The sequence below is a fragment of the Haliotis rufescens genome, unplaced genomic scaffold (genome assembly GCF_023055435.1).
Source record: "Haliotis rufescens isolate VD_foot unplaced genomic scaffold, xgHalRufe1.0.p SCAF_2, whole genome shotgun sequence".
Lineage (NCBI taxonomy): Eukaryota > Metazoa > Mollusca > Gastropoda > Lepetellida > Haliotidae > Haliotis > Haliotis rufescens.
This window is the reverse complement of record NW_025963890.1, coordinates 64,274,437-64,337,395: the sequence shown is the minus strand read 5'-3', so window position 1 is coordinate 64,337,395 and position 62,959 is coordinate 64,274,437. Positions and strand designations below refer to the sequence as shown.

Sequence of the window (62,959 nt, the reverse complement as noted above, 5' to 3'; positions counted from 1 at the left end):
GTAATGGGAGTATAACATAGTCTGGAATCACTTCAAAAGACTGACAGATCGTCCCTATGGGGTAGATGTTCAGTCATCAACTAATGATTGATCCTAGTTCTTCATCCCTTTACTATATATCATCTCGAAATATTTGCACTTAAGAATGAAATTCTTTGAGGACTCATCATAACTCTAATGCCCCAGATATAGATCATGTTGATAGGCTAGATTCAAATACACCCTAAATTTCTAATACTGACTACAAACTATAATGACACAGAATATTTGTCAAGCCAAAGTCAAATGTTTGTTTGTTTGTTGCTTAACGCCGCACTCAGCAATATTCCAGCTATATGACGGCGGTCTGTAAGTAATCGAGTCTGGACAGACACACCAGTGATTGACATCATGAGCATCGATCCACGCAATTGGGATACGATGACATGTATTAACCAAGTCTGTTGACGTGACCACCCGATCACGTTAGTCGCCTTTACGTCACGCACAGTCGCCTTTTACGGCAAGCATGGGTTGTCGAAGGCCTATTCTACCCCGGATCTTCACGGGCCTGCTGAAGACCTGTTCTACCCCGGATCTTCACGGGTCTGCTGAAGACCTATTCTACCCTGGATCTTCACGGGCCTGCTGAAGACCTATTCTACCGCGAATCTTCACGGGTCCGCATGTCGAAGGAATTACGTAACAGTAAAAAGCTTTTGCTGTGGACATTGCATGATGTCCACAAAAACATGAGTCTCTTGAGCACATTGTTTCGCTGTGACAATAAACGAAAATATGCAGGTGTCTGTGACCTTTGGGAAATTTGAGGACGTGCAGTGATCAAGTACTTGCAGAAAAGGGGTTTAACATCAAAAGCCAACCATGAAGGTATGAGTAAAACACTTGGGAAGGATGTCCTTTCCTGTGTCGCAGTAATGAGGCTGGGAGCTGAGGTTAAGCGTGACAGGCAGACAACTCTTTTGAAGACAACCCCCGTCCAAGAAAGCATGTGACGTTAGCAACACCAGAAATGACCTAGAGAGTTCACGATATGGGGATGACCGACTGGGGAATGACTGAGCATCATGTTGCTAGTTCAGTGTGCATTTCCATTGTCACAGAAACTTTGGCATGAAGAAAATATGGTTCCAAAGCTGATCAACAACGCAGCGGGCACATGTCTTGTGATAATCTAGCTCTGTTTGGAGCTGATCCAGTAAGGTTCTTGCAAAGATTTGTGACAATGGATGAAACGTGGGGCCACCACTTTCAGCCAAACAACAATCAAAACAGTAGAAGCATTTGACATCACCATCACCAAAGAAGGCAAGGACTGTCCCGTCAACTGGAAGGGTTATTGCCTCCGTATTCCGGGATTCAGAGTGTGTCGTCAAGGAAGACTATAGTCCAAAGGGCCAGACAATAAACGGAGCATATTATTCTGCACTTTTGAGTCAATTACGGGATGAAATAACACTCAGAAAGCTGTTGAGAAAGCCGAGGAAAGGGGTGATCTTCAACCAGGACAATGCGCCAGAGCACAAATCAGTCATTGCCATGGCTACAACCCATGAATGTGGTTTTGAACTTCTGCAGCACGAAACTCCAGCCGAAACCCATTTCGAGTCGAACAATGACGTCATACGAGCTGTGGAGAACCTTTTGCACAGCCATGAGAAGGACTTCTATGAAACTGGGATAAAATGTCCCCAACATCGTTGGCCAAAGTGCATCAATGTGGAAGGGTATTATTTAGAAAAATAAGTCATTTTATGTTCTACAAGTCAAGTCTTTATATGTACGGCTCAGAACACATCAATCAGCTCTCGTATATAGTCTTTGTACTGACAAGTTGTAAAGCTTAAAATCAATAAAGAATTGGATTGAATTATTGTCCTTCAAGTGTGGTCTATTTCTAATGGCTTTCTAAAAAGTCTAGGAGACTTAAGGGGCTCTCACACTTTGCCGAGTTGTGGCCCGAGTATGGACCCGAGCTGACTCGGGGTTACTCGTATCGAGCTCGTAGCGAGGTCGTACTAAACTCGGGGTAACTCGGGATACCTCGTACTGATCTACGAGAGTTTTGGAACTGCTCAAAACAGTCGGGCCACCAGGCAACTCGTAACAAACTCGTAACAAACTCGTAACACACCCGCCCTACTCGTAGTACCCTCGTGGCGACCTCGTGGTGCTCGTACAGAACTCGTATGAGGATCGTCTGCAAAATTTATTGCCGAGTTGACCGAATCTAATACGAGCTATACGAGCGTAAATCCCGCCGAATTTAGCAGCTCGTAGCCACCTCGTACCAAAGTCGTACCAAACTCGTACAGCTCGTATCGAGATCGTTGTGCTCGTATGCAACAGTTAATGGACTCATATTATACTCCTATAAGGCTCCTATTGGGCTCCTATTGGACTCCTATGGAGCTCGTAACACACTCGTAGCGTACTCGTGTGATACTCGTATATATGTAGTCTCTTCCCGAGTCCTAACCGAGATAGGCTCGGGAGAGCTCGGCAACCACCTCGGCAAAGTGTGAGAGCTGCTTAAGGGTTAACTGAATATGGGACGTACTGAACAGAAAGTACGTGCATTTCTATGTTTCAAGACAATGCTTTATAACGTGACATATTAGTTGTTAGTTTTTGTTAATATTATTATTATCATTTTATATCACTTTCAACCATTATTACCATTATCTTACTCCTAGAACCGACTTAAAGGCGATCTGATGATTACAGTCATGGCCTGGGTGACTGTCTGCCATCATACGCCGGTGGTATGGTTCAATGCTCCCGATTATATTCCTTACATCATAGTAATATAGTTGCGTGATATTACTGACAACGGCTTAGATTATATATTTTATTATTCAACAATCGGTCATTCTTGTGTTATATTAATTTTGTTATTCTATATATTAAAGGTACATGTGATTGATTTGGAACTGATAAAAAAACCACCAAAAAAAACCAACAACACTGTTTTCTTGATTAGGCTGTTTGTTCATAGTAGGCCCGTCAATATAGACAAGTAATATTCGATAGGTGATTGACTAAGGCACCCGAGGGCGGTGGTTAGAGCGTTCACTTGTCGCGCCCAAGGTCCGGGTTCGATTCCCCACATGGATACACATGTGTGAAGCTCATTTCTGGTGTCCCCCGTCTTGATATTGCTGGAATGTTGCTAAAAGCAGCATAAAACAATACTCACTCACTAATGTGCTCGTGCTCCTCGTGCAACATCCTTTGTCAGCACCATACCTGTGATCGCGGGTTTCACCGAAGTGGTAACCGTCAAAGATCGGCATCACTTCGAAATACTGTTAAAAGCGGCGTTAAACACAACTCACTCACTCACTCGTTCAACATCCGCGTGTCTATGTGTCACTATACTGGAGGCGAGAAAAATCTAGGATTTACAGCGCACTTCTACATCTCAGATTGGTTACAATCAAAATATTCTCAAAATCTCTTGCTCAATCACTTACCTCAAACGACGTTTTCTTTTATCTCATTGAAACTGAACTCTAAATAAGGATTCCAGGGCCCTCTTGCACAAAGCGATCTTAGCGCTAAGATGATCGTAACTCCCATACTTTAACATAGGCTTACAATAGTCTTAGCGCTAAGATCGCTTTGTGCAAGTGGGCCCAGTACTTCATAGACACCCAATCCTTATTGTAGCTCACCTAAATCCAAGATTCAAGAAAACCTGATGCTCGTTGTCCGACTGTTCAATTTTGAAATTGTCATTGTTTGCCATTTTTGCACGAGTGTGCATGTACACCAGCATCACGACTGTTTATGCGTTTTGCGGAATAACATATAATTTATTTGGAGCGTACTCTTTCTTTTAACACTGGTTTGGAATTCATGCCAATTTATTTTCTCGAAACTTCCGTAGTTGATATTTGCATGTCCTCTGTTTTCCCTTTGATTATGGGTTCTAAATTATGATAACCCGGTCGCCTTAAGGCGTCGCAGTGGTGGTGGTGTTACAGTTACAGTGCCGACGTGGGCAAGATGGGCCTATCTGCGCCCAACACAATGACTTAACTTAATAAGATTCACAAAGTATTGTATTGCAAAAAGCTACACGAGGTAGTTTAGATAACATGTAGGAGACGTCAGCATAAAGCCAGGTTCACACAGTGCCGATTATGGCTCCCGTTTGAGATCAGACAGCGCTACCACACGAAGTGAAAAAGTCGGATTACTATCCTCAATGATCTGGAATGTCTTATCAATGTCTGAACGCAGTCGTATACGTACGTAATAGAGTCCTACGGATCGGGAAAGGCCCAGAGAGGTCGGCCAAGCACTCCCGACAGTGTGGTGCGTCTCGTAAGATTCGTGAAACTCAGCCGATTTTGTCTTGTCGGATTACAATCGTGACTATGTCGTGACAGATTCTGCTGTATCGGATCAAAATCGTAACAATGTCCTGTGTTGTCTGGACGGTGTCCCGTAGATCGGGACACTATCGTGATGAACGGACATGAATTGTTCATTGCCGTTGCTTGTCGATTGAGTCCAGATTGCCTCCAGATCTTGCCGAATGCGAACCGTCTTTGTCGGTTCACTGTCCGGTCAGGGTCTGATCTCTGTCGAATCGCATTCGGAAGAATCGGGACACTGTCGGGACAGATTCGGTCGTTGTTTACCATGCGGAAGATACAAATCGGATCAGAGAATCTGGACGAATTCGGCTAGAAACGACTGAACCGGGGCGCTTCCTGAACAATATCTGATTGTTTGTTAATTTCCCGCCACGAATCACAGGATCTTGACCAGACTTTTGACAAATTGTAATCGGGAATGGTCCTGTCAAGGACTGCAGTAGAAATCCTGAATGTGTGACTGAGCCCTATCGATACACGCATACATTGCGAATAAAATTAATGTTGGGAAAAATAAAATAAAAGACAGAATAATCTTTGCTTTATGGTATGGATTAAAACCTTAAGGAGACACTTTCATTTCTGAAACATGAAATGCTCGTTCAGTATAAAAGCACTAGATTAACGTGATAGTTAAAATGTTAAAATGATTACAAATCATAGAACTAAATCTGTTTAAGCCATTTGAGAGTCTATCTAAATTACATCGTATTTTCCAGATGAAGAGACAAAATCCAAAACCGCCTCAGCATGGAGCCATACATGAGGTTGGCTAAAGAGAATGTATCATGAACTTCAAGCACAGCACTTCTGAGATTTTGTCTTATGTTATTATTCCCAAAGCATAGATAGTGTGCCAAGGCGTCTCCTAACTGCAATGGCCACGTTTAGAAGAGACGGCCTTATCAATGATACTCCTGTAGGCATTTAGCCCGCAGTGTCCAAGTCGGAGTCGTGTCAGAATGACCTCATCACGTCTTTTGCGACGGCGAATTTCATGACCTGATTTTACAGATGGTCTAAGTTTGTAGATGCACTGAACTACTTTCATAACGATCACGCTTATAACGAACTTATTTATGGTTCCTGGACATTTGCTGTATATATGCTGTACATATGTTTATACGAACTACGGTTATAACGAACTAAAATAAGTGGTCCGGTAGTGCCAACATCCCTAAATTGTTGCCAGCTTTTTAAAATAGTTTTCGATAAAACAGTTTAGGAATCTTAAGGGCTTGGTCGAAAATTCATCAACTTCAGGATTTTGTGATCCAGATTTGGCCAAATGATCTGCGATCTCATCCCCATGTGTTCCAACATGTGCTGGAACCAAAACAATATCGCATGCAATGTACTTTTTTAGAAATGTATCCTACTTTAATATCCCATAAACAATGTCATCTCTGGATCCATTTGCTTTAATTTACTTCTCCAGCTGTAATTGCTGCCATGGAATCCGTAAAGATAATAGCTTCATGGTCATGTTTATCTACCCATTCTATGGCTTGCAAAATGGACGGAAGTTTAGCTGAAACACTGAAAGATAATCAGGGAATCGAAACTCCTTAGGGATGGAGAAACCGGGTATCCAAAGCCACATCAGTACCATCAGTGTCTATGGGTGTAAAATTAGAATGACCTTCAGACAGAAAGTCTTTAGGTATTACTTGTATTATTTTGATTAATTTTCATATTTACAATTTCATTGAGTCCCGAGCTCAATCCAGGCTTGAGTAGAAGCCGCAGTGACGAGACAGGCGTAAGTAGAGCCACAGTGACGAGACAAGCTTGAGTAGAAGCCGCAGTGACGTGACAGGCGTGAGTAGAAGCCACAGTGACGAGACAGGCTTGAGTAGAAGCCGCAGTGACGAGACAAGCTTGAGTAGAAGCCGCAGTGACGAGACAGGCGTGAGTAGAGCCGCAGTGACGTGACAGGCTTGAGTAGAAACCACACTGACGAGACAAGCTTGAGTAGAAGCCGCAGTGACGTGAGGCTGGGGTAGAAGCCACAGTGACGAGACAGGCTTGAGTAGAAACCACAGTGACGAGACAGGCTGGAGTAGAAACCACAGTGACGTGACAGGCTGGAGTAGAAGCCACAGTGACGTGACAGGCTGGAGTAGAAGCCACAGTGACGAGACAGGCTTGAGTAGAAACCACAGTGACGTGACAGGCTTGAGTAGAAGCCGCAGTGACGTGACGCTGGAGTAGAAGCCACAGTGACGAGACAGGCTTGAGTAGAAGCCACGGTGACGTGACAGGCTTGAGTAGAAGCCGCAGTGACGTGAGGCTGGAGTAGAAACCACAGTGACGAGACAGGCTTGAGTAGAAGCCACAGTAACGTGAGGCTGGAGTTGAAGCCACAGTGACGAGACAGGCTTGAGTAGAAGCCGCAGTGTCGTGACAGGCTTGAGTAGAAGCCACAGTAACGTGAGGCTGGAGTAGAAGCCACAGTGACGAGACAGGCTTGAGTAGAAGCCGCAGAGACTTGAGGCTGGAGTAGAAACCACAGTGACGAGACAGGCTTGAGTAGAAGCCACAGTGACTTGAGGCTGGAGTAGAAGCCACAGTGACGTGACAGGCTTGAGTAGAAGCCACAGTGACGTGAGGCTGGAGTAGAAGCCACAGTGACGAGACAGGCTTGAGTAGAAGCCGCAGAGACTTGAGGCTAGAGTAGAAGCCACAGTGACGTGACAGGCTTGAGTAGAAGCCACAGTGACGTGACAGGCTTGAGTAGAAGCCACAGTGACGTGAAAGGCTTGAGTAGAAGCCACTGTAACGTGACAGGCTTGAGTAGAAGACACAGTGACGTGACAGGCTTGAGTCGAACCCACAGTGACGAGACAGGCTTGAGTAGAAGCCACAGTGACATGACAGGCTTGAGTAGAAACAACAGTGACGTGACAGGCGGAGCAGAAACACCAATTTGGTGACAATTATAAAGACCATGCTCAGCAGCTGATTTCTGTAAGCTCAACCAAACAGAATTTTGCCGTGTAGGGCGCCGCAGTTTGCCGTGCAGAGTTGATTCCCTTGAACGTGCCAGGAACCAATTGTCGTAGGTTCGAATCCCAAGTTTGCACTGGTTATATTTCAAGGTTTGTTGGCAACATACAACTGCTCGCTGGTTTAATCAAAGTGGAAACCATCTGAGACCTGACCTACCTCAGACTGGCCGCCCACATCAAGCTGACATACCATTGGATAACTCAAGCTGACATACTATTGGACACCTCTAGCTGACATACCACTGGATAACTCAAGCTGACATACCATTGGACACCTCAAGCTGACATACAATTGGATAACTCAAGCTGACATACAATTGGATAACTCAAGCTGACATACCATTGGACACCTCAAGCTGACATACTATTGGACACCTCTAGCTGACATACCATTGGACACCTCAAGCTGACATACCACTGGATAACTCAAGCTGACATACCATTGGACACCACAAGCTGACATACCACTGGATAACTCAAGCTGACATACCATTGGACACCTCAAGCTGACATACCATTGGATAACTCAACTTGACATACCATTGGACACCTCAAGCTGACATACCACTGGATAACTCAAGCTGACATACTATTGGACACCTCAAGCTGACATACCATTGGATACCTCAACTTGACATACCATTGGACACCTCTAGCTGACATACCATTGGACACCTCAAGCTGACATACCATTGGATAACTCAACTTGACATACCATTGGACACCTCAAGCTGACATACCACTGGATAACTCAAGCTGACATACTATTGGACACCTCAAGCTGACATACCATTGGATAACTCAACTTGACATACCATTGGACACCTCTAGCTGACATACCATTGGACACCTCAAGCTGACATACCACTGGATAACTCAAGCTGACATACCATTGGACACCTCAAGCTGACATACCATTGGATAACTCAACTTGACATACCATTGGACACCTCTAGATGACATACCATTGGACACCTCAAGTTGACATACCACTGGATAACTCAAGCTGACATACCATTGGACACCTCAAGCTGACATACCATTGGATAACTCAACTTGACTTACCATTGGACACCTCAAGCTGACATACCACTGGATAACTCAAGCTGACATACTATTGGACACCTCAAGCTGACATACCATTGGATACCTCAACTTGACAATACCATTGGACACCTCTAGCTGACATACCATTGGACACCTCAAGCTGACATACCATTGAATAACTCAACTTGACATACCATTGGACACCTCAAGCTGACATACCACTGGATAACTCAAGCTGACATACCATTGGACACCTCAAGCTGACATACCATTGGATAACTCAACTTGACTTACCATTGGACACCTCAAGCTGACATACCACTGGATAACTCAAGCTGACATACTATTGGACACCTCAAGCTGACATACCATTGGATAACTCAACTTGACATACCATTGGACACCTCAAGCTGACATACCACTGGATAACTCAAGCTGACATACTATTGGACACCTCAACTTGACATACCATTGGATAACTCAACTTGAGATACCATTGGACACCTCTAGCTGACATACCATTGGACACCTCTAGCTGACATACCACTGGACAACTCAAGCTGACATACCATTGGACACCACAAGCTGACATACCATTGGATAACTCAAATTGACATACCATTGGAGAACTCACTCCAATCTGTTGACTACAGAAGTAAAGTCAACGGGCCTATTTCATTTGCACGACATGCACGTTCAGAATTCCTGGCTCAGAACCAACAATAGCGTGATTGCATAACAATGGTTTGGTGTTGACATAATATGCTGAAATACTGTTCAAAGCGGCGTTAAACCACATTCACTCAGTCATATTGACGATATCCCCGCATAATACAAGTGAGCTTATATTATCGGCCACAATTCACATCTGGGTTTCTGCTCAGTATCGGATACCGACTGGGCCGATATACCTGGTAAGAAGTTGTGGTTTAACTTAGTCGGCCATTACCATGCTCACACGTTTATAACATAACCTGGTATGTTCTGGTGAATGAAAGGAGTCATGGAATCGATTCAGAGAGTGTGATGTTTTATTTCTCACCAATTACCAGTTTAATCTTTATCTAATTAATGGCCACGTGCGTGGTGATTTTACCCCCACTTCAGGATGCAATCCGGCTGTTAGGAGATAATGAGGCCGCTCGCTTTGCTTTCAAATATTCAGCAGGAAACACAAGTACATTGCAAGGACAATGCCAGCATACACGGAAGCAAAAACATGTAGACAAATCATGTTTATATACTAGTCAAAAGGAAGTTAAGGACCACACGATTCTTTTTTATCACTATGATTAATCTCCCGTGACAGATTAATTATAGTATATGAAAGAATCGGTTGACCTTAACCTCTTTTGAGTAGCATATGATAATGTATGCGATACTGGAAAAAGTGTGAGTATATAATGAATAAATTTGATTATACAATTGATATAACCTTTTTTTATTTATATTATGTGGTAGTGACAATATGGGAAACGATATTTTAGATTTAAAAAGACAGCGAAACAAGTAAGTAAATACAGGTTAAGATTAGAGAGTGAATGAATGTTGTTCTACGCCGCTTTTCGGCAATATTTCAGCAATATCAGAAATGGGCTTCACACACTGTACCCATGTAGGGAATCGAACCCGGGCCTACGGGGCGGCGAATGAACGCTTTAACCACTAGGCTACCCCATCGCCCTCTGGTTAAGATGAGTGCACGTTTACTGTAAGGAAATAACGAGGAAAGTTGTTGAAGATGAATATCATTTTCAGTTGGTATTTCCACTCTGCCCTCAATTGATGTAAGATATTAAGTTATGATAATAGGCAGAAGTTTCATAACCTTTAACCTCACATCAATTCTTATATTTAACAGTGCTAAATTATCAATAGACTCTCTTTGAATCAGCCTTTCTCCTATAGCTGTCTTCGTCTTTATATTGCGTCTCCCGTGAAGATCCGGGTTAGAATTGGTCTTCAGCAACCCATGTCGGGTAGTCAGACTCGCTGACTTGGATGATGGATGTCATCGTATCCCAACTGTGTAGATCGATGCTCATGATGTCAATCACTGGATTTTAAGGTCCATACTAGATTATTTACAGGCCGCCGTCATATAAACTGCCGGGAAAAAGAAAGTATACACTGAAAAATAACACTTCACTCTGTAAGTGTGTACTGTGAAATTGCGACCCAATGATCCTTGAGACGTCATGTGAACGCCACCTGGTGTGAGATACTCAATGGTATGTTTCATGTAATGTCGCCTTGGATACCCGTATCAATTACATCCCCATCAAATAACTATTTCTTGCTTGTTTTTTGCTCCGATTATGTTTCTAGGTTTGTCAGCACCATACCCATGCTCGTGGGTTTCACCGAAGTGGTAAACGTCTGAGACCTGCATCACTTCGGGCTTTCCTCCCACATCAAGATGACACGCCGTGATATGACTGGAATACTGTTAAAAGCGGCGTTAAACCCAACTCACTCACTCACTCTTGCTTGTTTTTTTGCAGCCACCATCAACATAGATGTATACCTTCTTTTGCCCAGCAGGGTAGCTGGACTTTTGCCAAGTGTGGCCTTACACAACAAACAAACAAACAACATACAATCCAATGCTGCATGAGTCAGTGCCATTCCTACTTAAATACAGGACTAAATATCAACCACTGAGAGTAAGCTCAGCCATTGTTCCTTTCGTCACCATTCGCCCCTTTCCGTAAACGGCATTCGGCTTGTCTCGGTCGACTTGCCACTGATGATGCCAGATGAAATAAGGACGTGTACTAACCCTTATCAAAACTGTGACTGAAAATAGTATTTATACAGACGTGTTTTAATACTGCATTTATACATATCCACTTGGATAACATACAACGGGAAATACAAACAGCCTATCAGTTAGACAAAATGCTAGCTAATCCACCCCTAACACCCACATTATTTATGAGTTCTGATTCTTCCTGTTTCCATATTTTATGTTTAACTACCTATACACACATAACAGCAATGTATGTTTTTCATACCTGTTTAGTCATCGATAGGTTCAGATTCGGATACATAACGCCGTATTTGATTAGATTATACTTACAGGAAAGATTCGGTTACATAACGCCGTATTTGGTTGGATAATACGTACAGGAAAGATTCGAATACATAACGCCGTATTTGATTGGATTATATACAGGACCCAAGTTTCGGAGTATGACAATAAAGAGGAAGAGATTAGCGTATCGCTATACGGATACAACAGAGGAAGGCAAATACAGTCAAGTTGTTTCTGAGAAAACAGTCATTAAGGAAAATACCCACGTTCTGTGATGCGCTCCGTGAATAAAACTATTGAGGCATTTTATGACATTATAAAAGCTTTACCATATTTATAATAACGTCCATTAAAAAAATAAATTATGCAACTTTATGAGAGGAAAGAAGATTACACCGCAACCTGTGCTCACGAACACCTGCATGGTTGTGTCTGTTACTCACACTTTCCATAGTGTTACATAAACACAGTGTTCTATATCTCACTTATTTTATGACAAATATAACCGACTGGATAATCGAGGGTGGTATCGTGCAGGTACCCGAAACTCGTTTACACAGACGCATTATCCATACAAGATACATTATAGAAGTTCTAAATAGCAAACTTTGAAGACACTGCAACATTGTGTATATTCGCACATTTTTGTAAAAATTGCCGCCATGCAAATTTCAAACATCTCATCGTGGCTAAAAATAGAGACAGGAACATTACTTTTTTGGTGTCTACACCTATGTTTTTAAGGTGAAGCATTACAATTAGGATGAAAATATATAAAACCTTGAGTTAGTAACCTTATTTCAAATTTGAAAACAATTAAAATGTTTAAATGTGCGTTAAATTAATGAAATGCACGAGCCAATTCTGGTAGATTGTCAGCATTCTGTCTCGGTACTGTAAGTTCATCGTCATATATGTGGGGGAAAGGTGTAGAGTCTTCTCTTGCCCTGTCACTCAGCTTGGAGTGAGTGAGTGAGTGAGTTTGGTTTTACGCCGCTTTTAGCAATATTCCAGCAATATCACGGCGGGGGACACCAGAAATGGGCTTCACACATTGTACCCATGTCGGGATTCGAACCCGGGTCTTCGGTGTGACGAGCGAACGCTTTAACCACTAGGCTACCCGACCGCCCCCAGTCAGCTTGGAACTGGGGACGTATACCTCGTACTGACTTTACCGAGATGCTGCTAGCATCACGATTTGTCTGGTCGGGAACCCAATGCCATCAAGAAACCCCTTGCGATGCGTGGCGATGTGAATTGAACATGGAGTAGTGAATCTTGGTTGTGTGACACAGTCAGTGAACTATTGGTTGTAACACTGCAGCCCTATCTTCATTTAATACCCATGAGTTTAATTTGTCGATTTTTTTTTCTAAATTGTGATGTATAAGCAAAAGGTCTCAACAATATTGTAATCCAATCAATCATGAGGTTAGGTGAAATGGGGTTTAACGTCGCGTCCAAGGTTATTGCACTTATATAGCGACGTGCATGCTCGTGTGTGTGTGTGTGTGTGTGTGTGTGTGTGTGTGTGTGTGTGTGTGCGCGCGCGCGCGCGCGTGCGTGTGTGTGTGTGAGTGTGTGTGCGTGCGTGTGCGTGCGTGCGTGTGTGTGTGTGTGTGTGTGCTTGTACTAGTCCGGACTGATGCCGTTTTATAGTGCTAGCATATAGTGAGATACCATGCCGCAGTTTAACATGAATACCCCACTCAGACACAGTATACTGACTCCGAGCCGACCAGTCCTTGTTTTAGCCCCTTCATGCCGAGCGCCAGACAGGGTAACAACAAGTACCATCTTCTAACGTCTTTTGGTATGACGCCCGGGGATCTAACCCCGGACCTTCCGCTCTCCGGGCGAACTCTCTACCACTAGGCCACGGAGGCGGTCCAATCAATCATGAAGTTATTAGAGAAATAACCTGTTCAGATTATATGGGAGAAAAACAGTGTGGGTTTGCAATACACTAATAATGATGGTATATTGAATTGATGAATTGGACGGTAGTTAGCAGGGGAGCCTATTAACAAACAGCTAACATTCCACAATATCAGTCACTGGCAGGCCTTCTTGACATTTGAACAAGGAAACTGTATTTTGACTATGAGAATATTTTGGGTTAACGCCCTGTTTACTAATTACAATTCGGCCCCGAAGTCTATGCACGTCATTGTCTGTACAGCCTGGCTGAAGAATAATTTAGAGGAAGAATGCATCTTTCTCAGAAATAATGACGATGAAGACAACTGAATGTGACTTTTCAGCGCCTTGTGGTTTGTCTGAAGGGACCGGAAGTGCAGACGACATATACATAAGAAACGTTTCTGTGTGACTTCAAATACCTGATATTGTGTTGCACTGTTATGATGCTGATTCGTTCTGATTGACATATGCCTAGTCTCGCTATTTGGTTTGTTTGTTTGTTTGTTGTTTAACGCCGCACTCAGCAATATTCCAGCTTTACCACGGCGGTCTATAAATAATCGAGTCTGGACCACACTATCCTGTGATTGATGTCATAGGTATCGATCCACCCAATTGAGATACGATAACCTGCATCAATTAAGTCAGCGAGCCTGGCCACCCGATCCCGTTAGTCGCCTCTTACGACAAGCATAGTCGCCTTTTACTGTAAGCATGGGTTGCAGAAGAACTGTTCAACCCCGGATCTTCACGGGTCACTATTTGGTACACAGGACGTTATATGTGGTCGCTGTACTGTGATATACAGTCGCTGGTAGTATCTAGTACTGTCATCAACTGACAACTTTCATGCATCAAAACCACCATTCGTAAATAGAAAAGCCTCTTGTTTAACCCATGATGATAACCGTAATTCCTATATTAGACGCCCGGGCGTTTATTAATTTCGCACAAGCCGATGACACGGCGTCAACTAGAGGCCCCGCGTCTATTCTGTTTAATGCTGGCACAACTGATTACCTTACCGAATGTCAAATTTTACAGTCGCACAAAGGGTAATAGGGTCATATTCAATTACCAACACATCGCAGGGTTAGAGACCCGGCGTCTAATACAATTAATATCACCATGTCATATTACCAAATGAAAGCTTTCTTTAAAAGCTCTCTAGGGCTATTTTTAGGTTTACTCGATTACTTACAGACCGCCGTCATATAGCTGTAATATTGCTGTGTACAGTGTTAAAACAACAAACAACCATAAAATACCAAAAAGCATGCATATACTGAGACGTCGTTAATTTGAACATTGTCTCGATGTATCGTCAACAGGATATAGTCCTTATCGGCACTTTGCACTTTGGTATAACATCGACACTCTGTTGGCTCGAACTACGGACAACTCGACATGCACACCGAATGGTTCCCGTGGTACTTCGAGTTTACGGGGTTTTAGAACAGGCCCGCCTCTCAGAGCGCGCGTGCGTGTGCGTGTGCGTGTGCGTGTGTCTAAGTCATCAATGGACTGATTTAGGTTCTTCTAATCATTTGCATAAGAAAAAATATATTGATTCTAAATTGTGTGTCGCAACAAATACTCAACCACCATCACACATTGGTGTATGCTTTCTTTTGCCCGGCAGATTATGAGTGAGTGAGTGAGTGAGTTGGGTTTAACGCCGCTTTTAACAGTATTCCAGTTATATCACGGCGTGTCAGCTTAATGTGGGAGGAAAGCCCGAAGTGATGCAGGTCTCAGACGTTTACCACTTCGGTGAAACCCACGAGCACGGGTATGGTGCTACAAACCTAGAAACATAATCGGGGCGAACCGGGATTCGAACCCACAATCATAGGTTTCTGGCGTGCCCAAGGGACGCAACTCTGCACAGCGAATCGCGGCGCCTTAGACGACTGGGCCACCCGTGCCCCTCCGGCAGATTATGTTCTTGTCAATACATCCCAATGAGCAAAAAAGAAACATATAGTTAAAAAGGTCTTCAGTCCAAGCCGATTGTCCCAGATGTAGATGATAAACCATACGGTGAGACATATCTTGGGTCAAGGACGTGGTGAAGTTGTCCATAAATCTGCCATTTTAGTCATTTCGGACAGATTTCTGTATTGTGATTCGCCTTAACATGTCAGAAACATAAATAAAAATGAATAGTGTCAATCATATGAACATATTTCAAAGCTTCAGTTTCCTAAAATTTGACATTTGACAATGGGGAAAACAGACATTATCATACTTAGTTATTTCAGATTCACGTTCTGGCACGCAATTTACGTTTTCTTTATGCGTTATTGGGAAATGTCTGGCCATTGTCTTGTTTGATATTCTTTTATATCCAGTACGCATTGAAACGCACCAAGCAGGGCTCTGTCGTGGTTAGTGGTTTGTTCAGATTTGCTAGACAGTGGAGCCTCACCCATAAGGCCATATAATCCCTATAATCAAAATTGTTAACATTTATCAGAGGCGAACCATGATTTTGCAAAAAGTGGGATGCACATAATACCAAAGAGGGCGCAGTTAACATCGTAAGGTGTCTGAATTAAACACGCGAACCAGCACACACTCTCTGGGTGCGCCATGATATAAGTGAGCGATTTAATTAAATGGTCACAATTATTTTTGTTTTTAAGTTCATGATGTAAAAATATATTATTCTCGAAAAGGGTGACGCAGAGGATGGGTGAGATTATCTAGACTGACATCTAGTCTGTAAAATGAACATATCTTACAGAAGTAAAAAACAGTTGTTAAATTATCTCCAAAAATATAATAAAAAAGAGCCCAGAGACTCTCTTCATTTTCATACTGCAGTAATCTAGACTTGCCAAACATTATAGACTTGCATGGGCTGTATTGGAAATACGTGTATTTGTTTCAGGGTCTGTATGACAGACTAGAGATTATCCAACGATTAGCCATCGAGGAATTACAGATTACCTGTCCCACGTGAATGGCGTCAGACTCGGGCCTTTGCTGGAGGATAAATAATTCGTATATCCGAGTTTCAACTCGCTTATTCTATTAATGGGGTAAAGATACATGTGCAGTTATTTTCAGGAATTCTCACTGAGCATAATAGGCTAATTCCATCTTCATATTGATTGGCGAGTTCATGTCAGATTGTTCCACTGCGAAGCGGTCTAAAGCATTTCTCGCAAATAATTCAAGATAACGTCATCTATAGTTCCTGACATCACATTCGGTTGTAAGTGATGTCGTTCCAGATTGACTGGTACGAGGTGTCCCTCGAGGCAGATAACCCATTCCACTTACTAGCTCGTAGGATATTCAATATATTTAATAATACACATTGCCATTTTAGGAGAGAATATGCAGATACACGTTTGACATGTAAACCCTACAGCGAAACCCGTTGTTGTTAATGTGTGACGTCTTGATCTAGGATGACAACTTATTGGACCCGTGAAGAACCCATGCTTGCCGTAAAAGGCGACTACCGTATGCTTGTCGTAGTAAGCGACTAACGGGATCGGGTGGTCAGGCTCGCTGACTTGAGCGATGCATGTCATCGTGTCTCAATTGCGTGGATCGATGCTCATAATATCAATCACTGGGTTGTGTGGTCCAGACTATTATTTACAGACCGCCGTCATAAAGATGGAATATTGATGAGTGCGGCGTTAAACAACAAACAAACAAACTAACTGTTTTGTTCTCAACAATGTAACAATGTGACGTCATATCACGTCAACGTACCAATTAGCACATCGATTATCTCTACAATGCACACGTGAAAATATCGGAAAGTTTTTACAATCTATCGTTTTGTTCTTATGAGTAATATTATAGTGTTTTATAGACAATTCATAGTATGGGGACAACTGGGGACACCAGAAATTGGCAGCACACATTGTATCCACTCGAAGAATCGAAACCGGGCCCTCGTCGTAACGAGAGAACCACTTGGCTACCCCAAGCCTCGATCACGTATACAGCATGTTAGACAAAACGTCTATGAATAATCCTTCACCAGTGCACAACAAATTATTACCGTAAAATGGTCCTGGTGAGCAAACATGACATTTCCTTGAGCCTAAATATAATAGCTGATATTAAATTCTTCTCCACTGAGCCGACCCCCAGATGAAACATGCGGGTATGAGTTACAGGACGAACCTTTGTAGTGGACTATATATCCAGACCGTAAACAGTACCGAGCAAGTGTAATACCCTCATGCATTTCACGTAATTGTTAGTTATCGAGCTATTATACAGTGCTCACTTATGCCACCCATACCCCCCTGGTGCCAGACACGTCTAGCATTGGCAGGGATTAATTTAATGGTTGCCAGAACGAAGGGAATCAAAGACTGTCACTGACTACCCACTATTAACTTGCTGTGCAGCATATGTGCTCTGTGTGAGCAGTCTTGGCACAGATTCCAGTAGTCCCACCATGACTGTGGAATATGTGTATTTTATTAAAACAAAACCAATGTACTTTATATAAAAGTAAGTCCAGCCAGGTCTATTTCACATCAGCCTCAGGATATATACTACTCAAAAGAAGTTAAGGATCACCCGATTCTTTCATAATGGTAAAGTTAATCTGTCATGGCATGAGAGATTAACTATTGTAATATGAAAGAATCAGGTGATCCTTAACTTCTTTTGAGAGGTATATATAATTTTGAGCAAGAAAATGTGTTGTGTAATAGAGATTTCATTGATTAGTGTGTTAGTCTATGGATCTAGCTTTTCCATTGCGAAGCTTAATGTAACTCTTAAACATACGTAGGGCGTTGGTATTATGAGGACGCGATAGTTCTTTCATACTATGGAGTGTATTAGAGGCGGGCGCATATTCGAGGTCCTACGTTTGTCTTTCCTGTGGAGTAATATCTGAGTATATTTCCTTTTCTATATATTTTTATTTCTGATATTGGCAGTATTTTAAACCGATTGTAACAACAATTTCTACGGTATATAACAGCTGACAGTTCAGAAATGAAACATTGGAAGCGCTGAAATGGAAGGCCATTTAATAGCGTGTTACCATGGAAACCTTTTCATAATTGTCATGCAATTTTTAGTTCACGTCAAGGATACCGTATATTTGACATGTTATTTTTTATCTTCAAGAATAATTTTTGGATTAAAAAGAAATGTACTTTTGCGATCAATGAAACATGTTGATTATAAGCAAGTTTAGTATCATGTATATGATAAACAGTTACTTAATCGAGTGCGTGTGTGTACATGCGCGATGAGTTATGCGGCTGTGACAATAAGTTCGCATGTGTATCGTCTATTCACCAACTCAGCCTTTAATGATTCAACATTATCAATTTACTCACAAAGAGAAACTTCCTTCACAGATGACTGAATTCAGTAATTAACATGAATACGTGCTGTATCCCGTCTCACTATGACTGTTTGGTTTTTTACTACTGTGAAAGAAGGCTAGATTACTGCGAATTACTGTCAATGTTGCAGTCAACGCACTCGCTTGTGTTTAGTGATTTGCACGATATGCATCTGTTTGTGACTGCTGAGATTGTAAGTACAGCGATGACACCTAAGTGTCTACCTTTGTTTCCGTTGTAGGGCAATGACCCTCAGTAAAGTACACGTTCAGAGTCAAGAACTAGTCCGTCTGTCAGCTCATATTATTCATTTGGTGCGGTGTATTTTCAGGGTGTACCTTGAGAGATAGCCTTGCTTCAAGGCTGTACCGAATGGTGAGTCCATTGGTGTATAGTACAGTAGAACATGGATATAACCAACTACCAGGGACCAGAGAAATCAGTTCGTTATATCCGTTGTTCGTTATATACGTTTTCGCTCGGAAACGTCCGCCATCTTGTGTAAAACAAAACACAATACACGTAATTGTAATTCTATCCTTATAATTGGCAAGTCCAGATAAATGGACAGTTCTGAGGACGCAAGTCTCTTGTAGGGACAACTTGTTCTTATTATTTATATAATCAAAAAATATTATTTAAACTAATAATTATTGCCTTAGAGACTTGTGCAAGTCTACTTGAGAGAATAAATTAAGAAATAAATCCAATTCAAGTTTTTAATGAGTTGGCAAATCTAGATTACCTCAGCTCCTGGAACTAAGCTTTGGTCTGGGCTCCATTTGGTTTTTATTTTATATTTCGTAGACATATATTTTAAATAAGATTGCGGACTAAATGTCAGTCTACCTGTCCTATTGTCGCAAGAGTGATGTTTTTGTTTAAAGTTTTGGTTGTTGTTTTAGGCCGCATGAATATTACAAATTCAACACACTTGCCTGAAAATGATTGACCATCCAATTCAGTCGCCCCTTTCGAAGAGCACGAGGTACTGGTTTTTAATCAGGGTCGTGAATTGCTTCATAAAGACATTGTCTCAAGTGAAAAATAATCAAAAATATTTCTTTGACGTATGATAAGTGATATTGATTTGTGCCATGTTATTCCCAAGCTAGATTTGGGTCAGATATTAGGAAGACTCAGCTTGTTGGAAATGAAAGTGGCAATAAAAACGGATGTGTCACATGGGAGGTTTTGCTGCGGAGGCTGTGCTGTTGGAAGCGAAATTCGTCGTAAATAGGGGGCAAGGGTGGTCCAGCGATTCGCTGTACAGAGTTGCGTCCCTTGGGCACGCCAGAAACCTATGATTGTGGGTTCGAAACCCGGTTCGCCCCGATTATGTTTCTAGGTTTGTCAGCACCATACCCGTGCTCGTGGGTTTCACCGAAGTGGTAAACGTCTGAGGCCTGCATCATTTCGGGCTTTCCTCCTACATTAGGCTGACACGCAGTGATATAACTGGAACACTGTTAAAAAACGGGGTTAAACCCATCTCACTCACTCACTATTGTCAGGACACCCTGTCTCTGCATCACCTCATCCCTCCCAGAGAAGTTGCACATGAGCTTGGTAGCAATGGATTAAGGACTTACCACCGTTCAAGTCAAAATGTCAGTTTAAGTCACAGCAGCATTATTCACCCCGACTTATTATACAGCTTTGTTCTGGTTTGCCAGCTATTTAAGTGTTTGATGTGTGCTGTGGGAAATTACTGGGGCTATTGTTCTGTCAGACTAGGCAGACTACAGCTGTTATATCTGGCCTGGACATGCAGAGGTCATCAACTGACTTCTCAAAGTCAATTTGCCACAGCTGATTTCCTTATACAAACATTCCCTGGTTTTTCAGCTCCTACATTGAGTGAGTGAGTGAGTGCGTGCGTGAGTGAGTGAATGTGACTCGCCTCAGCCAGGAAAACGAGTGGCATACAGCCCTGGACAGCAGCAGGTTATGATATCAAAGTATTTGCAATCTAAATCAGCATCTAATTCTGAGAGAGAGAGAGAGAGAGAGAGAGAGAGAGAGAGAGAGAGAGAGAGAGAGAGAGAGAGAGAGAGAGAGAGATATTGTTGTCAGTATACTTGATCATTAAAACGACGGCAGCATCAAGTTAGTATTGCAGTATGACATGGGGGTATTTGTGTGAGGCGAGCCCTTTACCGAATACCGATTTTTAATTTGTTTGTTGTTTAACGCAACACTCAGTAATATTTCAGCTAAATGATGTCAGATTGATAATCAACCAGACCAGACAATCCTATTGTTGATATTAACAATCATGACACCAATCACCACCTGATCCACTAAGCCGTCTCTTGACAAGCTAAGTTCCTGGGAATCAACTCTAAGCTGGAATCCCACTGTTTTAAAGACAGTAATAAGGCCGCATGGCATCAATGTGACATTAGATGTATATATTCCCAATATTGGCATACATATTCCAAATTAACACTATAAAATAACTACAGCACACTGTGTGGCGCGAACGTGCCGACACTGACCAGTGTCTTTGTCTGTTCATCTTTGTCAAATACAACCACATTCTTGAAGTATTCTCAGTTCTATTCCACAAACTCGTTAATACACAAACATCCTTGTGTTGACCTGTAATATGTCAAACACAGTTGTATCAAAGTAAAAGTTGGCCCCTGCGTATTCCTTCTATATTCCCCATTGCTTGACCTGATGTGTCGAATCGGATGTGTCGAAGAATGTCTCGAAGTTATCTTCCAGTCTCAAACATGTACTTCCCGCACAGCTTTACTCTGATAAGTCGACATTTATTTCATTTGTTTATTGTCACATATGTTTTCGTGTTATTCATTCTTCATGCCTATCGGTAAATGTATGCCGACTGCAGTCTTGGTTGTGTCGAACCACGGATAACTCGAAGTATTTACGCAGGTCCCATCACCTTCGACACAACGGTGTCTGACTGTACTTGAAAATTTACTACTTTGGGGTAATCAGATATGACATTCTATTAAGGCTTCACATATTATTAGAATTATTAGTTTTGTGTATCATGAAAGATAAAAATACCCCTGTAATGGGGCAGTATATAGCGAGGTAGCTTCAACCTAGCAATCAGCTCTGAAAATTTATAAAATATTTATGCATTTGAGAGTTTTTACAATTGATCTTTCAATCCTTGTGTTTATTATTAATGACGTTGTCTACATGATATATACCAGGATTACCTTCGGGGTATCGCCAACAAGCACCATTATGAAGAACTAACAGGGCTGTCAATCTTTCATCCCTATAGCATTGGAACAAGAAAACAGTATTTTAATACATACTTTTTGCTTTGTATGAATAATCTAAATAAATACGAATCGTTTCATGTATTACAGTGTTCTTTGTAGCATTATCAAATAACTAGCTGAATTTGAAAGATGCTTTGAAACTGAAATATTATAAGAAATTACATTCCAAATTCGAAGAAACCCTACCGATATACAGAAAATATTATCATTTCTCTTCATGGAATCTGCAACTATCTTGTACAAAACGTACAAGTCAGCTGGCCAGTCTGAGGGACACGGCGTCACCTGTCACGTCGTAATTGTCTGTCGTCATATTACAGTGGCGGCATCAAATAGATCTAACTGTCACTGTACATTTCTCACTGAAAATAGGTCTTTGTAACTTGAACTCATGGTGGTGAATTCTTAAGATGTGTTAAAGTGTTATATTTGTAACATGATTGTGTCTTACTATTATTACCTGATTATGTTGTTGCACAGGGACAACTGGTGAGAGTGAATGTTCTTTGCCGCAGTCAGCAAGTGTTCAACATCACTGTGACCTCAAACCCAGTGTATTTCAGGGAACTAAGGTACGAAGTCATGTCATCAGGACACTTCCTCAAATCCAGTGCATTTCAGGGAACTAAGGTCCGAGGTCATTTCTTCAGGACACTTCCTTAAACCCAGTGTATTTCTGGGAACTAAGGTCCGAGGTCATGTCATCAGGACACTTCCTTCAACCAAGTGTATTTCAGGAAACTAAGGTCCGAAGTCATGTCATCAGGACACTCCCTCAAACCCAGTGTATTTCAGGGAACTAAGGCCCGAAGTCATATCATCAGGACACTTCCTCAAAGCCAGTGCATTTCAGGGAACTAAGGCCCGAAGTCATGTCATCAGGACACTTCCTCAAACCCAGTGTATTTCATGGAACTAAGGTCCGAAGTCATGTCATCAGGACACTTCCTTAAACCCAGTGCATTTCAGGGAACTAAGGTCCGAAGTCATGTCTTCAGGACACTTCCTCAAACCCAGTGTATTTCAGGGAACTAAGGTCCGAAGTCATGTCATCAGGACACTTCCTTCAACCCAGTGTATTTCAGGGAACTAAGGTCCGAAGTCCTGTCATCAGGACACTCCCTCAAACCCAGTGTATTTCAGGGAACTAAGGCCCGAAGTCATGTTATCAGGACACTCCCTCAAACCCAGTGCATTTCAGGGAACTAAGGTCCGAAATTATGTCATCAGGACACTCCCTCAAACCCAGTGTATTTCAGGGAACTAAGGCCCGAAGTCATGTTATCAGGACTCTCCCTCAAACCCAGTGCATTTCAGGGAACTAAGGTCCGAAATTATGTCATCAGGACACTCCCTCAAACCCAGTGCATTTCAGGGATCTATGTCCCGAAGTCACGTCATCAGGACACTTCCTCAAACCCAGTGTATTTCAGGGAAGTGAGGTCCGAAGTCATGTCATCAGGACACTCCCTCAAACCCAGTGTATTTCAGGGAACTAAGGACCGAAGTCATATCATCAGGACACTTCCTCAAACCCAGTGTATTTCAGGGAACTAAGACCCAAAGTCATGTCATCAGGACACTTCCTCAAACCCAGTGTATTTCAGGGAACTAAGACCCAAAGTCATGTCATCAGGACACTTCCTCAAACCCAGTGTATTTCAGGGAACTAAGACCCAAAGTCATATCATCAGGACACTTCCTCAAACCCAGTGTATTTCAGGGAACTTAGGTCCAAAGTCATGTCATCAGGACACTTCCCCAACCCAGTGTATTTCAGGGAACTAAGGTCCGAAGTCATGTCATCAGGACATTTCCTCAAACCAAGTGTATTTCAGGGACACTAACTTAAACCCAGTGTATTTCAGGGAACTAAGACCCAAAGTCATGTCATCAGGACACTTCCTCAAACCCAGTGTATTTCAGGGAAGTGAGGTCCGAAGTCATGTCATCAGGACACTCCCTCAAACCCAGTGTATTTCAGGGAACTAAGGACCGAAGTCATATCATCAGGACACTTCCTCAAACCCAGTGTATTTCAGGGAACTAAGACCCAAAGTCATGTCATCAGGACACTTCCTCAAACCCAGTGTATTTCAGGGAACTAAGACCCAAAGTCATGTCATCAGGACACTTCCTCAAACCCAGTGTATTTCAGGGAACTAAGACCCAAAGTCATATCATCAGGACACTTCCTCAAACCCAGTGTATTTCAGGGAACTTAGGTCCGAAGTCATGTCATCAGGACACTTCTTTAAACCCAGTGCATTTCAGGGAACTAAGGTCCAAAGTCATTTCATCAGGACACTTCCTTAAACCCAGTGTATTTCAGGGAACTAAGGTCCGAAGTCATGTCATTAGGACATTTCCTCAAACCAGGTGTATTTCAGGGAACTAAGGTCCGAAGTCATGTCATTAGGACACTTCCTCAAACCCAGTGTATTTCAGGGAACTAAGGTACGAAGTCATGTCATCAGGACACTTCCTCAAACCAGGTGTATTTCAGGGAACTAAGGTCCGAGGTCATGTCTTCACGTTGGTTGGTTGGTTGGTGAGTTGTTTAACGCAGCACTCAGAAATATGCCAGCTATATGATGGCGATCTGTAAATAATCGAGTCTGGACCAGTCAATCCAGTGATTAATTTCATGAGCCTCCATTCGCGTAATTGGGAAACGACATGCATCAACCAAGTCATCGAGCCTGACCACCCAATCCTGTTAGTCGCCTCTTACAACAAGCGTAGTCGCCTTTTACAGCAAGCATGGGGATCTTCACGGGGGAAAACCCAGTGTATTTCAGGGAACGACTGGATGAAGTCATGTCTTCAGGACACTTCCTCAAACCCAGTGTATTTCAGGGAACTAAGGTCCGAAGTCATGTCACCAGGTCACATCCTCAAACCCAGTGTAATTCAGGGAACTAAGGACCAAATTCATGTCATCAGGACACTTCCTCAAACCCAGTGTATTTCAGGGATCTAAGGCCCGAAGTCATGTCATCAGGACACTCCCTCAAACCCAGTGTATTTCAGGGAACTAAAGTCCGAAGTCATGTCTTCAGAATACTTCCTCAAACCCAGTGGAGATATGCATGTCCTTGGGTAACATGGATGTCGTCAGAACATAAATCCATGGCGTGTGGACCGAAGATGACAAATATAATAAAACAAACTCAATCTACAAAATGCATGATTTTATTAACCCTTACAACTACCATTATTGCAGGTAATGGAACAGCAGTTGCAAGGCAATGTAAGATTCTCTTCATACACATAACAGAGTACATGTATCTCTTCAAACAGACACAATGTACATCTATCTCTTCATACAGACACAATGTACATCTATCTTCATGGTATGAGAACCCTTAGTCCTGACCTTGAGCAGTGTTTAAAATATAGCATGAAAGTTGAGGAGTCCTTGTCATAATTCTAATGTTAACAGATGTGGGTCCCTAGATGAATACACTATTGGAGCAAGCTCCAAGGACACCAGGACCCCCTTTTAACTGCTTTTGGTAACAGTATAAGCCTTCGAAATCCACAGTCACGTGCTTGCTTAAGACTATATTCTTGTCCTGAAGACAACAAACAATTGAATGTAAGGGCACAATCATGTGTAACATTTGAGGGCAACAAGTCTCTGCTCTTTACCAGTTTTTAAATTTACTACATATCAGTCTAGTACACAAGTGTAATAAGGTTTTGTATTAGACCAGGACTAGTCTCAAACAAATACTCAATTTCTAAGGCCGAGTATGGCAACACTGTACAACATCTTCACATTGTGCTTCAAGAGAAATCATCAGCTATGCCTGCTTTTGCAAACACCATGAGAGCAATATGAAACACGGAATATGGATGACACATGAGATATGAGATATGAAACATGGAATATGGATAACTCAAGCGATACCGCTCGATGGCCACCTTTCACGAAACCTCCAGGTCCTATACAGACAACGTCATCGTTACTTGTGTAGCTGATCTTCATTCTGTGTCATTTGGTACACTCACATGTCCTCTTTTGCACATTAGAGACAAACAATGTTGAAACAACTGTTCAGGATGACAATCTGTATACATCAAACAACAAGTCGATAACTGACGTATCGCCCGGCCGTTTCACTTGGTCGGATGATCTTGACAACCTGAAATGGAGATCAAATGAATATTGTTACCACATTCGTTATGCTGAACAGGAGATCATATGAATATTGTCCGTTACAACACTGATCTTGCTGAAAAGGCCTAGAACTTGTTTTTCGTATATCAATTTTTGGTTCGAGCAAATTACATGCATTACACAAAATCTGTCAGTTGTTACTGTTTCAGCCATTTTAAATTTTTCAAATGTAAACACCTTATTTTTTTGTGGAACTTTGGAACAATAATTTCTGTGAAACTGTTATGAGTAGTGCATTTAGGGAGAATGCTGGTTGTACTGTCATTAGACTCATGCATGAATGGACGACAGACAAAAACCCATGACACCAATCCCCTTGAATGTCAATTATTTCCTGATTGCATGAATCATATAGTTATATCATACAGGCTATCAAACCTAACTGTCATTCATTCACGAGTCACTGCCCAATAACCAACTCTGGTAGAATCCATCAAAATATGGACCTTCCACCATCATGACCATCATGAAGCAAACATTGCTTAGGCCTTTTTTTTATATTAGTTGTTTTATGGATTTTTTTTTTGAGAAACAACTCACACATTGCTGAGAGTATAAATAAAGCTACATCAGGCCACCTCCTGTTGCAAAACATGCAGGTTTTGTGGGTCGTGGAGCATGGAGAGACTATCTCTTGTCGGGACAGATATGAAAACAATTTGTGATATATTTTATTTCTAAATAGGGGTTTTCAGACTCGGCAGGAATAAACACAAATCTGATTGCACAAAATGGGTATTAACTGATTAAAAATATACCAGTTTCCAACCTTGCCGAACTAGGCTGGAATTTCGTGGCTCGAAAATAGCGCCACAAGTGGTGATTACAAGTTATATCCCTTCTATGTCCCTCCTACTGACCAATCCCCTCTTCTACCTCTCACATCACTTGCATTTCCTTCAAACAAAATGGCTGCGCCCAGTCAAGATGATCTGATTGATAATCAAGTTATATATTGATAAAACGGGTCTTACCCAGCAAAGTGCATCAAATCATTTGAGCACCTTGATTAAAAAGATAGAAAGATTTGGAAAATATGTGTGGACGCCCATTTGGCAGTACACATGCTTTGCAAATCCTCTAAAGCATTGTTTACTAACCAGATGTCTAGGTTTTTGCGAGATTTTAATTGGGCTATGCATAGACTCGCGTCAGCTTCGTTCTTCAAGGGTGGAAACTGGACTTTTAAAGTCAGTTAACACCCTTGCCTCGGGAAGATGAACAGTGTGGTACATGCCATGCAAATAAAATGGTATGCAGAATCAACAAATAAAGATGAACGTAAAAATATTCCATTACGTTTCATTTTTTCTCTTGATATTTTTTGCCGTAATCCTAATTGCAGTCTTTTATGACCTAGAAATGGGTTCTGTATATTTTAATTTTAGTGTATGTAGAGTGCATTCTGACATTCTGAATTTGTTTAAAGTAGTGTCCGTGATTCCGGTGAGGGGGGTCGGCACCCTCATGTACGTGTTCCCTACCTACCATACACTCTCACCATTCACACGGGGAGATATGATCAAACATGACACAGATCAAAGAGTTGGGAACATGCTATCTACCATAAACTTTCTTAACTAATCCCTGGACAGGAAGATGTGAGACACACATATCCTTCCAAAAGACATCAAAGAAATTCTTGACAATACTTTAGAAATCAACATAAAATGAAGATGAAAAATTTCAAGAATTACAATAACTTCAATCCAAATGACAATTTATTTTTCAATAAGTCATAGAGGGGGTGCTTCTCCCCCTTCAGAGTTAAGATACCTCATCAGTTACTAAGGGTTTGACCTTGTTAATTCTGCATGTGAACCCCGACCTCTTGACCTTGGTGTATGAATACAGTGGAGGGGGCACTAGGCTACAGGTCAGTGGGGATTAACAAAGTGTGATCTTCTTTCAGGAAATAGATCCCTTCCAAAAAGGGGATCAGTGTAAGGGGTTGAATGGTCGGGTGATAACAGACCTTTGTAGGTTCTCATGATGCTCAGCTACTTGAAGTAATGATGCTGTCCTTCACAGGCTTAACTGTAGCCATCATCAGATGACAGACAAGCCCCTAGCACTCAGCAAAGTTTTGTGAAAAAACATTGAACAGACTTTCTCTTGAGTCCGGAAGCACTCAACTTTAAAATTGATTCCACAACCATCCTGTTTAAATGGAAATGCCAAAAATTTAAATTTCAAAAGTAGTTTTTATTTGGTTTGAAGGCCTTCAACACTTGGTTGATATATGCGAGTCAAGTTTTGTGGAATAATATTGAATGTTATCTGAGCTGAGCGCTGGAAAATAATTTTTACAGACAGATGAGGTCTAACAGGAGTGAGTGAGTGAGTGAGTGAGTGAGTGAATGAGTGAGTGAGTGAATGAGTGAGTTTAGTGAGTGAGTGAATGAGTGAATGAGTGAGAAGACATGTTTGAATAAATACTATAAACTGCCAAGCTTTATGAAGTGGAACAGTAAAAAACATTTACAACTTGATTGAAAATGTGCAGCCATTTTGAAATCACTGAATAAAATCTTTTATAATCAAAGTGTTAACTGTCAGTGGTCATGGCTACGACATATATTGGTCTATCCAAACCAGGGTGAGACACCGCCCCAGACCAGTGAAAATCGAAAAGGGCTAGTTGTTTTCTCACAAAATGGAGTTATTTTATTATTAAACTGCCAGTCCAATATGCAGCTGCAGACTATTTGTAAATGACAAAGATGTCTAACCCTGTAAACATGTTCTTATACCACAAACAGATGACTATTTGCATGATATGGCGACGTATGCCATTAGATCAGGTTATGGCTGTCCTTACTGCAACCCCACCAAAGCCCCTCATCTTCCAAATGTCATTGTGAGGCCTTCCATTTCTGGCACGATGTCACCTCTCCGCGTCTGTCCAGACATAATGAGCTGCCTGCAGGGTTTATATTTATCAATACCTCTCCAACACGAAACAACTGACGACCAGCCTGGCTTTTACGAATTGATTTCAAATCTCAGGTTGTGTTGTCCCATTGATCAAATTGTCTGCCTCGGAGTGACGAGACGCCTGTATTTAGCCTCCTGGATCGAGGGACATTGGTTTGCTGAGGTGTAATTCCTCAAGATGGAGAATGATTGGCTGAGGGATCACAGCAAAGGGATGCTGGACCTTCTCCTCAGTCAGGAAATTCCTGGACAATCCCTTCTTCTTAAGTGTGAGAGATCGTAATTACTGCCACAGCCAAAGGCAAAGGGTGACCGGGATGAAATGACCAGACGACGACGTCTTACGAAGCAACAATAGCTGAAGCAGTTGGATAAATTTGTCAGTCGCGCTTGGTTGGACCCTCTCCATGATTGACAACGAGGAAGCAAACAAACTGAGACTGCAAATTATGTTTGTGAAGCTAGGAGCCCCAATGGCTTTGAGTCTTGTTGTAAAGGACTAGCTCTCTGAATGGCTAGCTGTAGGCAAAGGGGACTGCACGTGTCTTCCGACTGTGAGGGATTAGGGATCTATGGAATGTGACGCAGCAGGCAGAGGGCGCCACTATCACAACGAGCGACAGTCAGCTTTGCTAAATTGATCGGAAACTTCATCACCTATAATGGATCGCGGCTGTGATTCTGGGAGGCACATTTTTACAAAGTTTGATTTCATTGTCCACACATCTTACCGAGAAATGAATACATTAGCATGCATGCCCATGACTGAACATTGACAAGTGATCAAATGTCGGATTGCACCGTTGAACAATGTCAGACGAACATTTTCACATTTCACTGCACGGCATAAGGTGAAATGCAGCGTTTGTGCCCGACTGTCGCATGGCTGCAGCTGAATACACTGTGGCTGAAAGCATCACTTAAACTGAGGCAATAAGTACTGTCCCGTGTCGACAAAATCAGGAAAAATCTGACCGTGCTTGTCACAGCTTTGACAAATTAAGCACACAAAGTCATGTATCATTCTACTGAATAGCGACCTTTCAGAGTCAGTTCTTAAAAAGACTTCATCTGATCGACAGCGACATCTCGGGACAATCTGCATATCAGATTACACTCAGTCAACCTGGCGAAGAATACACCCACATCACGTCCCAAATAGTTTACCAAGATTACACCAACACACAATCAAAGTAGAGAAGACATGCAAAACAGTCAAATATACAGTGTTAGAAATTGGTGCTAGTCCTCTAGTCCTTGCCAAACTGCCCAATAGTTAAGGTATCCTAAGGACGAGTAGAAATTTGCCTTTTTTAAGGGTTTTACTATATGTTATCATTTTAAAGAATAGTGGACTAAAACTGTTAGTTTCTACCGCTGGTATACACCAAGCAGGGAGAAACTTTTACAGTTGCGGGAAAAGAATATGCACATTCCTTGTTCATAATTCAAAATACTCATGGTATTAGTTACTTAACAACAAAAATTAATGTTAAAAAATACAACTAAAAGAATGAAGAGGGGTATTTCTACAACTTCAGTCACGTTCCTACCCTTTATTAGGATTACAATGAAACTGTTACCATGGTAACATTGGACAGAATCAGGATCCTACATTCATATGATTCGACACACAAAATAAATCCCCAAACTTGAATTCTTAAAAGAGAGTAGAAATAAAGTATCAATTATCTGTCAAGAGATAATACTAATTTCTAAAACACAAAAGATTTAGGACCCCGAAACCTAGCAAGCGACGCAGTAATTCATCACATAATTTTCAGTTTTCCACACAAAAGTCTTATTGATTGCACTGATGCAAGTTGAAGCTCTGTAACCCTTGAAAAATATTGAGTGCTTAATTCTCTGAAAGGTCTGTTAGCCATTCTCTGGGCTAATATTACGCTGACTGCCTTACCGATGATGCATAGGACTCTATAGGGACACTGATTTGTTTCATTAACTTGGGTATTCTTCGTAATTTCCCAGTGGGGCCATCTCTTTGGCTGTGTGCCCTAGGGGTACCGGAGGACCACCATTGTCCCCTCACAAGGGGCTACTGTCAATAAGGGGCTTCAAGGCCTGTAGCCAGGAAGGACAGGGTTACCAAGTTTCACAAATGTGTGAGCAATGTTCTGTAAACATTTTACGATATCCTTAGAGGGACAATGTGCGGCCATGTTTTCTCGGAGACTGACGTGAGAGGAAAGTTGTTCTGTATGGGATTTGATATCAATTTGGATTTCTTTCATGAGGAAGTTTAAACTCAAAGTGAAATATTTTTTGAAAAGACAGCTGTTCACAAAGCATTTATCAGAATTTATGTTCGTATCTCGACCCTAAGGAAGGAAGTTCGTATAGCTTCCTTTACCCAGGAAAATATTTTCCCACATACAAAGGTGTTTATTTTACAATATAATGCAGAGCTAATAAAATTCATTGGGCAAACATCTTTTTTATACATATGGAAATTTAATCGTGGATATGTTTTTACTTGGGAGCGAAAATTGCATCACAAATCAAATCATTCATCAAAATATTTTACTCAAAATCTCAAGGAAACTGCACTGACATCGTAATTTCACACTGAAGAGTGGCATTTAAAGATTAATTTTTTAAAGTGTTTAATCCAAACCAGCCAGATTCAACTGAATAAATGGACCACAAAATCATCCACATCTCCCTCCTAAATATGCTAATAAAATGACAAAATACAGTACAAGCAAGACTTGTCACGAAGACAGATGTACCTTGGTCTGATTTTGAGTGTCCTGAGAACATCGGTAATACGTTTTGGGCTCCCAGGCATCACCATGGGTGCGTGAGTGAGTGAGTGAGTGAGTGAGTTTGTTTTAACGCCGCTTTTAACAGTATTCCAGTTATGTCCCGGCGTGTCAGCTTAATGTGGGAGGAAAGACCGAAGTGATGCAGGTCTCAGACGTTTACCACCTCAGTGAAACCCACGAGCACGGGTATGGTGCTGACAAACCTAGAAACATAATCGGGGCGAACCGGGATTCGAACCCACAATCATAGGTTTCTGGCATGCCCAAGGGACGCAACTCTGCACAGCGAATCGCGGTGCCTTAGACGACTGGGCCACCCGTGCCCCCCATCACCATGGGGATCCCAAGGTGGCCACTGGACCAACAGCAAGTAACATACACAGCTGCTTGGGCTTGCTACAAACTGAGTGAGTCGAGTTTATCACCACTGTGAACAGTACTCCAGTCTCATCACGATGTGTCCGCTTCATGTGGGAGAAAAACCTGGTCTTAGCAGGTCTCAGATCATCTGAGTCAGATGTCTCCCATTTTGGTGAAATCCACGAGCATGTACGGTGCTGACAAACCTACAAACATAATTGGGCTAATTGGGATTCAAACCCATGATCATAGGTTTCTGGCGTGCCAAGGGACGCAACTCTGCATAGCCACGCCTTAAGACGCCTTGCAGGTCATGAGAGATATAAGTGACACAATGCTGAACTTTGGCAGGAACGGCTGTCTATGATAACATTGTCCAAGCTACTTTGTCAAGCACTTTATGGATAAGCATATACACAGATAACATCACATTTCTCTCACAAGGCTGGTCATGCTAGTCGGGTATTGATATTCCCAAGGTGTTGAGTATAGGGGTTTGGAGATTAGAGTCTTTGAAAGGGTTGTGAATGTTGGTGTGTATTGTGATATTTGGGGTGGGTTGTGATGACTGTGAAAGTTGGTGTGGATTGTGAAGGTTGGGTGGACTGTGATGATTGTGAAGGTTGGGTGGACTGTGATGATTGTGAAGGTTTGGTGGACTGTGATGATTGTGAAGGTTGGGTGGACTGTAATGATTGTAAAGGTTGGGTGGACTGTGATGATTGTAAAGGTTGGGTGGACTGTGATGATTGTGAAGGTTGGGTGGACTGTAATGATTGTAAAGGTTGGGTGGACTGTAATGATTGTAAAGGTTGGGTGGACTGTAATGATTGTAAAGGTTGGGTGGACTGTAATGATTGTGAAGGTTGGGTGGACTGTGATGATTGTGAAGGTTGGGTGGACTGTAATGATTGTAAAGGGTAGGTGGATTGTGAAGGTTGGGGTGGATTGTGATGATTGTAAAGGTTGGGTGGACTGTGATGATTGTGAAGGTTGGGTGGACTGTAATGATTGTAAAGGTTGGGTGGATTGTGATGATTGTAAAGGTTGGGTGGACTGTGATGATTGTAAAGGTTGGGTGGACTGTGATGATTGTAAAGGTTGGGTGGACTGTGATGATTGTGAAGGTTGGGTGGACTGTAATGATTGTAAAGGTTGGGTGGATTGTGAAGGTTGGGGTGGATTGTGATGATTGTAAAGGTTGGGATCACGGAAAGATTTGCAGGAAATGTAACTTACTGCAGATTTGCAGAAAAATCATGGAATTTGCCTATTTCTATCAATCAATACACTAATTTTAATTATTTTTAAGCTTTTTTATCCAACATTGCGCTCGAATGACGTCCATACGTGAAACATGCAATTCGAACATACAAAATATGAATCCTACAATACAACAATATAATTCTCACTTTTAAACGTCCTTGTGGTACAATAACTAAATAAACTATGTTTACATGTAACCGTAAATAAATATCATAATTTTATGTCCTGAAATGCAAGAGACCAAAATTTGTAATACTTTAATAGGGAGAAATACAGTAGTTATACCTGCAGAATTTACAGCAGAATTGTGGTAATTTAAGACAGAATTTTGATAATTATTGCGCAGAATTCGTCTGGGACTGGGTAGTCATTCTTGTAGTCAGGATGGGCATGAGATGAAAATGGTTACTTAGAAAGTCAAATCTCCTCAATTCATATTTTTAAAAAGCCTACTTTCCGAAAAAGTACACTAGCCTTATACACCAACAGGATGTGATGGGTCAAGACGGCCAAACTCTGACAATAAACGTTTGCACAAGTCATACAGACTGATTCTGGTGAGTGAGTGAGTGAGTGAGTGAGTGAGTGAGTGAGTGAGTGAGTGAGTGAGTGAGTGAGTGAGGTTTTACACTGCTTTCAGCAATTTTCCAGCAATATCAGGGCAGGGGTCACCAGAAATGAGGAAAAGAGTCAGGGCCTTTGGCGTGACAAGCGAACCTTTCAACCACCAGGCTACGCCACCGCCCCAAGAAACAATAAATGATAGATTCATTTGCAAATATCACCTACGAACAAAAAAATTAATTCATCCTCAGTTTTTATGGATTTCATAGTTAATCATATTGACAGAGTATTATTTTCTATTTCTAATAACATGCATCAGTGGTATTTGCAATATTAACAGCTGCAGACATAATATATGTGCTTTGTGATGTCAACAACATGATTAGCATATAAAATGGGACAGTACGAGAAAGACTGGCTCATATATTATGCATTAATAGCATTATGGTAAATTTTGTTGGCATTGTTATCCTTTTAATGGCTAAAGCATCTATTGTGGCCAAACAATTTACATAATAGTCCTGATAGACAAGGGCAGCTCATACGTCAATTGATGTAATAACCATGCTGCAGGGGTTGTCATGACGACCAACCATACCTGATAAATATATGTTGTGTTACAATAGTACTATGAGAAATTAATGCCGATAACAAAGTCTTGTCACAGCTATACTGAAGCACAACCGGAATGCATAATCAGCTTGAACTCGAAATCAGAAAAGGTGTTTTTTTGTGGTCAAGTTCATCTCCAAAAACACTGAATGAGATTCAAATCCATACAATGACAGTGTTATGTTGATTACATCATGCCCAAACACACAGAACTTAATTTGACTTGTGTGGCCATTTTGTCAATAAAATAAATAAATTGAATATCCATTTTCCTTGTGCTTCAGAATAGATCATTCAACATGCTACCACTGAAGACTACCAGTAGATAAAACCTGTGAAGATCCAGGGTAGAATAGGTCTTTAGCAACCCATGCTTGTCGTAAAAGGCGACTATGCTTGTCGTAAGAGGCGACTAACGGGATCGGGTTGTCAGGCTCGCTGACTTGGTTGATGCATGTCATCGTATCCCAGTTGCATGGACCGATTCTCATGATATCAATCACTGGATTGTCTGGTCCAGACTCGATTATTTACAGACCGCCATCATATAGCTGGAATATTGCTGAGTGCAGCATAAAACAACAAACCAAAGCAAACCAAACCCCAAAACCAGAAGACAAACACATTAACTCAGACAGACAATTGTAATTCCAATTATAAGTTGAAATAATTTAATGTTATTGGTTAATTGAAAAAAATAAAATTTCTTGAATTATTTTCTGAAATTGTACTTTTAATAAAGAATAGAAAACAAGAGTATTTTACTTTCAGCTTTTATGTATTAATTTTTAGGCTTGAGTAAAATTTAGGGAAGACTTATTCATTAAGTAAGAAAAATACCCATAGATGCCAAGTTTTGCAGTCAACACTTTTAAATGTCAACAACAGCCACTAAGAAACAGTTGCAGTAGGCACTGAAAATCTATAAGTTTCTGTATTAACACTGAGGACTAAACACTAACCTCAAATTTTACTTCAGATTTACTTTTACTCGGGTAAGCTAAAAATACCTGGCCAGGTGTCCATTCCACAAACAATCTTAGCACTATGATCATTGTAAGTCGATGTTTAAGTTTGAGAGTTACGATCGTCTTTGTGGAACTGGGCCCTGGTCTTACGTCAAACATAGGTTACTGCATAAAGGCCCATGCATTCTTCATGTAAAAGTCATGGTATCATACATATGGGTTATGAAATGTATCATAGGTTATATTATATTTGACCAAACATAGGTTACTGCATAAAGGTCCTGCATGTATTCTTCATGTAAAAGTCATGGTATCATACACATGGGTTATGAAATGTATCATATAGGTTATATTCATATAAGCCTTTGACCTTGACATGACATAACACCACCATGGATGTGGCAGGATTGAGAAGACATGTGAATATACAGTTTATGGTTGAAGAGGTAAGCATGCATCAGGAACTGACAATGACATAACCATGCTTTACAAAATGCTGACTGCTGACTAATTGTGATCCAAACCTTTTGTAAGCAGGCCCCATCGTAGAGAAGGTATATACCAAGTTTAATGATAAATGCATCAATACTTTTTTATATCTTTGTGTAACAAAAAAACAGTGTTATCACTATCCTCCCTGCAATGTGGCACATTAGAATTTTGATAGAGATAGGTACTTGGGCCGCTTTATGCCATCAGAAAAAATGTGAAATTAATACACGCAAAAGGACCTTCTCTGGATAATATAATAAATGGCACCAATTTTTTAACTCAGTCTTGATAAGTATCTCTTAAATAACCTTGGTAAGTTTCATTCATGTAACTTCAATTGTTTCTGAAAACACTTGTCCACATTGCAGACACTATGTACTAAGCAAAACAACATGGATAAAAAAATAAGTTACAGCACCAATTTCTGAACTCCGTCTGAGAAATCTTGTCCCCATAATTTTAAAGCATGGGGCAAGGGCCACAACAGTAAAAGAATTAAGTCAAGACACCAAGCTTAGAACTCATTTGAGATCGTGAACATAAGTCAGATGCAGATCGATCGGTTGACTGATTATTCAATAAATCGCTCCACCACAACTATATCCCAAACCCCACTTTGTGATGAGGGGATAATAATCCTTAGAAAAACCACCAACAGTCAAATTCCAACAAACTTACAGCTGTCCTGTTTCATGGGGCTGCTGATTAGTTTACCTGAGCAAGTTTTAGTTTGCAGGTAAAACATGTGGGAGGGTCCAAACATAACAAGTTTCAAGTAGTGAGTGAGTGAGTAAATTACTGAGTGAGGTGAGCTTAATCTTGATTTCAACAACAATTAAGTTCTACGACGTGTAAGCTTAATATGGGAGGAAAGGATGCATTGAAGGAGAAACATTTCTACTTCAGTCAACGCCACCAGCACAGGTATGAAGGCTGACACACAAAGGATCATAATCAGGCTAATCTGGGATTCAAACAATCATAGGATCCTGGCATGCTTAAGGGAGACAACCATGGTCATCAAATTCCAGCGACTCAGATGATCCAGATGGGGTGCAAGCATGAGATACCTAGAGGCCTATCTTAACCTGGGTCCACATAAGGGTGCCAGGATAGTGTACTGGGGACCTATCCTTACAGGGGTCCACATGAGGTGCAAGCATGAGATACCTAGAGACCTGTCTTAACCTGGGTCCACATAAAGGTGCCAGGATAGTGTACTGGGGACCTATCCTTAAAGGGGTCCACATGAGGTGCAAGCATGAGATACCTAGAGACCTGTCTTAACCTGGGTCCACATAATGGTGCCAGGATAGTGTACCGGGGACCTATCCTTAAAGGGGTCCACATGGGGTGCAAGCATGAGATACCTAGAGACCTGTCTAAACCTGGGTCCACATAATGGTGCCAGGATAGTGTACCGGGGACCTATCCTTAAAGGGGTCCACATGAGGTGCAAGCATGAGAATCCTAGAGGCCTATCTTAACCTGGGTCCACATAAGGGTGCCAGGATAGTGTACTGGGGACCTATCCTTAAAGGGGTCAACATGGGGTGCAAGCATGAGATACCTAGAGACCTGTCTTAACCTGGGTCCACATAATGGTGCCAGGATAGTGTACTGGGGACCTATCCTTAAAGGGGTCCACATGAGGTGCAAGCATGAGATACCTAGAAGCCTATCTTAACCTGGGTCCACATAAGGGTGCCAGGATAGTGTACTGGGGACCTATCCTTAAAGGGGTCCACATGAGGTGCAAGCATGAGATACCTAGAAGCCTATCTTAACCTGGGTCCACATAAGGGTGCCAGGATAGTGTACTGGGGACCTGTCCTGATCCAGGTCCACATGGGGTGCAAGCATGAGATACCTAGAAGCCTATCTTAACCTGGGTCCACATAATGGTGCCAGGATAGTGTACCGGGGACCTATCCTTAAAGGGGTCCACATGGGGTGCAAGCATGAGATACCTAGAGACCTGTCTTAACCTGGGTCCACATAAAGGTGCCAGGATAGTGTACTGGGGACCTGTCCTCATCAAGGTCCACATGGGGTGCAAGCATGGGGAACTGGGGACATATTCTAACCTGGGTCCACATTGGGGAATTGCTCTTATTATCTCACACATTATCTCCTTGTAATCATCCCTTGGAGATAAGATTGGGATGCTGAGAACATATCCTTCCCAAGAATCCCCACCGGGAGACAAACAGGGGATACCAAGTTCACGGTATATCCCTGGGAGACAAGATTTGAGATCCTGGGGACCTATCCTGCACTGGAATCACCACTGTGAGACAAGCATGGGATACTGGTACCCATAGTACAAACCAGTGGACTTTTGCACACAAGTTTCAATCTACATAATAATATATATACCGTATTCGACGTAATAAGCGCCCCGCTCTAATACATGTAATAAGCGATATTTGCTAAGATATTGGCTAATGAACAATCCCAGTTAGCACCCCTTTCCGATTGATCAATATACACAAGACTTATTTATGCACCCTTAATTATGGGCAATTAAATTCTGGAAAAATACGTCGGTGGAATATAAACATTTCAGGCTGTTAGCGTAAACCAAGAAATTTATCTTTCAACTCAAAATTCTCTTTTCAACTCTTTTTTCACAAAAATAATATTCTAATAAGAGCACCTTATTTCTAATTTTGAGAGCGCCCTGGGCGCTTATTACGTCAAATACGGTATGTGAACTTGAAGGCCTCGGTATGACATCTCTTAACTAGGCCCCTGTTTATCTCAGTATATCTGTACTAGTTTAGCAACCAGTGTCATGGCTGTGTAGTTGTTTAGTTGGTACTTTTTTTCTACAGATAAATGTCTGCATTACAAATAGCACAGTGAGTGAGTGAGCAAGGTTTTTAATCCACCTTTTAGCAGTATTCAAGCAATATCATGGTGGGGGACACCAGAAATGGGCTTCTCACATTGAACCCATGTGAGGAATTGAGTCTGGGCCTCATCTTAGGTGCTGGAATTTGAGGACCAGAGTTGTGTCCCTTAAGCATGCCAGGATCCTATGATTGTTTGAATCCCAGATCAAGCTCAAGGTCATCCCACCAACTAGAAAGGGCAGAGTGAAGGCAGGTTGTCTCATCTGTTCATGAGGTAGGTGACAATTTTATCCTAAAGAAACTGTTTCAAGTTTTAAACGAGGTACATGTACTTGAAAGCTTGGAAAATGTGCATGCATCACTTGCTTAATCATGTATTTCTGAAAACTGGAACACTTTCGTTTCGATGCAGACAGTACAGTATATGTGAAAATCCTTCAAATACTGCTGTGTTGTGTTTTTAATTTTACACAAATTCTTGTTGAATTTGTATTAGACCTGTACACTAGCCTTATACACCAACAGGATGTGATGGGTCGAGGCGGCCAGACTCTGACAATTAATGTTTGCACAAGTCATACAGACTGATCCTGGTGAGAGTGTGAATGTGTGAGTGTATGAGTTGGTTTAATGTTGTGTGTCAGATTAAATTGGGCCTAAGGTGATGCTCTGATGAAGTGATGTCTTAGACATTTACCAGTGAGTGAGTGAGTGAGTGAGTGAGTGAGTGAGTGAGTGAGTGAGTGAGTGAGTGAGTGTTAACGCTGCTTTTAACAGTATACTAGTCATATCCCAGCATGTCAGCTTCATGTGAGAAGAAAGCCCGAAGTGATGCAGGTCTCAGACGTTTACCGATTTTGTGGAAACCAACAAGCATGAGTATAGTGCTGACAAACTTATAAACATAATCGGGGCGAACTGGGATTCGAACCCACAATCACAGGTTTTAGCTCATTTCTTGTGGTGAATGAAATGTTTCCTTTTTAACACATCAAGTGTAGAGGTTTCATAATCTGATTGGGTATCATGTCCTGACCTCACTATCGACATGAGTATCATATCGTGACCTCACAGTCGATACGTTTATCGTATCATGACCTCAGTATAGAGATGCGTATCACACTGTGACTTCACTATTGAGATGTGTATCATATCGTGACCTCACAATAGGATGTAAATCATATCGTGACCTCACTTTAAGATGTGTATCATATCGTGACCTCACTATAGGGTGTGTATCATATCGTGACCTCACTTTAGGATGTGTATCATATCGTGACCTCAGTATAGGATGTGTATATTATGACCTCACTACAGGATAGGTATCATATTGTGACCTCAATAAAGGATGTGTATATTATGACCTCACTACAGGATAGGTATCATATTGTGACCTCACTATAGGATGTGTATCATATTGCGACCTCACTATAGGATGTGTATCATATCGTGACCCCACTATAGGATGTGTATCATATCGTGACCTCACTAAAGGATGTGTATCATATCGTGACCTCAGTACAGGATGTGTATCATATCATGACCTCAGTAGAGGATGTGTATCATATCATGACCTCACTAAAGGATGTGTTTTATATCGTGACCTTACTATAGGATGTGTATCATATTGCGACCCCACTATAGGATGTGTATCATATCGTGACCTCACTAAAGGATGTGTATCATATTGTGACCTCACTATAGGATGTGTATCATATCATGACCTCAGTACAGGATGTGTATCATATCGTGACCTCACTAAAGGATGTGTATCATATCGTGACCCCACTATAGGATGTGTATCATATCGTGACCTCACTAAAGGATGTGTATCATATCGTGACCTCAGTACAGGATGTGTATCATATCATGACCTCAGTACAGGATGTGTATCATATCATGACCTCACTAAAGGATGTGTTTTATATCGTGACCTTACTATAGGATGTGTATCATATTGCGACCCCACTATAGGATGTGTATCATATCGTGACCTCACTAAAGGATGTGTATCATATTGTGACCTCACTAAAGGATGTGTATCATATTGTGACCTCACTATAGGATGTGTATCATATCATGACCTCAGTACAGGATGTGTATCATATCGTGACCTCACTAAAGGATGTGTATCATATCGTCACCTCACTATAGGATGTGTATCATATCGTGACCTCACTAAAGGATGTGTATCATATCGTGACCTCAGTACAGGATGTGTATCATATCATGACCTCAGTACAGGATGTGTATCATATCGTGACCTCACTAAAGGATGTGTATCATATCGTCACCTCAATATAGGATGTGTATTATATCGTGACCTTACTATAGGATGTGTATCATATCCTGACCTCAATAAAAGGATGTGTATCATATCGTCACCTCACTATAGGATGTGTATCAGATCATGACCTTACTGTAGGATGTGTATCAGATCATGACCTCACTATAGGATGTGTATCATATCGTGACCTCACAATAGGATGTGTATCAGATCATGACCTTACTGTAGGATGTGTATCAGATCATGACCTCACTATAGGATGTGTATCATATCGTGACCTCTCAATAGGATGTGTATCAGATCATGACCTTACTGTAGGATGTGTATCAGATCATGACCTCATTATTATTAAATTGCATACTCAAGGTATGTATCATATTGCAGCTCCAATATCAAAATGTGTATCATATTGCGGACTCACTACTGAGGTATGCCTCATATCACAACATCACTCTCAAAATATGCATAATGGATATGGATCCTTACAGTCCTAAAGTATCAGTTCATGTCTGTCGTCCATAAGCACATCTCTACATCTATAAAGTTCGTGGGGGGTGTTCTTGAATTCACAACATTGATATGTCATATTTTCTTTGATTAATCGTTGAAACAAGACTTACCTGACCACGTTTTAAACCAAAGTATCTGGCTACCGGATCACCTTGCTGGATTCTGGGAATCTGGGAATCCTTCAGTTTGCTGGAGATAGGTCAAGGGGCATAACTCTGTCAAGAGTCAGGAACACGGACACAATGTGAGTGAAAATTCACAGAGTAAGTAAATACGTAAAGATTGCTTTTGTTTGTTTGTTTGTTTGTTTAAAGTCGTTGCACTCAGAAATATTCTAGCTATATTCTGGCCCTGATAAACTAGTGATTGATATTGTGAGCAATCTTCAAGACAAGGCACCAGACAATCCAGAATTGGTTATCGCCAATGCCATCCTGACGTGTCTACAGTCATGTCACTAGGAGCCAGAAGTGACTTAATCTTTAAAATCTATCACGTAGGTGAAACTTCAAAGCAATGGTTTGTTACTGACAGACCAAGGACCGAATCTTGGATTCAAACTCCTAGGATCCTGTCAAGCCACAAATGAGTACATTGTTGTACGGCACCTTCAACTACTAGTCTAACCATGGCTCCACAGGAATCAGGAGAGTCAACAAAAACAAAACAGATTCAGGGGAAGAGTCATAATTTTGTTGTTGTTGTTGTTATTGTTTTGTTTAACTACGCACTCAGCAATATTCCAGCTATAAGACGGCGGTCTGTAAATAATCGAGTCTGGACCCCACAATACAGTGACTGACATCATCAGCATCGATCCACGCAATTGGGATACGATGATATGCATCAACCAAGTCAGCGAGCATGACCACCCAATCCCATTAGTTGCCTCTTACGAAAAGCATAGTCTTCTTTCACTGCAGACATAGGTTGCTTTAGACCTACTCTACCCCGCATGTTTACGGGTCAGAAGAGTCATGAACACAGTGAAACACGGAAAGACCAATCAAAATAAAGGGAGGAAACTGAATGAAATCGTTCACGCACAAGAAGTAATATGCACAGATGAAATAAAGTGTTTTCTGTTGTCTATGTTTTAAGTGAATATGAAACATAAAGACTGAAATGGTAAGAAAACAAGTCACCTTAGTTTTATCTTTAAATCAAACCTGCACTGTAAACTTCAAACTTGGTCATTAGTTAAATGCAATTTAACAAATATTTCATATGTACCAAAGTTAATATTGACAAAGCTCTCCCAATATTTTCTTCTTTAGTTACTGTAAGAGAGCTGAGAATCAACCTGGGAAGTTGCTCAGAATTAACCAGGAAGTGGAAACAAGGATACTATCTGGATAGAAGTTCTGACTTTTCCTCAGGGGTCATCACGACATGTTCCGGCACCAGCTGCAACATAAACAGATTGGATGGCAAGTTGTTGCTGTTTGTATAGTTCACACTCAGCAATATTCCAGCTATGTCACGGCGGGTCTGTAAATAATCGTCTGGACCACACAATCCATTGACTGACATCATCAGCATTGATCCACACAATTCGGATACGAAGAAATGCATCAACCAAGTCAGCAAGCCTGACCACCTGATCCCGCTAGTTGCCTCTTACGACAAGCATGGGTTGCTGAAGACCTTATGTAACCCAGGATGGTAACTAACAATCGAGTCAAGACCAGACAATTCAGTGATTGGTATCATGAGAAATGATCCACAAAGTCAGGGTAGACGGCAGAACTAACTTACAGGCTTGGAGGTGAGGTGAAATGGGGTTTAACGTCGCGTCCAAGAGTATTGCACTTATATAACGACGTGCATGCACGTGTATGTGTGTGTGTGTGTGGCTGCTTGTACTAGTCCGGACTGATGCCGATTTATAGTGCTAGCACACTGAGATACCATGCCGCAGTTTAACATGAATACCCCACTCAGACACAGTATACTGACTCCGAGCCGACCAGTCCTTGTTTTAGCCCCTTAATGCCGAGCGCCAGACAGGGTAACAACAAGTATCATCTTTAAACGTCTTTTGGTATGACGCAGCTGGGGATCGAACCCCGGACCTTCCGCTCTCCGGGCGGACGCTCTACAATTAGACCACGGAGGCTGTCTCTTACAGGCTTGGATATTAATTCGTACTTTCATTTGTCTGCAAAAATGATCTAATACATAGTTATCTAATGGAAAAAGTAGTAGTCCACAAGATAACGTCACTAGTCCTTCCTGAACGTCAATAGTTTTGAACCCATGAGGGGCGGTTGGGTAGTGGTTAAAGCATTCGCTCATCAATCCGAAGACCCGGGTTCAAATCCCGACATGGATACAATGTGTTAAGCCCATTAATGGTTTCCCCTGCCATGATATTGCTGGAATCTTGCTAAAAGTGGCTTAAAACCAAACTCGCTCACTCACTCGAACCCAGGATCCTATGTAAAAGCCTTGTTGAAGATGAAAGATTTTCTGCACCTGGACAGCTCTAGTGATCCTCTAATATGATGTAATAATGACAACAACACAAGCACAGCTGGTTCTCGGCTTTCTACATGCTAAGACATTTGCCAGAAGCCTGGTTACTGTAAATTTACTGGTTACTCTAAAGTGACACAAGACTTTGAAAGGAAACATATTTGAAAGCAAGTGAGCATTAGATTTGCGTGTTTGTAGGCCTCTTTGTGTGCCTGCAAGGCACATCATCACATCTCTCCCAGATGACTCTGTTCATCACAGTTGCATAACATAACCCTTCCCTACATATAGTCTGGAAGTTAATTTAAGGTACCGACGTTTACTACAATATCTGAAAAGCTATCGGACCTTCTCCAATCGGTAAGAGATTGGTTTGAGTTGGTATGAGATTATTAAACAGTCATACATAACTGGATATTACATTTAAAGACAATCAGTGCATGAATAAAAGATCTGTCTATTTAGCTATCACTATATTTCATCAACAACCAGACCTGTTCGTCACTGATGGAACGAGCATTCATTGAAACAACCATCTGCATAATGCCATCCCTGCGTCACATATGACACAGTTGAACCAATCAACTCAACTCGAAAGGGTGCACGGGAATCACGCACTTTGAGACGCCCAACGCTATTCGTGCGTGCGTGATTCCCATGCACCCTTTATGTAGTAAATGTCGGTACCTAACATTACCTTCCACACTATACATGGCAAGCAGTGACTGCATCCACACCTGCTTTTATTATCCTACTTACTGGTAGTTCCACAGTGCACATGTAACCAAAACTAATCTTCACTTTCAACATTTGCAAGATTGTTCTGATTAGGCTGATTAGATTTTGAATTACAATGACATATGATTCATTCATTCATCTGTCTGTCTATCTACACTATCTGGACCAAAAATAACTACAGTTTTTTTGTTTAACACAGCACTCAGCAAAAATAGGACAGTAGTGTGTAAATAGTCACAGAGCCTAACCACCTGACTTACGGATGGAATACTGCTGACTGCGGCATCACTCACTCACTCACTCACCCACCATGTGTTCTGTGATGTTGATAAGTAGCTCGGCCTCCCGGAACTGCTCCAGGATATACTTGGGGGCCATCTCACTCACTCACTCACCCACCATCTTCCCGAGGCAAGAGATTTAACTGACTTTAAAAGTCCAGTTTCCACCCTTGCCGAACTAGGCTGGAATTCATGGGCTCGATCGTAGCGCCACCAGTGGCTATTACGAGTTATGTCCTTTCCATGCCTCTCCTATTGACCAATCAGATTCATACTCTCAGATCACTTGCATTTGCTTCAAACAAAACGGTGGCGCCCAGTCAAGACGATCGGATCGATAATTAAGATCTATATTGTGATAAAATTGCAAAGTGCATCAAATCGCGTGAGCACCTTGATTAAAAACATGAAAAGATATGAAAATATCTGTTGACAACAAGTTAGCGGTGCACATGCTTTGCAAATACTGCAGACGACTGAAATCTGCATGACACTTTACGAACCGGATTTCGATTTTGGTGCGTGATTTTGATTGGACTATGCATAGACTCGTTAGTCCAGCCAAAATGTAACTCCATAATACCAGCCTAGTTCGGCAAGGGTGGAAACTGGACTTTTATAGTCAGTTAACTCACTTGCCTTGGGAAGATGACCACCCACTGACTGACTGACAGACTCACCATGTGTTCTGTGATGTTGATGAGAAGCTCGGCCTCCCGGAACTGCTCCAGGATATACTTGGGGGCCATCTCCACCAGAGCCTGCAGAACATAGTTCCCTACACTCAAACAACATGACACTCCCAGAATGTTTAAAATTGTTCCCATATTCGTTTCCATCAGTATATAATCTAAAACATTATAAAACATTGATAGCTTCTTTCAATAAAAATGTTTTAAAATAATGACAAAATAATGAAATGCTTAACACAATGGTACACATTAAACATGATATCATACCATAGGGTAAACATGTCTTAAGAGCAAGACTTATTCTAAAAGTTAAGCAATCAGAGTTTGATGCAAACTGTCATTGCTATGGAAGTATATTAGCGGCAAAAACATACAAAAAGAATTTTCTCACAGTTTGTGCCATCACAAATAAAAAAGAAGCATTAGCCTTGAATGTGAAACTGCTTCGTGACTACTTGATATTGATCTCCGAGTTGAACTTTAGCGTGAAGACAATCAACACCTTCAACACGCCTAGATACCTGCTACCATGGTAACTGACCTGCTTGGCCGATGGCGTCATCCCTGCTTGTACAACAATAATGGCGCGCGTAATGTTTTCTTCCTGCATTCTCTGACAATAAGTCTTGATTGTTTTGATTCCAACTTTAGGTTCTTCTGGGAAAAACACAAACATCTGATCTGAAACAAGAACAGGACACAATCTGTCAGAATTCATCCTCATACAAAGTTTCATCATGAACTTCCCTAGCCTAACAAGCCCTGTGAAGATTCATGTTAGAATTGGTCTTCAGCAACTCATGCTTGCTGTAAGAGACGACTCAATCATATACCAAATGTATGGATTGATGCTCATGACATCAATCACTGGATTGTCTGGTCCAGGCTTGAGTATTTACATACCGCGGTCATATAGCTGGAGTGAGTATGATTTTTTGCCGCTTTTAGCAACATTTCAGCAATATCAAGGCGGTGGACACCAGAAATGGGCTTCACACCTTGTACCCATGTCCGGGAATCGAACCGAGCGCTTTAACCACTAAGCTACTTGACAGCCCCTCATATAGCTGGAATATTGCTGAGTGCGGCGTTAAACAACAAACAAACAATCAAACACTCTTTATAAGCATGATAAGAACTCCCAATAATAAATAGGTTGCAGCAACATCTGATATATGAATATTATATTGCCTTGAAATTTATCCATCCACACATACGACAGCACATATGGAAATAAACATTGCTGAGTTACAAATAGTACTGGGGTCCTCGAGGTTTGAACTATACTAGGGCAGTCTTCGAAATAAGCACTTGTCTGAAGGCCTGTGGCAGGTAGATCTCGTGTCGGGTCCCCATGGCATGCAAAATTTTACATGTCTATTTATTTGTCACAATAAGCTGCAGTTTTTTAAAATAGAGTCTGAAGAGTTTAGTCAGGGCCTGCAGCTTCTAAAGTCTGTAGCTCCTGATGCAGCCTGGCATTTGTTTTTGTTTCTAACACTGATCTACGGACCCTGCAAGTCTTTTCCTCCTAGGGCTATGACAATGACCCCTTTACTTTCATGTTTTAGTTTGAACACTGCAGTGCAATCCTTGTTACATAAACTAAAACAACCTCTCACCTGTGGGGTCATCGTTGTGAGCTACAAGAACAATCAGGTCACTTCTTCCCGGCTTCCGTTCACTGAAACAAAGTATTATTACCATGACTATTATTATGATTACCAAGGTGAAGGCATGGGTGAGTTGGGTTTGATGTCACTTTGAATAGCAGATCAGTCAGCTAAATGTTGGGAGGAAAGACGACAATGATGCAGGTGTTAAGACAGTGAGGAAACTGAGATAATTGGCCTCCTGGTACAGCATGATCATAAATCATAAAACCGCCTCTGTGGTCTAGTGGTAGAGCGTCCGCCCGGAGAGCAGAAGGTCTGGGGTTCGATCCCCGGCCGCGTCATACCAAAAAACGTTAAAAGATGGCACTTGTTGTTACCCTGCCTGGCCCTCGGCATTAAGGGGCTAAAACAAGGACTGGTTGGCTCGGAGTCAGTATACTGTGTCTGAGTGGGGTATTCATGATAAACTGTGGCATGGTATCTCAGTGAGCTAGCACTGTAAATCGGCATCAGTCCGGACTAGTACAAGCAGCCACACACACACACACATGCATGCACATCGCTATATAAGTGCAATAATCTTGGACGCGACGTTAAGCCCCATTTCACCTCACCTCATAAATCATATAATCAATATTCAATAAATAAGGTAGCCTATTGTTAAGTTACAGCATCACCCTGAACACCAATGTTCGATTCCCTACATGGTACCATCCATGTCAAATAAAACACTGCAGCTATAACACAGATTCTTGTACTCAGTACTAGTATCAATGACAACAGCTTATGGTCAAAGGGAGATAACTCTACATAAAGGAACGATGGTAAACACTGAGTTAGTTCTATTCTAATGGTGCTAAATAAATTGAAAGGAATGGTAAGTGATCGAATGTTTGGTACATGTTGCTAGGATATGTGATTCAGTTGTGAGGATGTGACTGGGATTGTAGTGAGGGCAGTTTGAGTCTGGGTCTTGAATAAACAAGTTGTGTTACAATCTTTCACTCGTAGTGAGACTTCATTTAAAAGACCAACAGCAAAAACATGAAAGTCCCTTTAAAAAGCTTTAATCATATTAATACAACACAAAAACCACACATAACCATGGCAACCAATGAGCACACAAAACATTTTTACAAACATCTCACACACGTCTCTTATGTCCAGGCATGCATTCTGGTTCAGAATAGGTCTCAAGTATTTCACGTTTGTTGTAATGAAGATCAGGTGGTCAGGCTCTGTCACTGTGTTTGTTTGTTTGTTTGTTTAACGCCGCTCTCAACAATATTCCAGCTATATGACGGCGGTCTGTAAATAATCGAGTCAGGACTAGAAAATCCAGTGGTGATTGATATCATGAGAATCGGTCCATGCAACTGGAATAGGATGACATGCATCAACCAAGTCAGCGAGCCTGACCACCTGATCCCCTTAGTTGCCTCTTACAGCAAGCATGGGTTGCTGAAGACCTATTCTACCCCAGATCTTCACGGGTGATCTATCACTGTGTGTCATTATACCCTCATAGTAATAATCATTGAGTGAGTGCAGTCTGCACCAAATACCTTTGAGTCTACTAGCCCTAACTTCGCTCTTAACACACTTTTTAGTACATTTCAGCGTACTAGACTGAACAGAATTTTACTTGAAATTGGCTTTGGGCTAGTGGCCTAAGTCACAGACTGTTGCTGACTGCAGCATAAAGAAACAAATCATTAACTCCACTGGTCAAAGACCAGATAAGACAAAAATAAAACAAAATTTCAACTTGGCTAACCTGGGCTTATCACCAAACTGAGCCTTGAATTCATCCAGTGTTTGGTCCAATTCATCTTGTGTCACCAGATAGCCTCGATCGTGACATAGCTGAAGGAATAAAATGTTTCCATTTGGTAATTAACAATGACTAAAGGAACATTAACACATTCACAAGGTTAATTATACATGTTATAGGTGCATGCTCATTGTTATTCCATATCTAATTCTGATACTGTCAAAAAAGAGCTTTTCCAGAACATTTTCAAAAAGGTGAGCTTAAAATGTGTCTTGAGACATTATCATTTATCTATTCACATATCTTCACATGATTCTAAAGACAGTAGTTGTGTTCGTGTTCATCTGGAAACTAGAAACTATTCCAAACCCTGGCAAGTGTACATAGATTTCCACAACCCTTGAAGTAGCATTAACTGTATTTAGTGATAGTGATTTGTCATGTTAAAATGAGATGTGTGACGTTATCAAAGCTACTGACTTGACAGTTCTCTCTTCCATCCTGTCAACATTGGGTTCATGTGAATTTTGGTGCCTGTACCATGATGAATAGGAACAATAATATAGACTGGATACTATATATTCCTGTTTCAGGACCAAACCAATCAGGTGTTCGAAAACTATTGCCAGGCGACATCGGCACCTTATTTTTTTTAACTTGGTACTGAAATAAATGATATTAAACTCACATGGTCACTTGCACATAAATAATTGTAAAATGTTAAAACAAGTTTACAGTGGGGTGATTAGAAATTAGCCTTTACTTCAGTTTAAACTTACTGTGTAAACATCACATGCTTTGAAGTAAAATAAATTAAATTAAACTCACATGGTCACTTGTAATAAGAAATAATACTTGTTTACTTATACTTAGTTAGCCTACATAGAGGACGACGCAATCCACAAGTTTGTAAGAAAACTCATGGCACTCCCCTTTCTGCCACCACAAGAATGTTTCTGCGGATAACGGACTGTGTCCCCGCACAAGGAAAACAACCTGACATAATAAAGCATGTCATTCTTATCATTATTAAAAGTAGAGGTGCCATTTTCGCCTGACAATTAGTAGCAATTCTATCCAAATGTGGTGCCGTTTTAGCCTGAGAAATCTGTGACATTTGCTGAGGTGCTGTTTTAGCCTGCACCCATTCATAACATGTTGATAATGCTGACATGACAGTATTAGGCTCTTGCATCATGTCAGTGTCTTCACTGCAAAGTTACAAACTTCACAGTACTTTCTAGTTTTCCTGACCTTTCGAACAAACATATCTGTTACATATATGGGACGCCATATGATTATCAAAACATGGTCAGGTCAATGATGCGTAGTACCTGTTTCTGTTGATTGTTGCAATCAGTCAAGTTGATTTCATTACCATGATTACATCAAGGGGCATTCGGATTGGTAGGATTAACAAGACATTCATACATTAAATATTTGAATGTATTCTTATTCATGGACGTTTAGTGGTGGTATTGTAGGCCGCAAACAGACATCATCACCTAATAACATGCCGATATTGGCTCTATCAATACTGAATTATCACCCTGACATGCATGACGTACAACAGATTTCGTGTATCGCCGATATCTAATCCTTGTAAAATACCTGCATGATAGTTTTTCTGATGCGCCATAACTTGTAAGTTTCTTGTTCATCATCCATAACGAACCGAATAAAAACAATGCAGAAGTTTGCTTTCACGTGTTGTGCTGAATTTACCACGAAAATATAGATACGTATATCTTAAAAACTACTTATATCAACTTCATAATGATTAAATAGAATATGTTAATATTCAACAATAATACTCTTTTCTTGATGACAGAAATCCAAGTTGACATAATGTAAATATTATTTGAAAGATCTTATTGATATTTTACCAGAACGACTCCTGAAATAGTATATTCCTTCACTTTTATAAAATATGTTGTATACAAGTAGTATACGTATAAGTAAAGTTGTCCCAAAATTGTTTCGAAATTTTGTGATTAAAAAACTACGTATATTACAGCTTTCTTATCATATAACATTATTAAGGAATCTATAATTACTGTTTTAGCAAATATTACCGTTTCTGGTACACGAAACTATATTAGGCTCATTCGCCAAAACTCTGCACAGGGCATGCGACATTACCATCCTATGCGTGTAGGGAGTTAACGTAAATTTGTTTACAGGTATCTTAGTAGCTAGAATGGAGCTTGGTACGATATGCGTCGAGCCGAAAATGGTATGTCTGTTACTCTGGCGAGCTGACAGTTGTGTCTTGATATGTCAATATATATTTGGGCCAAATGAGTTGTGTTTTTCCAAACTCATGTTTGATTTTATGTAATTCTATTCATGAAAATATGAAGGACGCGATCACCAATGCCCGCACTCATCAGTTATGCATGGTTACCCAATCACTACGCCATTACGCAACAGTTTTCATACGGCATTGTATTTGGAATGTGCCATCAACAGTAATGATAAAATGTCTAAGGAAAAACACTACATTGAAATTGAAAGTGGCCTTAAATTTTGCAAATTTAAAATTGATCTATTTCTCAGTAGATCTAGATCTTTAATCAACAATCACAAAAATATTTGTCTGCCAGTGAACAAGGTTAAAGTGTGATGATTTTACCAATAACGGTTAAAAGATTTCTCTTTTAATAGACAAGTGCATGCCAGCTCAGACGAATTGGTGAAAAAGCTCAGATTTATTTAAAATGCACCAAATAGAGTGAAAAGTGACTGTGAAATGTGAAAAAAAGGAGAAATATTTTCACTTCACTGTTTCATAATCATGGGCTTTAGGTCATCCCACATACGGCACCCTTACCTTGTCAGTTTTCTGACGGGGTTAACCTCTTGGTCATGTGAACAAGGTGTCCGACCTTGGATCAGAATGTCTGTGGTTCTAATCCCATCACGGAACACAGACACTTAATGTCCGCTACGTTGAGCATTTTTACATCAGTGTATGTTTTAATCATCTGTACTTAGCTATTGTTCAAGTTTGCACTGATTATATAGTTTATCCATATACATGCTTCACAGTTTGCACACAAACACTCATAAAGGTTGTAAACACTGTTATGTCAGGCAGGGGCAGATGGCCAGAGTGTTTGGAAGAATGCTGCCTCCATCTACGAGTTTACAGCTGAAGACATTGATGGGAGGGACATTTCTCTGGAGAAATACAGGTACTCCTCTTGAATAAAGGACTTGCTGGTTAATACATCTTGTATCATCAACTTGTTGGGTGATACATCTTGTATCATCAACTTGTTGGGTGATACATCTTGTATCATCAACTTGTTGGATGATAACAATGCTTGAATGAAAACCCTTGTTTGCGCTATTCAAACAGTGAGAATAGGCTGTTGTTATAAGCAACTAGAGTGTGAACACGTCTGAAGTTATAAAATAAAACGCCTAGCACATACAAATCAAGGGGAGATAAATATGTTTCTAATAGACCCTTAAAACGTGCTGAATAATGGGACTCGTGAAATGACTTTGCTGGCTGATACTTCAGGTACATAAACTTACTGGTTGAAACATCTGATATCATGAATGTTTTGGCTATATGACTTCTGTCATAAACTTGCTGACTGATACTTCTTCAATCTCATTAAAATCAGATCTTAGTTCTCGCTATCGCTAAACATAGATCTGAGGACATACCATTACAGGTCACGTCAGAACGACCTTATTATACATAAACTTACTGGTTGAAACATCTGATATCATGAATTTTCTGGTTACATGACTTTTGTCGTGAACTTGCTGGGTGATATGTCTTGTATAAGATTTTCAAGAGAGAGGTATCATATTGGATGGAGTAAAAGATCTGACTTTAATTAATCTTATTAAAATCAGATCTTAGTTCTCGCTATCGCTAAACAAAGATCTGAGGACACCCCATTAGCGGCCATGTCAGAACGACCTTTCATATGACCAATCAAAGCGTCGCTTACCAGATCATGAAAGTGACAGTCGGAATGTGTTTTCTAATCACACAACCATGAAAACGTTACCACGGGGTATTCCGAACGACAGTTACGGCCCGTAAGACTGATTCCGTCAAAATGATCGTCTACCTCTTGCTTCCGTGGGATAAACATTTGAACGGAGGAGGCGTTGCACAGTATGTGGGAAACACTGCTATACAATCTCAACCATATATTAGACATTCCGGAATGTTCGTTTGTTCAGTTCTCAAAATTTTAATCGAGAACTGTATCAACATATTTTTCAAGCTAGGTCTGAAATGGAAGTCGCCAGGTTGAAATGAGTGCTGTAAAGCTCGAGAAAGCTGCTTTTTAATTGGCTGATGTCGACTTCTTGTTATTCATTTCAGTGGTCGGTCAAAGTTCGCAAAAGTTCGTTCTGATGGGTTGCCCTCATATCTTTGTTTAGCGCCAGCGAGAACTTAGATGTAATTTGAATGAGATTGGACTTTAATAAGACTGATTCCGTCAAATGTAAACTTACACAGAGCTACAGATAAGCAGCATATTTGCGTAAAATACTCCCCAAAAATATTCAAAACCCAATTACTTTCAATTAACTTGCGTACAGAAACGCATTCATTAAATGAAAAACTCAAATGTATAAAAACAGCTCGCGTAAATACCCAATGAAACTTTTTCTTCATGCGTACAAAGGAGCTAATTTCCTATATATATTTTGAACAGTTATATACATCTAAAACATTATTTCATTTTTTTTAAATCTTAAATTTTCACTAATTTTTGGAAAAACCCAATAGAGAGAAAAAATATTCGTTACCCAATGAAAAATGTAATAACCCAATGAAAATAGAAACCCTAGAGTAAAAACTCAATTGCTACAAAAGTTATCTGGAACTCTGCATTGGATCATTGTGTAAGCAATACGATAATATGATTAACCATGTTAATCTGCAATAATGAAGAAAAATGGCTTCACAAACAAGATGCCCATGGCGATAATTCAGATGAAAGTTTGAAGAACAGCTAACAATGTGTTTTTTGCTCAATTTATAATCACCTACCTTGCCTACCAAACTTACCAAGACATAAAAAATCAATAAAAAAACCAAACTTAAACATGAAATTAAATTTAACAAAAAACATGAAAAATAGGTAATTAGTGCATTTATTCAATCAAACATAGATATAACAAGAAAACAGCATTATCACTATCCCTGGCCATGGGGCACATTAGAATTTTGTTTGTTCATATAGTAGTGAATATAAACTATAAAATTGAGTCCTATAAAGCATTAAGAAGAGATAGGCACTTTGGTAGCTTCATGTCATCAGAAAAAATGATTAAATGTGAAATAAATACACACAAAAGGCCCCTTCTCTGGAAAAAATAACTCAGTCTTGATAAGTATCTCTTAGATAAGCTAACTTCAGTAGTTTCTGAGAAAACTTGTTCCCATTGCAGACATTATGCACAAAGTAAAATATCATGGCTGTTACCCTGTAAAAAAAATAATTGACGGGACCAATTTTCAAAATCAGTTTTAACAAGTATCTCTTAGATAAGCATGCAAACATTTATGTAATTTCAGTAGTTTCTGAGAAAATATGTCCTCATTTCATGCAGTGTGCACTATGTTGGAATGCATGGAACAAGGGGCATAACTCTGTGAAACAATGATTGACAGGACCAATCTTAGAACTCAGTCTTGACAAGTATCTCTTAGATAGGCATGCAAACTTTCATTCAAGTAACTTCAGTAGTTTCTGAGAAAACTTGTCCCCATTTCTCATAGTATGTACTAAGTTGAAAATCACGGAGCAAGGGCAATAACTTTGTAAAAAATGAATTTACGACACCAATTCTTGAAATTCATTTGAGATCATGACCAGTAAAATCAGTGTGTAAATTTTAATTTCTCTGATTTAAATAGCATACAAGAAAATTTGTACCCTTTGAGAAGCGGATGGCCGAACTACGTTCCTATATCCCCCACCCCACTTCATGGCAGAGGATAAAAAAACATCCTTTGCTTTGGGCAGGCTCATCAGTAAAACATTTAACTGTATTTGTCTGGTCAGATACATCAGTACCACTGAATCAAGTTTGTAAAATTCTAGTGTGTCTTCCTTTGTTCGTGCAGGTGGGCAACCCGACCTGAGTACCCGAGTTACCTGACCCAGCCCTTGTATTCTAGTGTGTCTTCCTGTGTTCGTCCAGGGGCAACCCGACCCGAGTACCCGAGTTACCTGTCCCAGCCCTTGTATTCTAGTGTGTCTTCCTGTGTTCATCCAGGGGCAACCCGACCCGAGTACCTGAGTTACCTGTCCCAGCCCTTGTATTCTAGTGTGTCTTCCTGTGTTCAACCAGGACCCACCCAACCCGAGTTACCTGTCCCAGCCCTTGTATTCTAGTGTGTCTTCCTGTGTTCGCCCAGGACCCACCCAACCCGAGTTACCTGTCCCAGCCCTTGTATTCTAGTGTGTCTTCCTGTGTTCGCCCAGGACCCACCCAACCCGAGTTACCTGTCCCAGCCCTTGTATTCTAGTGTGTCTTCCTGTGTTCGCCCAGGACCCACCCAACCCGAGTTACCTGTCCCAGCCCTTGTATTCTAGTGTGTCTTCCTGTGTTCGACCAGGACCCACCCAACCCGAGTTACCTGTCCCAGCCCTTGTATTCTAGTGTGTCTTCCTGTGTTCGCCCAGGACCCACCCAACCCGAGTTACCTGTCCCAGCCCTTGTATTCTAGTGTGTCTTCCTGTGTTCGACCAGGACCCACCCAACCCGAGTTACCTGTCCCAGCCCTTGTATTCTAGTGTGTCTTCCTGTGTTCGTCCAGGGGCAACCCGACCCGAGTACCCGAGTTACCTGTCCCAGCCCTTGTATTCTAGTGTGTCTTCCTGTGTTCGCCCAGGACCCACCCAACCCGAGTTACCTGTCCCAGCCCTTGTATTCTGGTGTGTCTTCCTGTGTTCGTCCAGGGGCAACCCGACCCGAGTACCCGAGTTACCTGTCCCAGCCCTTGTATTCTAGTGTGTCTTCCTGTGTTCGCCCAGGACCCACCCAACCCGAGTTACCTGTCCCAGCCCTTGTATTCTAGTGTGTCTTCCTGTGTTCGTCCAGGGGCAACCCGACCCGAGTACCCGAGTTACCTGTCCCAGCCCTTGTATTCTAGTGTGTCTTCCTGTGTTCGTCCAGGGGCAACCCGACCCGAGTACCCGAGTTACCTGTCCCAGCCCTTGTATTCTAGTGTGTCTTCCTGTGTTCGACCAGGACCCACCCAACCCGAGTACCCGAGTTACCTGTCCCAGCCCTTGTATTCTAGTGTGTCTTCCTGTGTTCGTCCAGGGGCAACCCGACCCGAGTACCCGAGTTACCTGTCCCAGCCCTTGTATTCTAGTGTGTCTTCCTGTGTTCGTCCAGGGGCAACCCGACCCGAGTACCCGAGTTACCTTTCCCAGCCCTTGTATTCTAGTGTGTCTTCCTGTGTTCAACCAGGACCCACCCAACCCGAGTTACCTGTCCCAGCCCTTGTATTCTAGTGTGTCTTCCTGTGTTCGCCCAGGACCCACCCAACCCGAGTTACCTGTCCCAGCCCTTGTATTCTAGTGTGTCTTCCTGTGTTCGACCAGGACCCACCCAACCCGAGTTACCTGTCCCAGCCCTTGTATTCTAGTGTGTCTTCCTGTGTTCGCCCAGGACCCACCCAACCCGAGTTACCTGTCCCAGCCCTTGTATTCTAGTGTGTCTTCCTGTGTTCGACCAGGACCCACCCAACCCGAGTTACCTGTCCCAGCCCTTGTATTCTAGTGTGTCTTCCTGTGTTCGTCCAGGGGCAACCCGACCCGAGTACCCGAGTTACCTGTCCCAGCCCTTGTATTCTAGTGTGTCTTCCTGTGTTCGCCCAGGACCCACCCAACCCGAGTTACCTGTCCCAGCCCTTGTATTCTAGTGTGTCTTCCTGTGTTCGTCCAGGGGCAACCTGACCCAAGTACCCGAGTTACCTGTCCCAGCCCTTGTATTCTAGTGTGTCTTCCTGTGTTCGCCCAGGACCCACCCAACCCGAGTTACCTGTCCCAGCCCTTGTATTCTAGTGTGTCTTCCTGTGTTCATCCAGGGGCAACCTGACCCAAGTACCAGGGTTACCTGTCCCAGCCCTTGTATTCAAGTGTGTCTTCCTGTGTTCGACCAGGACCCACCCAACCCGAGTACCTGAGTTACCTGTCCCAGCCCTTGTATTCTAGTGTGTCTTCCTGTGTTCGACCAGGCGCAAGTTGGTTATCATTGTGAATGTGGCCTCGAAGTGACAGTACACCCAGGAATACTACACTCAGCCGACCCGAGTACCCGAGTTACCTGTCCCAGCCCTTGTATTCTAGTGTGTTTTCCTGTGTTCGACCAGGGGCAAGTTGGTGATCATTGTGAATGTGGCCTCGAAGTGACAGTACACCCAGGAATACTACACTCAGCCGACACGAGTACCCGAGTTACCTGTCCCAGCCCTTGTATTCTGGTGTGTCTTCCTGTGTTCGACCAGGGGCAGCCCGACCCGAGTACCCGAGTTACCTGTCCCAGCCCTTGTATTCTAGTGTGTCTTCCTGTGTTCGTCCAGGGGCAGCCCGACCCGAGTACCCGAGTTACCTGTCCCAGCCCTTGTATTCTAGTGTGTCTTCCTGTGTTCGACCAGGGGCAGCCCGACCCGAGTCCCCGAGTTACCTGTCCCAGCCCTTGTATTCTAGTGTGTATTCCTGTGTTCGTCCAGGGGCAACTCGACCCGAGTACCCGAGGTTACCTGTCCCAGCCCTTGTATTCTGGTGTGTCTTCCTGTGTTTGACCAGGGGCAGCCCGACCCGAGTACCCGAGTTACCTGTCCCAGCCCTTGTATTCTAGTGTGTCTTCCTGTGTTTGACCAGGCGCAGCCCGACCCGAGTACCTGAGTTACCTGTCCCAGCCCTTGTATTCTAGTGTGTCTTCCTGTGTTCGACCAGGGGCAAGTTGGTGATCATTGTAAATGTGGCCTCGAAGTGACAGTACACCCAGGAATACTACACTCAGCTGCAGCAACTCTACGCCGACTACGCTGAGTCACAGGGCTTGAGGATCCTCGCCTTCCCATGTAACCAGTTTGGGGGACAGGTCAGTGAGTTTTTGGCTCTGTGGCGAAAAGTGATATTTAGGCAGTCGGCTACATTTTAGTTCTGTGATCTACCCATGTGCTAGTTAATGCAACAGTAAGTACAGTTCAGGATCTGCAATGTTATACTTTATTTTGGTATTGCTATGGCCTTCAAAACAAATCTCCTTGAACCATACTGTTTTGTTTATTGTGAGCTAGCTATTCTAGCTATATGACGGCAGTCTGTATATAATAGAGTCTGGAGCAATTGACGATCATGAACATCAATCTCATAATGGGGATAAAATAACATGCATCAACGGAGTCTCAAACATAGGCTTACGACACACATAGCCCTAAGATGAGCATAAATCCTATTTTTAAACAGGCTTACGACACACATAGCGCTAAGATGATCGTAACTCCTATATCTAAACATAGGCTTACGACACAAATAGCGCCAAGATGATCGTAACTCCTATATCTTAACATAGGCTTACGACACAAATAGTGCCAAGATGATCGTAACTCCTATATCTTAACATAGGCTTACGACACAAATAGCGCCAAGATGATCGTAACTCCTATATCTTAACATAGGCTTACGACACAAATAGCGCCAAGATGATCGTAACTCCTATATCTAAACATAGGCTTACGACACAAATAGCGCCAAGATGATCGTAACTCCTATATCTAAACATAGGCTTACGACACAAATAGCGCCAAGATGATCGTAACTCCTATATCTTAACATAGGCTTACGACACAAATAGCGCCAAGATGATCGTAACTCCTATATCTAAACATAGGCTTACGACACAAATAGTGCCAAGATGATCGTAACTCCTATATCTTAACATAGGCTTACGACACAAATAGCGCTATTAAAGATCACTTTGTGGAACAGGGCCCTGACGTAATAAGATCAACTGTAATAGATGTGTCGATGTTGAATTCATTGTGTTTGTCTTTTGTGAGTAACTTCTGTGACTTCCGTCCATATTAGTCATGTGTACAATAATTTGTTGCATAATATTTTAGGAGCCATGGCCGAATAATCGCATCAAGAGGTTTGTTGTGAAGGAGTTTGACGTTCAATTTGACATGTTCAGCAAGACGGACGTGAATGGAAGAAACGCACATCCACTCTACAAGTTCATCAAGGACAAGCAAAAAGGCATTTTAGGAAAGTGAGTGTCACATCGTTTACGGTTTGAATAAGATCATTTCTGGTATTATTGGACAAAATTAATTTCCCTTGTCCCTATAATCACAACACACACATGGGGCAGTGGGATAGGTCCTTGGTCCAAGTTGGTTTCTTATGTTTAGCACACCTGAGACTCAGGTTTCATTCTCCGCATGGGTATAATGTGTGTTAGCCTTGTCCACATGTACACACTGTTACTTTGCTGGTATTGTCGATATGTCCCATGCTGTTATACTGCTGGTATTGTGGTATGAAACCAGACCATACTCCTTCCCTCCTTCCCTTACCTGTGCTAGAAGCAGTTTTAATATTTCAAACAAGCGTTAATGATCAACAAAATCTTTTAATTAGTCTGTGAAGGTGCTTGTACTGAAATAACCCTTGTTGATGATGCCAACCTCACCTCTCTGTGCATCTGGCATACCATGAATTTGTCTTGGCATGCAACTTAAGAACTCTTTAGTCATATTATAGCTAAAATGGATAGAATTATCATTAAACCGCCCGCATGTTGTCAAAAAAGAGCGGGCCACTGTAACTTGATAATGCCCTCATATTGCTTGATGACAGGCCATTATCACGGCCGTTGTTAGGTGACATCATAGGATAGGGATAGGTGACGTCAAGTTCAATAGTGACTTCATCTCGTTTGTTCTATGATGTTTCCATATTTGTAAAAATTGGTCAGTGACATTGGTGTCGATTGTAGTAAATGTTTCAAAACCGATATTGTTGTTTCTTTTTATTTGATAACAAATTCCATCATTTTAAGCTATAATAATGGTAACGCTATTTTTCAGGGAATTATCATTTGCAGAAGCCCTAGGTCTTTTCAACTTTTCCTTCGTCGGGCAGTTAATGGAAGACCTCGGGCTTCTGCAAACGATAATGCCCTGAAAAATAGCGTTACCCTTATATCAGTGTACTGTTGGTACAAGTAACTTAGACTGGGATTTCACATAGAATGCATGACCATGTGTACTCATAAGTTGAGGACTAAAGACTTTATTGAATTGTCATTCTTTGCAAGAATAAAAGCTGAAAAATAAATTTCAACATGTTCATGTTGTCCAGCTTACTGCTGCATCTGGAATAACACTTTACAGGGCTTGGCGTCCGACACACCAAAAGGGGGTTGTCACCCTCCTTGTTCTCTTAACAATGTGGGGTGGTCGGATAGCCTAGTGGTAAAAGTGTTCGCTCGTCACGCCGAAGACCCGGGTTCGAATCCCGACATGGGTACAATGTGTGAAGCCCATTTCTGGTGTCCCCCGCCGTGATATTGCTGGAATATTGCTAAAAGCGGCGTAAAACCAAACTCACTCACTTAACAATGTCACTCTTTAGTAGTACCCAATTTACATAGATGATTTTTTAATTGAATATACGACACAGTTACTATGGTTACTGTTCATGTTACCTGTTCCTTTGATCTGCAGGTATTTTTCACATTTCATATGGACAAAGTCCTTCCAGGATTATGAAATTCTACAAATATACGCTCTTCTTTTAGCATGCTGAAGTGGAACTTTACAAAATTTCTCATTGATCGCCGGGGAAAGCCTGTGAAAAGATTCCCTCCCCACATTGATCCCAAGGTAAGCCCTGAGCAGCAGCATGTGAGACAAGTTATCACATGGAGTGCATATGGGAGAATAAACCCCAGTTCTTGCAACCAGAAAACTGATGGACAGCTGATATATACTACTCAAATATAGTTAAGGACCACCTGATTCTTTCATATTACTATAGTTAGTTTGTCATGGCAAGTTCTAACATGTACTGCATATGCGAGACAAAACTCCAATTCCGATAATCGGAAAACTGATATATAGAAAGCTGAATTATATACTTTCATGACAGATTAACTGTAGCAATAGGAAAGGATCGGGTGGCCCTTAACTTTGGTAAGCAGTATATCAAGTCTAACATAGCAAGAGCCTCAGCTTACCATCTGTCACAATTTACAAATGTCAATATATGCTTCTGCCTCAAATATGAGATAATCGGTTCTTGTGATATTGTTGTACATACTTTACAATGTCTCAAGAAATGTTGTTTTTTCCCAGGGGATGATGAAGGACCTTGCTCCATACTTCTACAGGTAGTCTCCTATGTACTGCTTCCCTACAACTTATGCAAGTCATCATCCAGATCTTGTGTCGGTCTAGACCCAGCTTCAGTGTCAGTCAGAATTTATGAAGGTTGATCCCTAAACCTTGAAGGGGATTGACTGGAGACGGTTTGCTGGCGTACAAACCACTCTGATTGGACACTGGGCAGTGCTGGACCTAGCTGGACATAACGATGGATAGTGACTAGTTGTTTGTGTAATAGTATGAGATAAACACTCTACATTGTCTTATTATGATTTACCTGGATACTCCTTTGGCTTTTTAGATATATTTATTTCAAGACTTAGAATAAATGAAGTTTTATCATAATATAGATCACATTTTGATTGCCAATGATTTGACAGTTCTTATACAGAAGTTATTACATGATATTTGTCCTCTTTCAAACATGTTGTAGGACGCCTATATCAACTGAAAAATATTTATTAACATTATAAAATAACGGATTGACCTAAGAAACTATTGCAACGAGACAGGAAGTGGGACAAAAACAAACATATATGTGAGTGCAATGTAACATCTAAACAAAAGGGTACCTGGGTCGGCTGTAGATTCAACTAAAGGGTAGCGGGGTCAGCTGTAGATTCAACTAAAGGGTACCTGGGTCAGCTGTAGATTCAACAAAAGGGTACCAGGGTCAGCTGTAGATTCAACTAAAGGGTACCGCAGTCAGCTGTAGATTCAACAAAAGGGTACAGGGGTCAGCTGTAGATTCAACTAAAGGGTACCGGGGTCAGCTGTAGATTCAACTAAAGGGTACCGCAGTCAGCTGTGGATTCAACTAAAGGGTACCGGCTCAGCTGTAGATTCAACAAAAGGGTACCGGGGTCAGCTGTAGATTCAAGTAAAGGGTACCGGGGTCAGCTATAGATTCAACTAAAGGGTACCGGGGTCGGCTGTAGATTCAACAAAAGGGTACCGGGGTCAGCTGTAGATTCAACTAAAGGGTACCTAGGTCAGCTGTAGATTCAACTAAAGGGTACCGGGGTCAGCTGTAGATTCAACTAAAGGGTACCGGGGTCAGCTGTAGATTCAACAAAAGGGTACCGGGGTCAGCTGTAGATTCAAGTCAAGGGTACTGGGGTCGGCTGTAGATTC

General features: G+C 41.5%; 1 protein-coding gene and 1 pseudogene across 1 annotated transcript; one reads left to right on the top strand and one right to left on the bottom strand.

Moving 5' to 3' along the window:
* Positions 1-25,202: 25,202 nt before the first annotated feature.
* LOC124116711 (DNA-directed RNA polymerases I, II, and III subunit RPABC1) lies at positions 25,203-51,182 on the bottom strand. The gene is made up of 8 exons (XM_046478148.2): positions 51,040-51,182; positions 49,432-49,520; positions 47,661-47,722; positions 46,580-46,719; positions 46,027-46,107; positions 43,198-43,256; positions 41,960-42,038; positions 25,203-26,174 (listed from the first exon to the last, which is right to left on the bottom strand). Exons 1-8 carry the CDS (start codon positions 51,094-51,096, stop codon positions 26,109-26,111), a joined length of 633 nt encoding a protein of 210 aa, XP_046334104.1. The 5' UTR covers positions 51,097-51,182; the 3' UTR covers positions 25,203-26,108.
* A 413-nt stretch (positions 51,183-51,595) lies between these two features.
* LOC124116710 lies at positions 51,596-62,170 on the top strand (annotated as a pseudogene).
* The last annotated feature ends 789 nt before the right edge of the window (positions 62,171-62,959 follow it).

Coding starts and splice junctions, on each gene's coding strand:
- LOC124116711 (XM_046478148.2), bottom strand. CDS start 51,096: ATGGATGATGAACAAGAAACTTACAAGTTATGGCGCATCAGAAAAACT. Junction 47,723..49,431: donor CAGTTTGGTGATAAGCCCAG/GTTAGCCAAGTT, acceptor ACTTTGTTTCAG/TGAACGGAAGCCGGGAAGAA. Junction 46,108..46,579: donor TGACGCCATCGGCCAAGCAG/GTCAGTTACCAT, acceptor TATGTTCTGCAG/GCTCTGGTGGAGATGGCCCC.